Below are 72,089 nucleotides of genomic sequence, written 5' to 3'. Positions count from 1 at the left end.
AAGATAAATCCCAATGTGACCCCACACATAGAACTATAGTTGGGATCCTTTTCCCATTGTTCCCCTTTGTGTGGCCCATCTGAGATTTGGATCTAGGTGATTTTAATCATCAGAAATTATATTTCGAGGATGGAACCTGATGGACGGAGTGGATATGTAGAACTGGTGGTCCCTGGTGCTTTACGCGCTGCAAAAAGCAGGTTGCAGTGGATTCCGGTCACGGGGGTTAGTGGATTGGGAGATCGTTTCGCCTTTGTCGCGATTCTGGTTCCGTCGTGTGTCGCAGCCGAGTAGGGTTCACATGCTAAGTGGATCAATGATCATATCCGTCCATATTGTTGAATCTATTATTTATAAACCACTATAAAACTGAGATGGAAATATGATTTCTAAAATTACGATCCTAGGAGGAAGTATATGAAATGAGAAGTTTCAACGGCTTGCGTTCAAATCTGAAATTCAAAGGTTAAAATCGCGATCGAAGTTTGATTAAGATAAAATATAGAATGTAGACGGTTGAAAGAATCCTAGCATCTAATCATGTGAACCTTCTTGGATGGCGACACACAACGGATCGTAAATCGCGGCAGAGGCAAAACGAACTCGGCTAATTAGATAAGTATGGAAGAAGAGGCAGATCCCCATGTTAGTTACCCCATGTTAGTTATGCACCACTTAAAAACGTACAGATTGCATAGCACTACGACAATCCAGACCGTCCAAATCACTAATACCAACTTTCAACGAAGCACGGGGGGTGTTTGGCGTATGGTTCAAAAAACGTAATTATCATATATGACAGGATTGTCCCTGTTACGATGGGATAAGCCTATTTCATGCTATCTTTGTAATAAGGTGGGATTCACTATTTGGTTTACTGTACATTTAATAGATATACCATCATCATTTAAAACTATGTAAATAACATATATATGTTATATCCAAACCGTTCATCTGTTTTATAACCTCATTTTATAGCAAGAGCCTAAAAATGAGGTAGATCCAAAACTTATGTGGCCCTAGAGAAGTTTTTAACGTTAGGTGTTCAATTCCCTCTGCTTTCTGTGGTGGGGTCCACTTGAGCTTTAGATCTACCTGATTTCTTAGCCATGCTCTAAAATGATCTCGAAAAATGGATGGACGGTGTGGATATAGTCCACACATCATGATGAGACCTACACAATTTGCTAACATTGAGTAGAATTGACACGCGACCAAATGCAATTCCATCTTATCTAATTCCAAGAGTGAAATTGGCACGGAGCAAATGCAATTTCATCCCACTTAATTTCATCTAACCATGCGCCAAACGCCCTTACAAGAAAAATTGAAATGGAAATATATATTAACCATTTTTCCTCCGAAATTTGGACCACACCGACCATTTTACTTTTAAGCATTTATTTTATAGCCATTAATTGGATGCCTAGGTTTCCAAGATCAGTTTGATTTTAGAGATAATTCTCCATCACAATGAAAACTGTAATTTGGATGATCTGGATCTTTGTACGTGGGGCCACATGTGCGGGGAATGAATCACCACGCAGTACGTTGATATTTTCTGAAGAAATGTCGATCCTTGCCTCGAGAAATGGTCACATCCAGTGACTGCATCAGAAGTTTTGATACAGCCATTTTTTTCCTGCCAACGTATCACATGCGTAGAATATCCAATCCCTGCAAAAGTTGGGATCCACCATTTTAATTAAATAAAATGAAAATCAGGCCGATCCACTTATTGGGTGGCCCAATCTGTACGCCAAAAAGTACCAATGGCTGTCCGTTGATTTAGATGTTGTGTCCAGAATTCAGATCGATAAGTAGATCGTCCCGATTTTCATATCAGATGATCATCATAATGTGGCCCACATATTGGATATTCAACACCTATCATACTCTTCCTGAAAAAGGAGGATGTATCAGAACTTCTGAAACAACCATGATGCCCTTTCCTTTCGAGAGATGACACGATGGAGAACCTGAATACAGTGGAGCCATTTTGTAAATGGTTCAATACAGACGTCCATCAGATGATCTGACCATCTTGTCAGTTGCCTCTAGGTTGACGGTAGTAAACAAGGATTTTTTTTAACGGTTAAACATTTATTTTGAACGCGGGATTAAATGATATGAAATTGCATTAGATTGAATTAACACCGTTGCTGCACGGTGATTGCATGTTGGAAATACCAAGGTATCTTGACCGTCCAATCTCACGTTTGGACTCAAATTCTTCTTTTGAAGGGATAAATAAAAAAAACCCTTATTAAGTGAATCCTGTTTTTGGCGGGCTGTTGGATTGTACTCAATGGATCAGATTCCACGACGGGTTAAAGCTGTACACGAGTGAAGAGTCGAGCTTGGCACAGCTTGTCTTGGCTCGGCAGCAGCTAACCCCGACTGAAATTCGACTTAGCCCAATCCTCGAGCCTGACTAACCAGCTCAGCTCAGTTAGCAGCTTCGGCCGGTTCCAGCCAAGTTCAGGCCTGTATAAAATTTTCTCTAAAATATGAAGTATATCTTTAATTTCTCACATAATGCAAAATAGTATCGGCAGTTTACATGTATTTCATCAAATACTAGGTGCACAGCATCAAAATCAACATATAGGGTAGTTTTATAATATAAAGCCTTTTTTTGGTAGTGATTTATTTCATATCCATTCCTTTCTCACCACCAGCTAATCCGGTCGAGAATGTATACATCCGAAACAACACTTCGTTGAGTCATTTCATCAAACACTCGGCGAGTTGCATCAATATCGAAATACCATGGTCACCAAGCTCATTCAATCTTAGTTGATTCGAATTGATGTTCGATTTGAGTTGAGGTTTGATCCTAGCTGAGTCGAGTCGAGCCGAGCTCAATCAAGCTAGAACTAGGCTAGAAATTTTTCCTAACTCTAAAATCTAGTTCGACTCGGTCTAAATCCAATTTCGAGCCGAGGCGAGTCAAGCGAGCTGACTGAGTTAACTCAACTCTTGTACAGCTCTACAACTAGTAAACCCCTGTCCACATATGCAACTTGAATACCACGTGTAAAGATCACATATGGATGAACAGCCAAGGATAAAATACATGCATCACCACATAGCTATCTGGTGCTGTGCACTGTGGGGCCACCTATGTGTTTTATCCATGCAGTCCATCCGTTTTGCCATCTCATTACAGGGCATGAGCCCAGGAACGAAGTAGATGAACAGGTCAAGTGGGCTTTTGGAAAAAAAAAAAAAAAAACAGCTTCAAAGTGTTCCCCCCATGATCAACTCCGAAGGTGTTTCTGGGAGCAGATTGAAGCATTGAGACAGAAGTAAACAGCTTAAGTCACAAATTATCATAACCAAACAAACTGCCCTGACATGACTTGTGTAGGTACGTATATGGCGGGCCCACTCCTCACCGAGTACTTCACGGGAGAGGAACAAGCATGAGATTCACCCGTGCATCAGGTTGGCCACATCATATTTCACAATGGAACCCAAAAATTAGACTGATCCAAAACTCAAGTAGGTCGCGCCATAGGGTACAATTTGCAAGGGAACAACCACCATGGGGCACTGGTGTGGCCTGCCTGAATTTTGGATCTTCCAGATCTTTTAGGATAAATGCCAAAAACGGAATTGCCCACCTGATGGACGGGATGGATCACATTTACATAAAAGAGTCATTCCCCGTATGTTAGGGGTAGGCCCACCCTCAAGGTGCCCAGGCAGGATACGCTTGCATTTCCATAAACAAAAGCAGATCAGGTACTAAAACATTGACACTTAACAGTCACAGCCTTGATTAACTGTAGAATCCACACACATTACGCACAAAATGGAATTTTACAGGTACGCATGTGAGCAAGGTATGAAGTGTTGTGCCACGGTGAATTTATCAAAATACAATCCAAATATATGTTGGCCTGGGTACGACATTGAATCCCATTAAAATTCTGGGGAGGAATAAAGAGATGATACATTATGATCTAACTGTATCAACCAATAAAGGCATGCATTGCAGTTTGACTGTGTATCAAGGTATGCAAAAACAATCACATAATGGCCATGCGGTTGTTACGTAATTGTAACAGTGGTCACCGTTATGGTGTCACGCATTAGGGAAAAAATGGCCTGTAACGGGCCAATACAGGGTTTTTTTTTTTGTTCTTAAACAAATAATAATAATAATAATAAATGTAACGGCTGGTAATGGTAATGGCCATTACACCCACCATTACTGTTACGGAATACCATGTCTGTATCATATGCCAACCCTACCGTTACGAAATACCATGGTTTTTATCATATGCCTAGATGAATTCATTACGGTATGTGCCCAATAGGTTACAATGAACCTTGATACATACACACATTGCAACAATGAGGAGATAGGTAACATTTTTTTTGTTCTCATCTGGAAGAAAAAAAGTTCTGTAGAACTTCATGAACATGCATGATTATACATATTAGCACACATCAGTAAACAATAATTGCCCTTAGAAAGGAGATTCGGGAATGCACAAGTATCAATTCTCGTTTCAAACAAACATTCCATCTTGAACACAACTCCTTGTTGACAAGCCAGGACCCGATATACTGTTACGTAAGGGCCCAAAGATCGATCATCTAATGCATTATAGGTACAGGTAAATCAGCACATAATCAATTTTTAAGAACTCAGCTGTTTCACTTATTATGTTATCTGAACTGAGAGATTCTCAGATACCAACCTCATCAAGCATAGGTTGGAGCAAGACACTCATCGACCATCTCCAAGAGGTTGGGATTTTCCAATGCCGCTGCTACCCGTTCTTTATCATTCAACTGTTTATTGACTGCATGTTTTAAAAAAAACGGCAACAGCAGTATTACAAACTGCCCTGTACTTCAGAACAAGAGGACAAAGCTAGAAAAAGATTGAGAAAAATGAATACCTGCAGCTTCAGTGGCATGAGTTCCAGGTGCCACCCTAATATCCACCTGCAAGCAAACATGGTATGAGGTTCAAATCCAGGGCATTTTGCTGAAATTTTCAATTAAAAAAGGACAACAAAAAACACATGAAGTCATGAAAGTTATTATTATTATTATTATTATTTTGAGAGAGAGTTATGAAGTCATGAAAGTTGTAAGAGAATGACACTAATCATGCAATGAGAAAGGACATGAGCATACTTGCAGGACCATCCGATCAACAAAAGGCTCCAAGATTGGCCCAGATTGCTGGCCCATCGAAGATCAGGACCATCAGATTAAAAGAACAAGCTGTCCAAGGGCTCCTACTTCAAATGTGGGCCACATTAAGGTTCCAGATTGAATTGATTGAAAATCTGTACCACATGCATGGTCCAACAGAATATTTGATCTGAACCAAACTGAGGGTATTGGCAGCCCACAGATACAGTCGGATTACCCCGATTATCGGCTGTGGGTCCAAAAGGTCCAACAACAATTCATTTGGAAAAAAAAAAAAAGGTCCAACAATGCAGTCCTTTTAGTGTTTTTTTTTAAATAAATAAATAATCCACAGACATAATATTGGTTAAGGGCCGCACAGCCTATAAAGACCATGCGGTTGGATGCATATTCATAGCAATTTTTAAGACTAATTACACCCTTAGATTCCACAATCTTGACAGGAAAGCCCAAAAGTGGACTCTGGATAAAAATCCAAAGTCTTCTAGTTTATTAGACTATAAAAATAATGAAGAAACCATCCAATTGGAATGAAGGGGGGCGTAGGAGAACCTAACGGCCTTTTAGGAGTTAAAATTCACTAGACCAAATAAAAGCGCTCCAATAAAGGAAATAAGGAAAAACAAAACAAAACAATTTCATTCACTCAAAATATCATCATTATAGCATGTCTATTAAGTCTCAAGAGTCCATATGTACAGCTATATATATATATATATAGCATACAAATTCCGAACTAATGCAACAACAAAAAAGGAAAACTTAATTCCCAGCGGACCTAGGCTCCTAGCTTTTTTTCTCTGTGTCGACTCTCACTTGCATGGCATTTTTAAAAAAATCTTACAACCAAACGGCCCAAAAGGGAAAAAATAATTACAACCCACAATAATCATGCTTAAATGACTATGTGATCTTGCTCAAGTTGGCTTTGGAGGGGGGTAAATTTTATTAACAAGGGAAAGAAGCCAAGAGGCTCAACAAAGCCAGCCAAAAGCAGGATGATGAGGAATCATACAGCAAAGATAACAGAATCTCACCCCCAATGCACCAGCTCAGATTTGATAGAACTACATACCCTATTTCTGAAAGTGACTACCTACAAGTTATATGTTCAAAAGGATCTAGATTTTATAAAGTGTCAAAAATTACAAACAGGAGGAAATTCACCAATAAAATGAATAGAAGCAAATTAACAAACAAAAACTTTAGAGGAAGCTCATTGAGGTTTATGATAATTCAAATGATCATGGAATCAATACAAGTGGAGGTGAAGTTTTGGACTGGGAGAAACATCTTGGATTGGTTTTCTAGCTAGAAAAGTCAGAACTCAGAAGATACAACGCATCCTGCTCAAAGTATATTGAGAGGAGCATAAGAACATGCTCCTTGATACATATTCAACATCGTCCCTGATTTAGCAATCACATGACCAAAATACACCGACATACAATTTGATGTCCCCATCCATACACCAAATATCGTGGAGGTTTTTTTTTTTTTCCATACAAGAATGTGACAGATGGTTAGGTGTGAAATAATCAAATGATGAAATTGCCATTAATTAAATGTTTAAGAATGCTCCAATTGTCATTAGGGAAAACAGAAGCAAGAAACCAAAACAAAGCTGGAAGATTTTATACTGACAGGTAGTTAGGTGTGAAATAATCAAATGATGAAATTGCCATTAGTTAAATGTTTAAGAATGCTCCAATTGTCATTAGGGAAAAAAGAAGCATGAAACCAAAACAAAGTTGGAAGATTTTATAAGTTCTGTTGTCTGCATTGGTAGCTGGAAAGAGGCATGGCATTACAACATATTGGCTGCACGTGTTACATGCCCCATGTCCCACCATGTGTCTTATACACATATGATAGAAAGAATAACCGATAGCCAGCAGTGTCATCTTGACGCAATTAGTTTCTCAATAGAACTACAAAAAACTTCAACATATCCAGTTCCTTCTCCAACCTTAGCTTACCAAAAGTGAGCAATAAGCAACATACCTTGTAACGAGAAGGCAGACTACGCAATAGTTTGACACGTATGCAAAGACCAATCACCGTAGCCATACTGCAATGTTCAACCGTAGGAGTGAATGTGACCCTGTTTCAGAAACCAGGCTGTCATTCTTTTAGCACACCAACAATGAAAGACATGGCAACAAACATGATTGAAAATGCAGTGTAACTACAGGACAAGTTAAAAGCAGCATAAGCCATGGACTTGCCTAACATGACTTTGCTCATCATTCACCTCAACTGCATCTTCTGTAATCACTTTCAATTCCTCAAGAGAATAAGGATGTTCTGGATCTTTGATATCTCTAACATGATTTAAGATTGTTATGGAAAAACATTCTCATCCCACAAATATTACATACATACATAGTCAGGCATATCGACATAGACAGGGCTCTATAACTCAACCAATAACTGCAACCTAAATGATGGAAAGTTATTGCATTTAGATGACTAAAGCATAACATCCAGATAAACATTATGACCAAGGAATACAATGAAAGGAGAAAGGATAATTTTGTGGAGAGAATAACCAATATAAAGACCAGGGGACATATTACAAATAATCACCAACAAAATAAACAGTCCAAAGGATGGTGCAAATATGACTTATCCAACCAGATATAAGAATTAATGGTTTCACTTGTTGCGTAGTACATTCACAAGAGCACATGCATCTATGGGGTTCCTATATCCAGTGATGCATATTTAAATACAGGCAAGACATCAAATGAAGATGCTGAGTGAATGAATGTGCATATCGAGGTTGAAAAATCTTGAGACTCAAGCTCAACTCAGCCTCCCAAAAATTTGAAAGGTGACTCAGGCAGGTCAGAAGTTTTCATATACTTGATAAACAAGAATATATGGATGTATGTAATGTGTATTAGGTATATATACTTGTGTGTGTGTGTGTGTGTGTGTGTGTGTTTGTTTGAAAGGTATATATACTTATGTGTGTGTGTGTGGGTACACATGCTCACACAAACATATGAACATACCACATACATACATGGGAGGAGTAAATGTTCATCCTCCCAGGTTACTACCATACAAGTGGCACATGTGTATGATAATCTGAACCTTTTTTATGAATATATCTGAACCATTCACTTATTGTTGGCTTCATAATGGACCGTAGACTTGGGTTCGAGCACGTAGCTCTAGCTCAATGTAGCATGTGTTTCAAAATTGAGTTCTTGGGTTCGAGCCCATAGCTCAATGCAGCATGTGTTTCAACAATGAGGTCTCAGGTTACAGCGCACCTTACCTTAAAATAAAAATAAAAATAAAAGAATGAAACACAGACCATAAATACACTGATCAGACAATCCTAACCATGTAAAAGATTTTGTACAAAAATCACCAACTGCTTTTAGTGATTTTGTATGACATTACTTGAATGTTTAGCACTATCCAATAGATGTAATTTGTCTGTGACACATTCAAGGTTTTTCTTGATAAATGAACTGTTCGGATCATCATACACATGCCTTGTGTATGATAAAGCAGGTTAACTAGGTGTAGTCTTTGCATCATATTGACTTTCCCAACAAACATACCAGAACGATGTGATCCCTAGTTTTCTATTGACATCCAAATCAATATGGAAGGACAATAAGACAGTCATTCACAAAACCATGCTAAGATCAAAGGATATCAAAAACTTCCAGCGAATCAATAGGTTCCACGGCATACTCATCTGCATCACTCGGGGAACTCCGGACCCGACGCTCTTTCCTTTCGTAGACGACCGGATTGGCATTGATCAACCCAGAAACCATTTCGAAAACTTGAAACACATAGAATGCAAAAACACCCTTTTTCTACCTATTACTGCAGAAAGCAGAACCAACCATTTTATAAATTAAAAAGGGAAAAAAATCAAAATTAATATATTTTTCATGAACAAACTAAAACATCTGCCATTTCCTTATTTCACAAAACAAGATTTATCAATCAGTGACCTATTCTTTGATTAAAAACAAGAGGAACTTTAAACCCATGGCCCAGAGATATGTGTAGTATCCAACGGTCCTGGAGTTCCGACAAGTAGGGCCCATGGATTGATGGGCCTGCTTTGGATAGCTCATGCTGCAAAGAAATCTACAAAGGGGCAACCGTAACCCATCGAGGTTGGCATTCAACAGAGAGAAAAGGCAAACTGGAAGACCAAGATCCTTCAATCAGGGAAGAAACAGTGGACCACCTGTTGATCCACTGCGCGTTTGCCTGCTCCATTTGGACAGATATCCTCTCCTGTTTCAAGGTCAGCTGGTGTTTCCCTAGAGATGTGGACCTGCTTCTCAAGGCTTGGCACGGTGTAAGAATAGGCAAATCGAAATCTCGGCTATGGCGGATGGTGATTCTGGCTATATGGTGCGCTGTGTGGACAGAAAGAAACAATCGTTGTATCTGAAACGAATCGAAGCCATCCTTCTTAGTGGCTTCCTTCATAAAATGTCTGATCATTGAATGGGCTTCCCATATGGATGGGATCAATGTAGATTTAGCCTTCCTTGAGGCTTAGTTAGTTTCTGCTCCCTCAGCAGATTCTTCCTTTTTGTTCTTTCTATTCCTTTAATTTAGGTTATCTTTCAAAAAAAAAAAAAAGATCCTTCAATCAGGGAGATTTTGGGGCAGGGTTCATCATGGTATGGCCCATCAGACCAATGGTCAGAATTACAGAACTCTGAGGCACATTTGTAAGAACTCGGGACCCAAGGATTCTATACATTCCTCTCAATTAAAATAAAAATAAAAATGAGAGAGAGAAGAAAACTTTGATACTTTGCTGGAGTGTAATGGATAATATGCATGCATTGAGAAATTGTAAACCTGGCATCAATGTTTTAAATATCGTTATCGTGTAATGTATCACACCCTTGGGATAGGGATAAATATCGGTTATCACATGGGAATTGGGATATATTGGTTGTATCGCGTAATGTATCGTTGTTGTCTGGAAACATGGGAACATTGAAAAATTGGTCGAATGTTTCAATGAAACTTCAGGGTTTGTTAAAAAGACATCAATACACACTTAGAAATCAAAACATTACCAAAAAAAAAAAAGTGCATATAATAGGGGTTTACTTTGTATGGGGTCCTAATATATGTGATTTCCCACTGAACTGATGCAAGTATATTTAAAGTCTATTCATATAATTTATAAACGTAAGAAGACATGTATGGAAACACAAGCAATACATTCAAAAGCAAAAGAAGAATCACTAGATCAGGTTACATACATGTTTAATTTTGTGTTTGGATAGAAAGAAAGCAACTGATTTGTGAGAAATTGAGAAATTTTATTTTTTCTTACATTTTTGCAATTTGACCCATCTCTCCCATATCTCGAAATCAAAGTTCAAAATCCATAATTTTTCATGGAAACCATGAAGAATCATATATTTGTAACCATTTGACACTGGTTTAACGTGATTTAGAACAAAAATATGGATCAAAAATTGAAAATGCTCACTAGATTGATTAGGTGGGATATATCGGCACTACCTGTGTGTTTTGTATCGCGCAGGTAGGATACAAGACCTGTGTGTTTTGTATCGCACAGGTGGGATACAAGATATATCATGGGATATACCGACTGATATCGTCAATATTTAAAACACTACTTGGCATACAAGTAATTCAACTTGAACCTCCCAGTTTAGATGTATCATAAACCAAAAATTACATTTATTTTATGATATAACAGATTGATGGCATGGTGCGCCAACCCGGCATGTCAACCTGGGACTCAGGTGAGTCTACTCACCCTGCTGCCAAGTGGTGACTAGGCTGAGATGCACTCCAATTGCACATGATTCAGGGCTGACTCACCCAAATCAACCAATTCTAAGTGCGAGTCTGTTGATTCACTGGAGTAGAGACTTGGACGAGTCAAGCTTTAAAGCAAACCAATCAAGGCCAGCTCCCAATTCTATTTTACTTCGCCAATAAAATTGATCTTATTCTTTTAGTAATAGTAGTAGTAGTAACAATAACAACAACGACAACAATAATAATCTAAACCTTAACCCCACTAATTTGGTTTGACAACATAATCCGTTTCCAAGCCTTATCCCAAAAATAAAGAAACACGGTGGATAGTGGAAATCATGCATAACCCCAAAAATCAGAGTTGAAAAAAAATCAGAGAAAAAAGAAAATACATAAACCCAAAAAATAGAGAGAGTGAGAGAAAGAGGGAGAAGAAGAAGAAGAAGAGAATAAGTTTTTAAAAATAAATAAATAAATAAATAAGAAGAGAAAATGCTACAAATAAAATTGATAAAATTACATTACCTTCTTCTTCTTCTTCCTCCTCCTCCTTAGGGTTTCGATAGAGATGCGGGTGCGGGCAGAGAGATGGAGAAAGCTTGTGAAAATGTTAAGAAATCGCGAAACTGCCTTTCAGACGGTATTGCGAACGGTTTCAAAACCTATTAATCTCCTTGTAAAACCAAATCTTAAAACTAAGAGCTAGGGTAAAAATGTCCAGGGCTGAGGCTTCTTCCTCTTCCCAAACGACGGGTGAGAGATCGGGGTCAGGATTTCGACGGAGAAACGGGTTACGTAGACGGCAGCGGACTCGGTCAAGTCCCGCTTACACCGACTTCGTTAGATCGTGACCGTCTGCCCACCTGATGTATTTGTGGTATATCCGCGCCGTCCATCCATTTTTCCACCTCATTTGGGACGCGGATTGCTTTCGCACGAACTTCCTTGGAGGGGAAGGTAGGTGGAGCCCACCGTAATGTTTGAGAAATCCACCCCGTCCATCGGTTTTTCCAGATCTTGTTTGGACATGGGCCCAAAAATGAGGCAGATCCAACACTCAAGCTGGCCACATAATAGGAAATAGTGAGGATTGAATGTGAACGGTTGAAATATTCGTGGGGCCATAAAGATTTTGGACCAGGTTAAAATTTTGTGTTTTGAGTGACCTTATGAGCCGTATGGATGACATATAAACATCACGGTGGACACAGGAAGGCTTCAACAGTAGGCAGTTCGCTGCCTGCTTTTTATGTCATGAGGCCCACTTGAATCTTGGATATACTTTATTTTTGGGTTCATGTCCTAAAATGATACGACAAAACAGATAGACCGGGTGGATGTCTCACAAACATCACGGTGGGCCCCACTTGATATCTATGTTATTCCTTTATCAAGGCTGTATGTAGAGGTGTCAATGGGCCAAGCTTGGGCCTGAAAAATCAAAACTTTAAATAAGCCAGCCCAATGGGCTGAGACTACCCCAGGCCCGGCCCATTGACAACTCTAAGCTGTATGACACAATCATCATAAACATTACGGTTGACCCAAGGAAGCTTTTAAGGGTGCGCTCAATCACCACCGTTTCCTGTAGCATGGTCCACCCCGTGTTTTTTTCGCTTCTCTCTGGATTATCGGTGATATCGTGGATTATTTTGTATTCTTTGCGAGAAAAAATTTGAAAAAAAAAAAAAACTTTGATTTTGGTTATACCTGGTCAATGGTTGATTGGAACTCGGAAGAAAAGAATCTCGTGGATATCAATCGACAGCTCTCGTCTTCGATAGAGGTAAAGAAATCAGAAATTTTTACTTTTTATTCGTTCAATTGGAAGATTGATGTCATGAATACATGATTTTGAGGAAAAATCGAAGATTTTGTAAGATTAATTTCTTATTTTTGTTGGATATAAGATTTTGAAACCCTCGATTGAAAATCTCCCTTTCTTAACCGAAAACCCGTCTTCGCATACGAAATCCCTCTTTCTTTCTTTTTTGCTTTTATGCTTCGGAATTATGAAAGCAAACTGCATGGTGCGCTTTAGCATACTGAGTAAATTATCTGGGCCAACCATGAATGCATATGATTTATCCACGCCCTCCATTCATTTTTCCAGCTCATTTTAGTGGTAAATCCCAAAATTAAAGCATATCCAGAGCTCCAGTGGACCACACCACAAGAAACAATGAGAATAATGATTTTCACCGTTGAAACCTTCTTGGGGTCCACAGTGATGTTTGTTTGCCATCTGAAGGGTTAAAAAAAATATCAGCTTGATTCAAAATTTCTGTGGCCCTGAGAAGTTTTTAATGATATGCGTTGAATTCACACAGTTTCCTGTAGTGTGGTCCATGAAGATTTGAATCTTGTTCATTTTTCGGATCACGCACTAAAATGAGCCTTCATATATGATGGACAGTACAGATTTAAGGCACATACTTCACAGTGGGTCCCACAGTCAGGGATCCACCGACCTCAGTAGATTTTGGGATCCACCCAAACCGCGCCAAAACGGAAGCCGATTGCGTGCTGAGTACTCTGTGGGGCCCACCTTAATTTATGTATTTGATCCACTCTATCCATCCATTTTTATTAGATAATTTTAAGGCACAAAACAAAAAATGAAGCATATCCAAAACTTAGGTGGACCACACCACAGGAAACTGTGTGAATTGAATGTTTACCATTGAAATTTTCTTGGGGTCACAAAAGTTTTGTATCAACCTGATATTTCTGTTTTTTATTCATCCATGTCCATGTGATTTTATGAACAGTTTTGATGACAAATAAACATCACTGTGGGCCCTAAGAAGATTTCAACGGTGGAAATCATTATTCCCACTCTTTCATAAGGTATGGTAAACTTGAGACTTAGATATGCTTTAATTTTGGGGTCAAGTCATAAAATAAGATGGAAAAATAGATGGACAACATGGATAAATTAATTACATTCGCAATGGGCCTAACAGAGTTTACTCCGAATGATAAACTGCTAACGTTCGCATAGACATGAATGGGAGCGGATCAGTTGTTCCCGGTAACAGCTCACTAGGTGTTACGCTAACTGTGTGGGGCCCGCCTTTATGTATTTTCTGTGTAACCATGTCTTCCATCTATTTTTACATCTCATTTTAGGAGGCCATCCCAAATCATAAGAAGATCCAAATCTCACGTGGACCATACCAATGGAAAAGGTAATGAATAATTATTAAAACCTATCCTTAGTCCACAATATTTTTGGATCAATATAATCTTTCTACTTTCTCATCATCCGGATCTTCTTTACTTTATCAAGAAGTTGGATTGCAAATAAATATTGTGAAAATTTTATGATGGGCCCTTTCTAATTTTTTATGGCGAGGCACCTAATCACCACTATTTCCTATGGTGTGGTCTAGTTGAGATTTAGATATGCATAGTTTTTTGGCACCCGGTCCTAAAATGGACGGCAGAAACTGTTAAACGGCATGGATATTCAGCAAATTATCAAGGTGGGCCCCACGGTAGGGGTAACACCCACTAAGTTGTTAACTGCATAACACCTAATCCATTCCCAACATAGATGACTACCAACAGTGTGTAGCCAATGGCTATTGGACGGTGCTCTTTGAGCCCCACTATCATTTTTGTATTTTATTTACGCCGTTCATTCATTTTTCCATGTCGTTTTAGGATAATTTAAAGTGGGCTACAAGCCTACGACACTCAATACTCATGTGGGTTACAACACTTGAATTTCGAGTTTTAAGATAATTTTACACCTTTATTTGGCCTAATTAAGTGTTTTATTTGATATAATTCAATGATATATGGTGAAAATGTGATGGCCCACTTAATGGATGGGGTGGATCTAATGTTTGTCCCAACTCTCAAATAGGATCAACATTCTACATTACCCCGAAGAAAAATACATTTAATTTTTTAATTCATTTACTTTTACATATATTACTTATTATATGCTAGCTACATTATATAAACTCATTTTAGTTATTATTGGAGTAATTTCTTACGGGAACGTCCGCATTTTTAGGCCCCATTAAATGAAAACTTATTATTTAATGTATTTTTTTACAAATTTTTAATTCCTAAATATGAAAATATGTGTATTTACGCATGTCCGTAAGTTTCACTGAAAAATTCTATTGTTATTTTTATGTTTTCACATTTTTCTCCGCATTTCTGATTATCGACGTTAACGATATTATATCTTTATTTCCGGCCAGTGAAACTTGTAGCGATACCGACAACTCAAACACCAAATATTTGGATTAACTTCATATCTTGTGCCAATGCCTAAAATGATCTAGAAAAATAAATGGACGACATGTATATACAAACCAGACATCAAGGTGCACCCCACAGTTAAGGCCTACTTGAATTGGCTCCATTAGGAGAGAGAGTTGGGATTATGGGAAGGAAATGACCAAAATGTCCTCTTGCGTTTAAAATCCATATCATTGAGAGGCATTATAGGTGTATAATCACAACCATTGGTTGCCAAGCAGCCACATTTTTCATTGACCAAAATACTTTCATTTTCTTCTGAATATTCATTTAAAGTCCTTGTAAAACCAAACATTTTAATCCCTTGCAAATTGATAGCATGGGTAATTTGTACACAGTTATTTCTTCTTCTTCACTAGACAAATCTATTGAGTTAGATGAGAAAAACAGGCATTCACACATTCAAAGAGAGAAATGGTTGAGCTTCAGAGATTCAAAGAGAAAAATGGGAGGAGAGATGGGCAGAGAGCTTGAGAGAGAGATCGGCTAGGTCTTGTTTCTAAAGGGTGCTGGTTAAATCCCGACTGGCCACTGAAAGAGTGCAGGTAAAATCCTTCTTTTTTTTTTTACACGCACCCACTCAAACCACATGAGCAAAATCCTATCCATGAATTGTTAAGCACACACAATTATCCATTTTGAAAATGACCTTGCTTAGATTTTTAAATTACATTTGTCTCTGTTAATTATAATGTCAGTAGCAAATGTCACATCCAAGTAATTTTAGGAGACGGTTAGCCTTTGAAATTTAAAATAATAGTATTTAAAAACTTTTGAAAATATGAACACTCGTAAACCAAGATTTTCCAAGTAAACATGCAACTTGGATTTTACCCACTTTTCTTCTTTCCTTTCATTTTTCTCTTCCCTTCAAATATTTCTCTAGATCTTTCTCTTCCTTCCTTTCTCCATATATGGTTGCATGTACTACTTCCTTTAATCTAAATAAATTTCATGGGATGAACCCTTCTCTAAAACTAATTGTGGAAGTAAAAATGTGCAATGGTATCCGTGTTACATATGATAGAGAGTAGGTGTATTAGCACGTTGCATGAAGAGAGAAAGGAAGAGGGAGGTACCCACGTAGTTTCTTTCACTATTATAAGTTAGATGACTTATGTGCATGAAATCTATGCTGTCCATCAGGTGATCACACATTGTCTGGCTTGATGATTCAACTCTCAGGTGGGCTACCCTATAAAATTATACCAAAAACCTCTAAATTTATATAGTATGGCCCACTTTAAGTCCTAGAATATTGTGATTTTTGGATTATTTGTTCATCATGACAAGGCATGTCAAATGAATGGATTAGACGGTCCTTGCTCTTGCTCTGGTGGTAGACTCTTAGGAGTTTCAACACCTGGTCAAGGGTTCGAGTACCCATAGGTGGTGAAATCCCACTACAGCGCATGAGTGTGCAGTGGTGTGTGTGTGTGTGTGAAAAATAAGAATAAAAATAAAATGAGTGGATTAGACAGCGCACAAACACCACACGAGGCCCTACATAAAACTAATGGTGGCATTCTTTTTTAATTGTTTCCTATAATGGCCTACATTAGTTTTGGATGGATTATCATCCAGGGTCCAGGCGGGGGCAGTATGCAATCTGCTTCTAAGGCTTATTGACCATGTCGGTCCCAAGGCTATTCATGTCTTGATCAGGGTTGAATCTTTCCATCGTCACTTCTACTTAAACTCGTGGAAAATTTTGACGATATTCTTGTGATTAAACACTTCAATGTTATTGTGAAATTATTCGGCGCATAGATGTGCAGGGAAATTTCTCTTTGAAATCTACCATCTCTGCAATTTTGTCTAGATTAAGGGGAAATCCCTAAGCACTCGTTTAATGCACGGTTTTCTTTTTAAGCACACTCAACATGAAAAAAAGAAGAAGAAGAAGAAGAAGAAGAAGGTTAATGGGTAAAAATATGACCTTCCAAACTCATGCTAGGGCATAGAAGAGTCTTGTCCTTGATAGAGTGGGATGGTGGAACAGGATTCATTTAGCCAACCCCAATTAATTGGGATAAGGTTCAGATGGTGATGATAATATCGTCTTGCAGTGCTCCCAGCTTATGGATGGCCCAGATCTCACATGTGCCAAAAATAGTGCCTTCAATTTCTTCTTGGATCATCGCCTTACACTTCTCCCTCTACTTTCTTCCCCAACCAGTCAAGGCAGTAAAACAGGCCTGCAAATGATCTCCTCCACGCATACCAGCTTTCTAACAGAAATCCATGTCAAAGCAAACCATATGCTCCCTTTCCTTCTCTACACTTTAAACCAGGAAGTTTTGGTAAGCTTGTTCCTGGAGCCTTCTCTCAAACCAAGTGATGATCCAAACTATTCATCTAAAAAGTTCCCACTGTACATGGTCCATTTTCTCTCTTTTTTTAACTGGCAACAACAAACAAAAAATTATATTAAAAAGCCCCAAGGGGGGGAAAAGAAACAAGCTCTATCAAAGTAATCAAAGCAATGGAAACGAGTATGACATACACAAAGAAGCTCTCTGAACACCTTAGCCAAAGAATCAGCCATACAAATTGATTTTCAATTAATATGAATATATACAACCTCCATCAGGTGAGAGATAATTCTCAGTCCATTAAGAATAAAAGGCCGACTTCCCGGGAAGGACAGAAGATCTGGAGGGCAATGCTATTGCATTGAGTCTTCCTTTCACCACGAGCAGACTGCTAGTCCTGTTTTTAAGTAACACAATTCCAACTTTGTTTCTACACTATTCAAAGATCCTTCCCAACTGGACCTGACCCAATAATGTAAAAATGACAGAACCAAAACGTCCTACCTAGATGGGCCAGGATTACCGACTGAACTATCATCCATATTCAACTTCCATGATCCTCGAGGGGATGGGCTCAGCAATCGATTTCAGTGGATGGGCCTAGAGACACTACCTCAATTTGCCGAGTCACATTTGATTTCCCAAAAATGTTTGTGGCTAGAGAATCAATCTTTGTAGATTCTTCTATTCTTTACATTGTTACATTGAGTAAAAAGTCTCACTCATCATTGGCCATGGAGGGTTAATCAAAAACAATTGTCAAGAAAAAGAGTTGCAACTTACCTTTGTATCAACAGCGGGGATTTCCAATCTGTGTGACTGTTACCATGCCATCCAGTATGGGAGTTGGGACCTTCCACGTTGAACAATCTGGATCATCAAATGGTGGGGCATCATAAGCAAGCACCTCAGTCCTATGGCAAAAGGAACAAGCCCTGGTAGAAAACACCTTGAGCAATGCCTATGAAGATGGAGAATGCAATGGTGGACGCACCTGAAGTTCCACAAAGGATAGAGGACGAGAGTCCTGATAGCGGACGGGCAACCAGAATAAAAACAAAAAATAAAGAGAAAGGAACAGAGATTCCAGAGTTTTAAGAGACGGTGTGAAGATTAGAGGAGGAGAAGAAGAGTGTGGGAGAATAGAATAAGAGATTAGGCAACCGGCCTGTGGAGCTTGGAGAAGACTCGTAGGTCCCACCCCAACCTTGGTTCTCCGTTTGTAGACTTTGAGGCCCCCATCACCTTCCATGACTGCGATGGTATTGGTGACCACATCCTTTCTGGACTTCAATGAATGGGCCCAAGATCAAGGGTATATGATCATCAAAACATTCCCTGTGAATAAAGATTGGCGGCAAACTAGGCATGTAGCTTCTAATACCCAGTTCATCCAGTGACATTCTTTCCAATGTGTTAACCAGAAATATATGAAACTTGGAGGTGCAAATCTCCATGTCCCATTGTCCCGTCAACATTCCCAATGATGTTTTAGAAGAAGTTAGATTCAGATGCATTGCTGAATTGAATTGCACTTATCAATCTAGACTGGTGGGAAAAAAAAAATGTGTGGAAAATAAAACACTTTATTGAGATGTGACATTTTCTGCCCATTGTGACAGTGAAGTTACGTATGGAAGACTGTTTTCCTTTCTATGGTTTTCCTTTAAAAAAAGGATGTTTTCAAAAATCCTCGTAATCCTTATTTCCATTATTTCCATACTTTTTGAGAGAGATTTTACTTTTTGACCATCAACAATTCCACATTTCCCTAGAAATCATGAAAACTAAACCTTTTTAGGGTTCTTTCTCACAGTTTTTTTAGTATGTGATTTTTTCCTTTCTAAATCTACTTTTTAGATTCCACCAATCCAAATAAGTCGAGGAGGAAATAACCAAATTCTAATTGTTCACCTTCAAGTGGAGACTTGAAAGAAACATAATCCGAATTTCAAGAATACTCCCTTGTTACAAATAGTAGGAACATGTTAGCTTTTGCCATTTCCTCTTGATTAATAAACTGAATGATGACAACTCACTTTGCTTTTGGATCAAAATGCAATCTTTACAAAAACAAAAAAAAACAAAAAAACAAAAAAACAAAAAAAGTGCTCTAGAGGTTTGCCAATCCTGTATGAGTGCATGAGCATCCCTTTGACAAGCCAGCCCATATGCAGATGCGGTAAGGGTGCAGGATCCAACCTGTCCCTCAGGTGCGCATGACCACCTAGATGCTACACAACAAAAGGATGGATAAATAAGACTTGAACAAGTTTCTATAAGCCGTCCAATTGTTGTCAACATCATGGCCCACCTGATGATTGGAGCGTCCTGATTTTTAGGGCATCCACATGGTGGCACCCACCCATCCAGTGGACGACCTGGATCCTGCATAATGGGCCGCATGTAGAAGGACTAACTTACACACACTTTAGGATTAGCAAACCACGAAAATACTAAAACAGTTCTTTGTGAACATTAAATCCAGGCCCAAAGGTCACCTTAATAAAGTCTTCCATGATCAACTAAGAGATTCCTTTCTCTTCTATACTGTCTGCTAAATGTGGTTGAATTTCTGACCTGTAAATTTTAGTTCGAAGACTTACAAGAGTTTGATTCTCCCAACGCCAATGTAAGGTACCAAGCCAAAAACTATATCCAATATGGTATAAATAAACCCTGAGTGAAGTCACAGACAAGCGCAAAGAGGCTTCAACAGCAGCACTAATTAGTAAAGTGCAAATTCCATCAGATTAGTAGTTAGTAAAGAATTTATTTTCAAGAAACAAATTCTCTGAGAAATTGATTCTGTTGGTCAGGGCTTGGCAATTGGTAATGAAATTCTGTGGAATCCACAAACTGTGTTTGGGCAATTGGAATTCATTCCCTTGGAAGGTCTATTTATAAAACAAATTCAAAAGTATGACCACTATGAGTGTATTCATTCCTCTGGAATTTGCAAGCTACTCTTAAGCCAGGAATTAGAAGACTGACCTTTTTCTGGGATTGAATTCAAACCGATCTTTCTCAGGTTACCAAACACTAGAATTTGCCCTACTTAAGGATTCCATCTTGAGTTTCGTAGTTTTCTGGGTTGCCAAAAGCAAGAATTTACCCTAGTTCAGGATTCCATTTCTGCAGTGTACTATTTCCAGGTTGCCAAATGACCCCTAAAAATAAAGGCTTAAAAAGGCCGTCTAAAGTTTCCTCTAAATTTACATCTTGCATCTCTAAAATGTCTGTTTTGCTGATGAACCAGATCTCAAGATATAAACCATGGCTAGGAACCAAGGAAGAAAGAAACGTAGGAAAACTAAAATCTCTTTCAGGAAATCTTACAACGGAGAAAATGGCGCTTTGTTTATCTCGAAAAAAGGTTGTTCTTCAACTCTTTGAAATGCTAGGCTCAACTTATCATCAAACTTATCAAATTGATCTCAAGATGGTTAAAAAAAAATATTGACCCTTGAACCATTTCGAACACCAAGTATTGTGGTACATATATCAAGAAAAACCAGATGGACAGACACTTGATATGGCAGGTTTAGCAGAGGCAGTTTGGAAATTCTGGGGAGAATATACTGTGATGTAAAACAGTCACTGAATCGGCAATCATTACAAGCACTCAACAACTTGGGTTGTCGTTCAGCAAGATAAAACGGACATATCGTAGCAGAAAAATATATAGCTTTCCACTTATGATCGATCCCAAAAGGTCAGCCACTTCCTTGATGTACTTGTAAAATCATAACTGATGTTATAGCACAGCATTTTCTCTGTTAATTTCAAACTGACCCTTAACCTAGTTGTACACCACACACATATAGTTGTAGTCATATGCAAAGCATCTGCCAGAACTTAATCTGCCCTTATATTTCCACTGTATCATAAGCAAGCCACTAAAAATACAATGCTACAACTTACAATAAGTAACCCCTGCTAAGATAATAGGTAGACCCCACAGACAGGTAAGAGCCTAAAAATCACATGGATTGACAATCCTAAACATTCATTTGGATGATTTTTTTTTTAAAAAGAAGGTAAATGGATAATGAAGAAAAAAAAGAGTCAAACCTGAGTTCGGTTGAGCGTCTGTTTTTTCACCACAAATCCTTGTGGAAGGGTTAGGATTGTCCAATCGGATTGCATTCTGGCCTCACAGAATCAATGATTTGGACCATCATATATATGTGCAGCTTGAACTTGGATAAATTCACTGATAAATTAGCAAACAAAGTGTAAGAGCTGGATAAAATGGAGCAAACAGAACAACAAATAGAGAATGTCTATGAGTGTAGTAATAATATACACAAACAAAATGACCCATGTATAAAAAAACAAAGATGAAATTGCTAGAATGGACAACTAAATTCATAGAAAGCCTACATTGGACTTGGTGATCCAGGAGACTCAGTACCCATCTCCTTTCATATCCAAAAAACAGGAAGGTGAACCATATAAAAAAACAACCTGCTCGATTTCAACTGTTATTTTCCCCAACCAATTCTAAGCATATCCAAAGGGAGAGAGGCAGGATCAAGTTCCCAACAATCTTTCGGGAGTTCCGGTGCCTCCTCACCTAAAAGCTTCCTCGCAGGAATCTGATGTGAAAACAAACGGACGTCATCTTTCTCCAGCCATTTGATGGCATGGCAACCAATCTCTCGCCTCTTAAAGATTGTCTTGAACCCTTCAACCTTTTCGAGGTATGCCATGCTCAATCCATGCGTCTCACTGTAACTCGTGAGAAATACAACCACATCGTAGCACCGTCTCTCCCTAAGCTTCGAAGTCCCCTCCACTCCATCCAAAGCCCCTTCACTGTAAAGAGCCCAAACCGAACCCTTCTTTGGGTAAATCCTATAAATGTACCTCGCAGCTCTCTCGCACTCCACCAAATGTGAAAATAAGTTCACAGAATCAATATCAATCTTCCTCCCAACCTTAAACCGTCCACACGAGATATGGAACCCCATTTTCTCCCAACAAATCAACGCTTCCTCCCCATTACTCTGCAAATCCAACCAGTTCATGTTCACTACAAATGGATTCACCGAAACAACCTCATCAATCAATCCGTAGTGCCGGGGCATTCCATCATCATCATCATAAACAGCCCATACCTGCCCTTTCTTAAAACTGCGCTCGATCCTGTCCTTATCAAAATCATAGAAATCAGGATCCTCCACCGACATCAAATCCCTGCTCTCGTTCCCCACAACAATCTCCTTCGCCTTCCCCTCCACCTTCTCGTCCTTCTTGTTCTTCTTCTTCTTCTTCAAGTCCAATTTCTGAATTACTTCCAGCTGCATTTCCGCCAATGTCATCTCACGCCGCTGTATGACTTTCTCAGAACCAGATTTCTCCAAATCTGTGACCTTTCTCTTCCTATCGACAGATTCCTCCACCACAAAATCCCCAACATCAACATCATCATCGTGGTCATCACTTCCAGCAAGCCACTCATCATCATCATCATCGGCCAGATCACCGCCCTTGATTTTCCCCTTCCGATTTTCCACCAACGACTTCACTCCAGAAGATCTCTTCTTCTCCGAAGAAAGCCTAGCCCCACCCCTGACATCATCATCCTGATCCCGATCATCATCCGAACAAGTAACCCTATCCCCGACATCGACGGCAACGAATGGCTTCTTGCAGCTGGGGCACACAAGCCGCTTCCCGACATGCTTCCGATCGAACTCGTGAAACAGACGGCAGGCCGAGCAGGCAGTCCAGAACGTCTCAATACCGGCCTCCTTGGCACGGGACCGCAGCGTGGCCCGGAGATCAGCATCGAAGCGCCTGCGGAGGGCCTTGTCGGAGAGGACACGGAGAGCGAGGCCGATGGCCTTGAAGGCATCATCGGAGCCGACGGAGATATTCTTGTCGGGGTGGAGGATGAGGGCGAGGTTCTTGTATTGCCTGCGGACGGTTGAGATTGGAGAGAAGGGCTCGAGCTGGAGGATCTTGTACCAGTTGGGGGAGGAGGAGTATTTATAGGTGCGGAGGACCTTGAAGGTCGTGACCATCTGGGAGATGCCGTCGAGGTTGGGGCAGAGGCGCTGCGCCCTCCTGGCGTATTTTAGCGCTGACCGGCAGGAGGTGCGATACTTTACCTCGGCTTGGGATTTCAGGCGGAGGGCTTTCTCTTCTTTTGCCTTCTCTGCCATTGCGAGACCTTTCTCTACTTTTGCCTTCTCTGCCGTTGCGAGACCTTTCTCTTCTTTTGCCTTCTCTGCCATTGCGAGAGAGAGAGACAGAGAGAGAGAGAGAGAGAGAGAGTGTGTGTGTGTGTGTGTGTGTGAGGGCGGGGAAGTGGAGTGGAATCCTCTATAACACGTTTTATCAGTTCTGTGGGGCCCACCATGTTGAATGTGTAAAATCCTCTCCGTTTTATCAGGTTCTATCCTCAAATTTAGTCCCTCAATCAAAAATCAGCTAGACCACGACGCAGACAGGCCACACCACACAGAACAATGGGGATGAGATGAACCATGGGGATGTGTGGGGCCACAATGGTGTATATATTTCATCAAAACCGCTAATCGGTGAGACTGACAAGGATGAAGAGAATGTACAAAAAATAAGCCTGAAAACAAATCTCAGGCAAGCCACATCATCTGAAGTTAGCGGTTTGGGAGCAATTTTACATTGTTCCCATCTGTGTGGCCCGAATGAGTTTTTAATTGGGCTTATCTTCTGTATTTGCCGTCCAAATAATCTTTATCACCTGATGGACGGAGTGGATTTCACATATAGTGTTCTCTCGGGGGCAGGACGCAATCCGCGTTCGTCTGGTTGAGGCCGGCTCCTATACAATCGTGATCCAGCCCGTATGAATGAGAACAGAGTGTATGCTGAAGATCCGAGATTATGTTCTCGTGCAGATCCAGCCATCCAAAGTAGCGAGGGAACATTGTACTCGTGCCAAAGAAGGGCAGTAAGGTTCATATGGACATCGACTTCTGCGGGTATGTAGATCCTCATCCATCCAGATGTGAGAATGACATCCACTTCGTTGATCATGTGTGCCTCCTGATTTTCTCTGTATCAAAAAATCAAGTTGATCCAAGACTCAGGTGGGCCAAACTATCAAAAAATCATGCCCAAGACCTCCGAGTCTGGCCGTGTCCAATGATCCTGATGGGTCATTTTATGAATGGATTGGATTGAGTATTAAAAAACAACATACCCACACAGAGTCTGGAAGGTTTTAACAGTGAGTGTCCCTATCCAAATTTGTGCCTTTGGTGTGACCTAGGCTTTGGACTGGCCTTATTTTTGGGAGACACCGACGATTTGGAGTGGCACACCTATGGAGAGACTGGATGTGGTCCCAACATCATGGTGGGCCTTACGCTCAACATTGTAGCATTAGCTTATTATCAATAGTTTCATTTTTGTGGCTGTAAATGGGCTGGGTTGGGCTGGGCTGGGCTGTTGGGCTTTCTAAACTAGCCTAGGGATGACAATGTGGTCCCAACCCAAGGCCCGAGCACCACTTCCCAAATGCACTCGAGGCAATCTGATAAGTGCCCAAGAGCAGCCTACCATTTAACTGATATATTGAAGACAGCCCAAGATGATACTGATTGGAGAAACCCAACCGTGTGATGAAATGTCAGACAGAAAATGGCGCCAATGGTCCAGGATTAAATGCCAAGGGCAGATGGCTACGATTGTTCAATCGGTGTGACTTTCAGACCATAGTCCGCCCACAATTTGAAGTCTCGGGGTTCCATCTGATACCACAGGACCCATGACAAAACTGAGACTTGCATGGCTAAGCAACTCCCACTTTGAAGACACTCAGGGCCTGTTTGGCCGGGTGGATTGGAAGGGATTGAATGGTATTAGGGTGGATGGCATGGATTTCTAAGTAATGATGGTGTTGTCAGTGGATAGTCTTGAGATCCATGGGATTGCTATATCCCTGAATTGCTATATCCAGTCTGTTTGGCACGCCGGGCCAATCCCAAGATTAAACCTTCCCATCCCTTCCAATCCCTCAAACAAGACACGTCCCAGGCAAATTTGAACGGATTAGGGTGGATTGGATGGGATTTAAAGGTAATGATGGTGTTGTCAGTTGATTGTCTTAACATCCATGGGAGTGGGATCAGATCACCGAATCTGTTTGGCACGCCCAGCCAATCCCAGGATTTAACTTCCAATCCCTTCCAATAGCATCCAATCCCTTCCAATCCGACCGGCCAAACGGGCCCTCAGCGATGGAGCGGAAGCGAGGCTTTTCAAGCCCTGCATAGGCCGTATTGGATATGCATACCAAAAGGAAAAAAACAAAGCTGAAGACTCTACAAACCCACACTTACAACAAAACCATGGCCCATGCATGCAACATCCAGGTTGTCCATTAGTTAGGCCCCACCTCCTACATATCCTGGCCCAACATCAGGGCTGTCCACTCGCGTGTGAAAAATGAATGGTTAAAATAATTGGTCAACAGTCTACATCCAACAAGTTGTGAACCGATAAGCTGCCATATACTTGGCAGGGCCTCCCTGATGAATGGCTTAGCTCTTGCAGATTTCAAGCCCCCAACATTTCCCAAGTTTCTTTTACAGAACACAACAAAAAAAAAAGAATAAGAACAAGGGAGAAAAAAAGGAAGGGATACGACTACAAATGAATATATTTCCTCAGGGAAATCTAGCCTTGATGTGGCTGACAAACAACATCGATACAGTACACATGGTCATCTCTGCAACCCACAAATATTCGACTGCCAATCATCACAGGTGAAGAGAAAATATCTCCCGGAAGGTCCATATTCGTAAATTTCTGTACGATTGGACCTGCTGCAGCTTCTACCTGTTGATCTCTCTTTTTTACAGCATTTGGGTCTATTCTAAGAACATGTATGCTTCCTGAAGAGCTGCAAATGCAGGCCAACCTGGAATGGAACTGAAGGCCTAAGAACACATCATTCCAAGAAAAAAATTGACCTACCATGCAAGCCAATTCTGGAATCATTTACCTGTCTGATGGATGGGAGGGATCGGATATCAATTGAGTGTTTTCATCGATATAAGCAGATGAAGTAATTGGGTCTCCAACTTCATATTCCCACAGTAAGCCTCCTCCCTCCTGAAATAAAAGATTATCAGTTTTCTTTTATTGATTTTTTAATACAAAGGACATGATGCTGCACATAAATTTATTGCAGAGACAGGAGATAAAGATGATCAAATTGCCAAATTAGGCACTGATTCAATCCATGCCAGGTTGGTTGGGTTGGTTTGTGATGAACAGTCATGGTTTGATCAACCAAACCTCCCAAAATGTATTAAAAAAAGGTGACATATATACAAGACCTTGAGTCCTCGAGCTTACCAATTCAAATGAGTAAACAGTGCCATTTCTGGAACACACCAACACCTGCGTGGGAATCAAAACAACACAACCGCAATGTATGTTTTCGTGAGATATTAGAAGCACTTGATGTTGAGTGCTTTGATTTGTTTACAAACAATATGCATTTCTTCTGTCCATGTGTTGAATCTGTAATCAAGAATGTGATTGGAATGAAAAGTGTATGCATTTTTTTTTCCCTTCGAAGAGGACAGTCATTGCTCGAAGACTTTTAACTGTTTGGGTGTATGCCAGACTGCTGACTGGGGCATTTGCACATCTGTGCATCCACATTTTGAGGAACTAGGGCTGTTTGGCATATCCTTGAGATGAGGACGGAGAGATGCTACAGACCAAGGTATTCAATAACAGTAAAGGTATCCATAACGTCCAGCCTTATGGTCATTATGATAGAGGCTGTAATGACCATTGCAGTCCTGTAAAAGTCAAAAAGAAAAAATTTAACAAAGAAAATTAATCAGGCTCATATTAGCCTGTCACGGACAATTTTTTTTTTCTTTTTTTCTTTTCTTTTTTTTAGAATGGGCATTACAGGCCGGTATTGCACTGTTACCATTACGTAATGGCCGTAACGTAACCATTTTTTGATATCATGCTACAGACACTCCCATCTGCAAAAAGCACCCCAAACTGAGATTGAAATTGACGTCCTGGAGTTTCTTCTTTTTCATTGCATTCCCATTCTCTGTGGTGGGGGGGCTTTCCCATCTGCATTTTGTTAACCCAAACTGTCCCTAAGATAAGCCAAAATGCAAGCCCTTATTTGCATTGACTATAGCCTATTGAAAGTTTAGCTGGTTGTGAGTTACAATAAAACATACAGCAGTGATGCGGTGACTACACAATATAAATGATAGAACTGTAAGCGAAGATATCTACAAATATCATATAAACAAAGAAAACAAAGGAGTGGAAAGGTGTGTAGGAGTATAGGCAACCACTAAGGGAATTGGAATGGGAAAGCTAAGGGATGCTAACCCAGCTTACCTATGCGCGCGGACACACACACACACACACACACACACAAAAGCAGAAGAAGAAGAAGAAGAAGAAAAGCAGGAGGGATGCCCAGAAGATGCGCATAAACAGAATGATGTTGTCAAGTTAACATTCATAACAAAGAGGACGTGTTGTGGGAAATATGAAGAAGAACAAGAAAAAGAAGTCATGGCAACATGGCTTTAGCAACTAACAAGTCTGTTTGCTAAGCTTGGCCTCAAAAGAAGGATGTTCTCAGATCATGTGGCCCTTTATTTGAAGAAACATACCTGCCTTCAGGTGATCTCATATGAGTCAAACTTCCTAGTACAAAGGCTAAGATGTCGGCAAACAGTTCCCGGCTTAGATCTCTTTGTATTTGTACAAACCAACCACAGACTTTCTTATGCAAGTGCAGTTGAGAGTTTTGGAACTTAGAACAAATGATGCCTAGTCACCTACTCAAATAAAAAAAGCATACCTGGGAAGGAAGTACAGACGAAATGCAAGCTCCAGCAAATATCGGACCCCCTGTAATTGCCTGAAATGAAGTTGAAATCAAACCATCAAATAATGGATGAGGGACTGGAAGAGTAAATTGCATACGATCGCATGATTGGTGGTGCAACACATCCAGAAATGTGTGTGGACAGGGAATGTGTGTGGACAGGGATCACCAAACATGGTGCATATGACCAAATTCTCAAATCGATAAAACAAGACTCTGGGAGAGCACTAGGAGCATGAAAATTAGACCACTTATGAAATACAGATTTTCCATGTTTCCCTTCTTCTTTTTTTTCTTTGAAAGGCGGTGATTTTATTATATGAGGCCAAAGCCTGAAAGAATACAAAAGATCAAAACATAAAAAAGGAAAAAGAGAAAAATACAACCCTACAGCTTTAAAAAGCCTTCGCCCATTCCTTTACATGCATTTTAGCCCCCTTAAAAACATCCACTGCCCAACTACTTTGATTTCAAAAACACCTACTGTTCCTTTCTTCCCATAAAAACCAAATGCCAGCCATTAAAGATATCTGCCAGTTTGCCTTGTCTTCTTTACCAAACCTGCCCCCATGCCAAGCCCGAAAAAATTATACAACAGAACCTGGAAAGACCCAATAAACACTGAAGTCCCGAAGAAACTATTCCACACTTGATTAGCAAACGAACAGTGGATGAACAGATGATCAACCGACTCTTTATTTTGCTTATGCAACAAACATACATTTGTCAACACCATCCCTCTCCTCCGAAGATTATCGACAGTTAATACTTTTTTCCTTCCTACTAACCAAGCCAAAACGACCACCTTCGGGGGAGTCTTGTAGTGCCACACACGCTGTATGACTATTTTGACTAGTTGGGCCACTCATTTTGCTTATGCATCAAACATACATTTGTCAACACCACCTGTCTCCTCCGAAGATTGTCGACAGTTAATACCTTTTTCTTTCCTACCAACCAAGCCAAAAAACGAGCACCTTCGGGGGAGCCTTGTAGTGCCACACATTTCACACACATGCATGCACACGCACAAGCACACACAAGGTAAAATAGCAAATATGACCAGAAGTCTCCATGACATCCAAACAGTAAAAAAAAAAAAAATTATACCTTCCAGATGATGGAGCCACTTGAGTTCAATGCCATGACATGTCCATCCACCAAGCAACAAATAACTGCATAATCAGCAAAAATCAGTATGCCAATAGCTTATTCAACATCCCATTTATAGAATAGTTGTGGGAAATTTTCTTATTCAGACAAAATAAATTACAAAGAAGCATCCTAATGTGTCTTGAGTGATATGCTTGTTAAAAAAGAATCCTGCTGATTTAAGAGAGTGACTTTAGAATTTCTTTTCAGAGGAACTCTCCGAGTGGCTTGATACAGCCAGTCAGTCTCACTGAGAATGACCATAGATTTATACAAGGAAACAAATGTGCACAAACTGAAAATTTTAATATAGTAAACAAATGAAATATATGAGTACCATCTCCATTCTGAGGATTGATAGAAAGAGATCCAAAAATGGGTGCTCCCGACTCATACAGCCATAGAGTGCCGAATGGACATGCCTGCTTTATTTGAAACATTTAGGGAAGTGATTATTACATCAATACATCTTTCCCTTGAAAAAGGAAACAAACGAAAAAAATCAATATAGACACTTTTGATATTTTTTACACTACAACACATATAAGTGATGCCGGAAGGGTAATCAAAAATAAAATTCCAATTTTGGGTCTCAAACTTCTAAGTCTAAAGGAGGAGTTTCAAATTTCTGTGTAGAAACTGGTTTAAAGGTTATAAGGGAATTGGGAATAAGAATAACTAGAAGCAAAGGTTAGGGTTGTAGACTGTAGATGTCAGTTTAAAGGATTGAATGGGTTTTGGCTAAGAACTAAAAATGAGGATTTATAAAATTAAGGGAATCGGAACAATGGTTGGATGAGGATGTATGCATGTAAATCAGAAGGAAAATAAAGATAGAGAAAGAAATAAGGCAAGGGGATAATTACAGGTTGATACATGGAACCTGTGAAAAGGGTAAGGAGACACACCTTACCTAGACTTGACAGACATTTGCTTTATTAAAAATTATTACTAAAACTGAAATGACATGGCTGGTATTTAAAGACATGAATAGCTTCCAATGCAAGTTGTAGAAAACTTAACTTCTAAGAAAAGTCTATGGCAACTGTCTAATGGAAACTAACTTTCTTTTTTGTAAACTATTGAGTAATTAACAGCTTTAACCAGTCAAACACAACATTGACTAGAATGTTTGACTAGACTTGACAGGACCTTGACTGTACTCTTTGGCTGGTCAACAGTGTCAAATAGTAAAACTGAAATTGAAAACTGTAACTGGATCAACAGTCAGTCTTTTGAATATAGGTTCTTCAGGATCTTCTTTTTAAGTGTATACTTTCCCTGAAGTGTTTAGATTTGCATCAATAAGACTACCAAACCAAAGATTTATTTAGAGAGAGAGAGAGAGAGAGAGAAACTCAGCTTGAGTCACCACTAATCACAACCATTGCTGATTTGGGACTGAGTTACATAAGCAAGTGACTCACCAAGTTTTTAAGAATTATGGTTTGAGACCCCACTAGCTCAAGCAAGCTCATTGGAGACATGGCAAAACACTCCAAAAGTTAAAAGCCAGCAATACACTACCGCATTTTTTGTAGTCATAGAGAACAAATTCACAAAATTATTGATACTACAGAAGTGATGCCAATAAAACCCCCCCTTTACCCGAGATCTGACTCCATATATTACTAAGCTTATTTCCTAGCCATTGGTCCACCCTTGATGAAACTGGGTTAAAAATACGCAACCTTTGAAATGAAGAGGATTATATAATCTCAGGCTCTGTTAGAAGAAAACAGTAATAAAAGAGAAATAAAGATGACAGTGGGACTGTCCATCAAACAACATTTATATAATAAGATTTCCAGACAAGACTCTATGAAGAAGCTTGTATATTGAAGAGGCTAAAGACGAGAGAAAATTATTCGTGACTAAGTTCGATTGATTTTGTGCACATTGCACCTGTTTAGATGGTGCAAAACATCCCTCTTCATTTGCATTATTCGTGACTAAGTTCACTATGTTAGAAAATTAACAAATCTTGCGAAAACTACCCTATTGCTTAGTACAGCTAAATTAAAGAAGAATACAGGCCTATAAAGTAGCTTCAGAATATGCATGATTTTGAACCATAAACATGGACAGAAAATGAACCTAAAATATGCCTCAATGGATTCACTGGTTATCTCGATAAAAGAAAGCGAACCAAACACTGACAACCCATCATATGGTACAACCCATTTTATGCCTTCTGAACTATTGTTTCCGCTTTGCCCCTCAAAACTGAAAATTTTTCAAGGGAAAAATGCTGGTAAAAATGGGTAATGAGTTAGGCAATCAGTTATCTAGAAGAAATTAAAATACATCTATCTGGTGCTAGAAACACTTTAATTCTATGGTGTTAATTAAAATCGCATTCAAGCTCAGGAAAAAGAGAAGAAATAATTTATGAAATTAATTAAAATCGCATTCAAGCTCAGGAAAAAGAGAAGAAAAACAACCAACCTTACCAAGATTTAGACTTCAAACTTACTAGTGTTATCTTTAAGATATTGTCATACCTCTATTGATATAGCCGTCACACGCCCACTGGTAGATGCCACATAAAGCACGTTATGTACCTAGAGAAACAAATAACTGTTGTTATTTCTAAGTTCAGCAATGTAAAACAGAACTGATCCTTCTCCATAACCAGGAGAGCTGTAGTAATTTCACAACCAGAAAATGACCATTCACATACACTGATACACGTTAAATAAAGATGCAGTGTCCTGGTAAGGATGCTGATGGCTAAATTCAATCCTAATTGTTGAATTCCAGCAGAAACGAGCCTACTTTCAACACTATCATCCTAGCTTAAGATTTACCACTATGATCTCCAAAACTCCCTCAGATCGGAGTGAGGTGCATAATCCCATTCCCATCTATCCACATGAATGAGGTGCATAACCCAGTCCTCTTCTAGTCATCTCATTACCATCTATCCACATGAATGAGGTGCATAACCCATTCATGTCATTACCATCTATCCACATGAACGACGTGCATCTTCTTCTTCTTCTTCTTTGGAAGCCCCCGGGACTTGAAGTAAATGTGGAGCTCTAAGGTCACACCTCATCAGAAACCCCCTGAAACTGGAGATCATAACCTCCTAGCTGGGATAATATGAAAACTACCTCATCTCCCATTAAATGCAAGATCCTCCATGCTATCAGATGAATAGTAGATCACATGATGACATTTTAAAATCACCTTCCACCTCCAGGCTTTGTTGAAAAAAAAAACATTCCTACCACCTCCCTGGAAATTGTCATTTTGATGTCACCTTTAATGTCTATAAGAGCCCCCCCCCCCTCCAAAGGAAGCTCCTAGGTTCCTCAAGAAAGAACCCTCAAAGTTTAATTCCAAAAGCCATAAAATGGCCTCTCCACTTCTCTTTTTATTAAAAATACAATTGTTGTTTTCTTCTTCCATACAGTGTTTTGACATCTACACCAGACCAGCCCATTGGACTGGTTTGGACTAGGATTTTGTCAGTTCTCCATGTACTTGGAACTGACTACAACCCACCCTGGTCGGATGGGTTTTTCCGGTCCAAATGCTGAACTGTCCAACCCAAACGATAGACCTAATCATTTTTTAATATTTTAAAATATTAAAATCTTATTTTTTTTAACATTTGACCGAGCTTTGCAGGGCCTACCTTGATGTTTGAGTTCCATCCAAACTGGCGTCCATCATATGCGCCCCCACATTTTACACCTTGATTCCAAAATTCAGCCTGATCCATAACTTAGGTGGACCACACCAAAGGAAAAAATAAGGGACTATGAAGAGTGGATGCCCGCCATAGAAACGTCCAAATGGAACGTAGGGTTCACATTTGCCATCCAACCCATTAATCAGGTGAGACCAACAAGATGAAGGGACACCAAAACTCAGGTGGGCCACACCACATGAATAAATAGGTTTTAGAAGTGATTGTACACTACACCCTGCGGTGTCCCACCTGACCCTTTTTATAGGGACATGAGAATGAGAACCAGATTCACGGTTTGGAATTCCCATACGCATCACGGATGGGCTTCTCACAGCTTGAATGTGTGGTAATTAACATACATTTGAATGTATATCATCATTCCCCTTACTTTTTTGGGAATCAGAGTCATAACAACTCTAACAGGCCTTTAATAAAGTTTTCCATTAACCTTCAAAACAAAAACAAGAAAAAAAAAAAAAAAAACAACTCTTAAACTCTAGGAGTTTGCATTACATAAAATACGTAGGGTGTGATGGATATTCACAGGCACTTAGAAATTGCATTCGCTGAATACAAGTAATTCAAACTAAATACCATCCAGATTATGATCTCCAGTTTAGATGTATCATATGCCAAATTACACTTATTTGGTCATCTAACTATCAGATTGCCAGACATTTATTGGATGGTTGAAAATGAAGTATTATTCAGTGGTCCTATTTCAACAAACAAGTGCCCATAAATCAAAGGTTAGTATTTTTTAACCAATCCGAATTTGCGACTGGGGCTTAATGACAGTGGGGTCCATAGTTTAGTCAGGTTAATTTGAGTTAATAAATTCCACGTGTGCAATTTCTGAGGCCTGAGTATCAAACATCATACATTGCCAAGGTATCAAATGATTCCCCTCGGATTAGCAAACCTCAATAGGTTTTTGAAGGTTTGATACTTTAGGAGAGTGTGATGGATAATACACAAACACTGAGGCATACAAGTAATTCAGACTAAACAGTCCAAACAATGGTCTCCAGTTTAGATGTATCATGAACAAAAAAATTACACTTATTTGGTCATCTGACTATCAGATTGGTGGACTTCTATTGGAAGGCTGAAAATAAACTATATTCAATGGTCCTATTTCAACAAACAAGTGTCCATAAATCAGAGGTTAGAATTGTTCAACCAATCTAATTTTGGGACTGTGAATAAGAGAGAGTGAGATCCACAATTTAGTCTGTTTAATTTGAGTTAATATGTGGAGTGTACAATTTCCGAGTGCCTGTGTATCCAGCATTATACATTGCCAGACTCCCCTTGAATTAGTAACCTTGATGTCACTGGCTGACCCTGGCTGACCCAGCTACATGGATAGTTGGACCGGTTTGGACCAGATCACCCAAAAAACGAGTTGACCTCCAGTTCGGTTTTTAAAATGATGCTTCCAAATTGACATAAAATTGCGAAAGGTAACATCAGCAAAAGAATCACCCTCCGACTTTCCAAAACCTCAGTTAAGTTACCTTGAAACACCTAGGAAATCCCAAAGAACCTTAAGAAGTAGCCCTAAATCATGCTTGCTATCAGAAAATGTCTATGTGCCCCATTAGCAAGATAGTACTTAGAGATTAGCCACTTCCCTTGCAATGCACATCCAATGACAATTATACCCACTTCCACCACAAGAATTCCCAACAAGTATCTAGAAAGAGCAGAGCCCTAGCCTTTGGTATCATGGAGACTTTTATTCCAAGGGCTAATGTATTACATTCATCTTTATCGTTTCCAAAAACTCGCCTCTTGAGCACCTGACAAGCTGTCAGGATAACAAACGAAGATTTGCAAAGTGTTCGACTAATAGATGTTATCAGCCAATACTATCCATATTGCAGGTCATCGATACAAAATAGGGATAGTATCATAAAAATTACCATATAAACAATATTATTGCCAATACATGCAGATGTACAGATATATTGTGATATTCATCACGATATTCTGGTGAGGTCACATTACAAGAAAACTTGATATCGCAAATCGTGATCAATATCAGTGATACACTATTTGGCGGAAACTTAAAAATCCAAAAAAGAAAAAGAAATAAATAAATTTAAAAAAGAAAACCACTTTTTCCTAAAATTTTAGGAGGGATTCTATTTCCTGTGTGTTTTAGCAACTCCACTCAAGTTATTTCACAACGAAACACGAATTTTCTTGTATTGGATGACATTTCGATGATATTATCCCACTCAAGTTATTTCACAACGAAACACAAATTTTCTTGTATTGGATGACATTTCGATGATATTGATATCGCAAATCGTGATCAATATCAGTGATACACTATTTAGCGGAAACTTAAAAATCCAAAAAAGAAAAAGAAATAAACAAATTTAAAAAAGAAAATCACTTTTTCCTAAAATTTTAGGAGGGATTCTATTTCCTGTGTGTTTTAGCAACTCCACTCATCACAACGAAACACAAATTTTCTTGTATTGGATGAGATTTCGATGATATTTTACAACCCACCCCCCCCCCCCCAAAAAGTAATTTCTGCTTCCCAAAGTTTCCCCAATATTTACCTCAAATTGTGATACATTGATGCAACATAGTGATATTTGCAGATGTTTCCATGATATTTTTGTATACGAGAGTGCAGTACGTAGTGTGAAACTGATACTTTGAACATTGGATTTGCAATGTCTCTGAAAGAACTGCAATAAATAACTAAATGAACTTGTAAAATATGAAACCAATGAATAACAGGAAACAAATCCAAGGACTTCTAGTGGGAGGGATATCTCCAACAGCCTATCTATGGTGCTACAGTGCTCCTTTGAAAGTGGCAGGTTTTGGATGGCTAGTGGGGAGGAATAAAGTGCTAATGATCAACAATCTTTGCAAGAGGAAGATGGTTCTTCCAAACGTATGCCTGATGTGTTTCAGAGATGCAGAATCTGTGGATCACCCGTTTATTCATTGCTCTTTTGCAAGGGAAGTGTGGGATCATTTTCTTTAGTCTTTCAGGGTCCTATGGGTGTTTCCAAGGTCAATAGAGGAATTTCTCATCTCTTGGCATGGCAGGGGGATGGGAAAATCCAGGGAAAAGAGGTGGAGATTAAGCCTGTTAGCGATTCTATGGGCCATATGGTGGGAAAGAAATGAGCGTTGTTTCAGTAACAAAAAGAGAGGAGCATCAGAAGTTATCAAAAGGGCATTTCTTAATGTAGAAGAATGGGTATAAGGGTAGATTCAAGCTTTCTTTTCAGTTTGGTTCAGAGTGTTTGTTCATAGTTTCAGCTGTTTTTGGTACATATGTATTCTTTGGCTGCAGCCTTTTTTTATATATAAATGAAGTATCATCATGTTTCAAAAAAAATCCAAGAGCTTCTATATCAATGAAACCTGCAACAAGAGTGATCAATTCCCAATGAGAGAATGCTAAGCCCGCAGGATATTATTCAAGTGCTTGGTGATTTAGAAAATTCTATTCCAAGGTTTGTGAATCACTAAAGACTCGTGAAGCAACAAATTGAAAAGATGGAGAAGATTAAATGCAAGGATCCACCAAAATAATGCTAGATGGTTAAACTGAAACGCCGGAGATGGCAAGAGGAAAGCGAGTTAAAGTAGGAGCAAGAGAAAAATTATTAGTTTTGGTACGATTAGTATACACAGTAAGAATTTGACAGGCAGAATGCACATAAGCAGAGTAATCAACAATTAAAGACTTTCCCCATTCTTTCACGAATATCTAACAATAGAACAACTCGAGCAAAACTTTCAAAAAGTATTTACAGAACACACCTTATCAATTATAGGTGATCCATAAATGCTCCCGCCACATGAGACCTTGTAAACACAGCAATGTTTTCTGTAGTCCAAAGCATACAGATTGTGATCATGTGACCCACACCTGTAGATTTTTGGAAAGATGGAATAAATTTAGGCCATATGGTTATCAAAGTATAAGTACCATGAATTAAACAGTCACAGAATATGGTATCTTGTCACGAATGAAGTAGAAAACAGAGGCCAAATCAACAAATTACCAATTCCTAGAAGCAGATTACTTGTTGGATCAATTTTCTATTCAAGAAATTACACCACACCAAGAATGTTACTTGAACAGGGATCAAAAGTTGGTTTCTATAAGCTCCAGCAGTGTATTTCCTTGAAATGACCAATTATACATCTAGATGATTGAAATTCTTTTACAGTTAGTGCAGAAATCAATTTCAAGTTCTCAGGATTTTGAAAATAACTAAAAGGAATCTATAGTTCTGCACTAGTGTAAAACTAAAAAAAATTTACAGATTCTTGATTCAACTGATCTGAACCGTTCAAAATGAACTACCCGTAAGGTGGGTGTTTGGCAACAGATTTGAACGATGTTGAGTTGAGTAACAAACTTCCCAGAATATTACAAAAACAAAAACAAAGCTCCTTATCTTCTCCAAAACTAAGTTTTGAAGAATAGAGAGCACATTAAAGTTTAATTATTTCCAACTAGGGTGGCTGTATTTTGAGTTTGGTTGGCAGGCACTGGGAATTACATAAAAGAATGATAGTATTTAAAAATTCATCAGCTACTCTAACATTACCAAGAAATTTCCTAAAATTGACCAATTCCAAGGTGCTGGCAACATGATTCTATAACAGGTGAAGCATATTTCCCAAGCTTGGTTTGCAAAGTCAGAACCCAAGACAAGTCTCAGACAAGAGTGGGCATCGCCCCATAAGTAACTGGCATGTCAAATCTATACTATTTGAAAACTCAATGGGATGACTAAGAACTCACCTGAGTGAAGTCAAATGAGATCCAAACCTAGTCATTTTACTCAGTACCAGTAGTAGTATTACCTGCTGGTCTTGAATATAATGCAACAAGGAGAGATTTGGTAACCTATCTTTGTAGGGACAGCTAAAAGGAAGAAAATAAACAGCTTCTTCTTGAGTACGACTGTACAAATTTCTACAAAAATGTGCTTTCCTGTTCCAAGGAACAAGCTAAAAGAATATCCCAATATGCCATCTTCATTAATGCGCATGCAAAATAAGTTCAAAGAATTCCTAGAATATTACCAGATCATATGTCTGTATTTGTCCACAACTGGCTGTGATTTAACCTTCAAAGGAAGAACAGCAAGATAAAGTAAATGTACAGTGGCATATAGGATGAAGAATGGGAAAAAAATATATATGGTGGAATGGATAGTGATTAAGAGGAGATGTGGTATAATGACCAAAACCACCAACTCATGAGCTGAAAAAGAGGGCGACATATGAGGAAAAAATGGAAACTTAACATGTCATTAATGTCTTGCCAGATGCTGACAGCCTATCAACAATATTTATCATATTGGATCCCCAAAGATTTTCTAACCTTATTATAGCTACAAAGAGTACCCAAAATTCTATTCAACTCCAAGGAAGCAGCTCCAGGAAAATAACAAATAAAAAATAGCTGCCGCTGCAGTTTATTGACTTGCAAAGATGGGAACGAGACCTCCTAACAGTTCAACTAAACTTTTTTTAGGGAATTTTACAAAACAAAACTGCCTACTTCATATACCTTTTTCAATAAGCTCCCTAATTAATTTAAGTAACTATCATTGTAGCACCTTTAAGGTATTCCGTAACGATAACGGTGGCTGTAACAGCCACCACCATTACCTTTACGATAGAAGTGTAACGGCTATTAGTCTCTTTTTTCTTTTTCTTTTTTTGCAGACGTAGGGTGTCCCTGCCCCTATTCAGAGGAGACTATTCCCTGCGGATACACGCAATCACCCACAACCACATACATTGGGTAATGCCGAGGAGTCTCTTTTTTATTTTATTTTAAAAAAAAAAAAACCAAAAAACTTATATCGACCTTGTAATGGACCGTTACAGGGCCGTTACAACCTTTACAGGGGTCGTAACGGGCCGATATGGGGGTTGTAACAGCTTTTACGGGCCATTTTTTCCATAACGGTCGTTATAGCCTTTACAACCCCATAATGTGTAACGGTTGCCACCATTATGTAATGGCCTTTACGACACACCATGAGCGCCTTCCATTAATGGAAGTTGGGGTCGGTCGTGCGAGCAAAGGGATTCGGAGACTAGGGCAGGCCCCATCGTGATGTTTATGTGAAATCCACCCCAATCACTAGGTGTGTCACCTGATGTTAGGCCCAGGGATTAAAAATCAGCCCCGTCCACGATCTATGTGGACATGATTAGAAATAGCGTACAGGGCCACACTCACCCTCCAAACTATTTCCCTTGGTGTGGCCAACCTGAATCATGGCTGGGCTTGTTTTATGGAACCCAGACCTAAAGTTTGGTGTTACATCTAATGGTTGGAGTGGATTTCATATAATCATCACAGTGGGCCCAGTAAAAATCAAGGGTGGTTGTCTCTCTCCCAACCTTTTCCTTTTGGTGTGGCCCACATGAATTACATAGCAGCATGATTTTTTAGCCCTGGGTGTAACATGGGATTACTTATCTAATGGTTGAGTGGGTCTCACATACATTACAGTGGGCCCCGCCAAAAATCAAGGGTGGGAATCCCATAAAATTCCCTTAATATATCAGCGGAAATCTGGGAACAATTGGGAGAGAGACGGCCAACCTTTATTTTTTAAGGGGCCCACAGTTTTGTGTATATTAAATCCACTCCCATCATTCGATGGGTAATCCCATGTTATGCCCAGGACCAAAAAATCAGGCTGACTTGTGATTTAGGTGGTCCACACCAAAGGAAACAGTTGGGAGAGAGACATCCACTGTTGATTTTTACAAGGTCGCCATGATGATCATATGAAATCCACTCCAACCATTAAATACTACACCAAAATTTAGGCTTGGGACCCAAAAATCAGACCTGTCCTTGATTCAGGTGGGCCACACCAAGGGAAACAATTTGGAGGGTGAGTGTTACCCTATACACTATTTCCAATCATGTGGACCACCTAAATCACAGATGGGGCTGATTTTTTTTGGCCCTAGGCCTAACATGGGATGAAACACCTAGTGGTCAAAGTGGATTTTACATCAACATCATGGCGGGGCTCACCCAAGCCGCCAGCCCCTTAGCTTGCACAACGAACCCTAACCTTCGTTAAGAAATCTAACAGAAGGTACTCCAATGATAATTACTTAAATTAATGGGGTAGTTTATTGAAAACCATTTTGTAAAAGGTACCGGAATGTAAATTCTATATTAAATAGCTATCACTTTTTTTTATCAACATGAATGGAACCTCGGTCAACACAATTCATTTCAATATTGACTGAAAGTTCAGTGCTCTTCACACTCTCATATCATGCGTAACATTCAACCTATGAAATGGACAGAAGATCATCCAAACAAATTTTATACATTAGTTTCTTGGGAAGAGATTCAAGGGTATTCTAATCATCCAAAAGGACATTTTTTCTAATTTCATTTAGGGTCATTTTATAGATTGGTATTTTGGAGGTTCAGACAGCATAGTCTAGCGATGGTTGTAGGTTCTGCTTCTTTAATTTTAGTGATAGCTAGACAAATCAACAGGAGAAATTATATATATGATACTCACTCCTCACAAATTATAAGCTACACCTCCAGTGAGCCATGGCCCAAAAAAAAAAAAAAAAAAAAACAACAATCAGTTTGGATGATCTTAGAAGTTAAATAACTACTTGATATGGCACGTGCAATGCACATGAAGAGAGATGAATTCGTTTGCAAGACGTAGGATGGGGGAGGGGAAGCGGTTGTAAAAAAGACAAGCTGGTTTGCAAGACATGGAATGAGGAAGGAGGATCAGTTGTAGAAAGGTCTCTTTGATGGGTTTGCGACAATATACCACAACATATTGCTATTTTTATGCCAGAATTGAAGCTGCCCTTTATATGATGAGTATCATGGAGGATGGAGGATAAAGTTTTCAACTATTTCCATATAAAGATAACGGGACTGCAGATGCCAAAGAATTTGATTTCAAACTGGTGTATATTAAATAAGAAACAGTCCAACAAAAATGCAACAAATTAACAAACATCAACCGTAAAGCTTTCAATTTGAAAGATGTGTTTTAGTTGTGATCTGCATGCACTTGAGAGAAACCCAGAGAAGAACTCTAGCCCATAAAGGTTGATAAGTCCATGGAAATACATATTACCAAGTTAGCTAGAATAAGAACTTAATCTAACCAAAGCACAGATGAAAAGTGCAAGGCATGTGCCAGGATAATCATACCTCACCCCCTGTCTGGAAAGACCAAGAGACTTCACCAGTCTTAAAATCAAGAAAATAGATATTTCCCTGGTAACATCCAACTACAACCTACAGAGAGAAAAATTTTAATTACCCTAAGAACATCCTCCCAGAGCTAAGAAAACATGGTATACAATATATGGCTCTCATTTGAACATGATTCTTGGTATAGCATCATCCATAAAATAATAATCAGACCTGAGAAAAATCACCAGTAATAGCTGCTGAACATTCAATACGACCTTCCAACTTGACCTTCCATCGAACCAAACCACTTAATCAACCAAATGAAAATCAATAAAAACCCAGTTAGCAAAAGCTCAGATATATGTTCACAATGGTTCAATTCTAATAATCTTTCAAATGAAAAAAAAAAAAAAAAAACGGTTTCACTTTACTGGAAGAAGATGGTGGTTGTTCTCCCCTATTCCTAACACATTATTACATGAATAACAGGATTGGCTATTCAAACATCACAAAATGCCTCATACCTTAGAGCATTGACGCAGAGAAACATGTGTGAATGAGATCCAATCAATAAACAGACTTCACCATCCTTCAAAACCACCAATGGCGACGCATCAACGCATGAATTCAGAGGAACTTTCCATAACTCTTGCATAAAACCCTTTCCATTTCTTGAAATTTCAACTGATAGGCATGATTGATGTACATTATTCCTCTCCAGCTCCAATTCATGCATAACCTTGTTACAGCGGCTGAATGAAACCGCCATAGGTAAACAAAAACTTGCAATCCAACCTTTACTGTTTGAAGTTTTACATACTTTTGAATTTGTCTCTGAAGATTTAAAACTAATAGGAGAATAATTTTTCCCCGTAGAAAGCTTTATCAGTTGATCTTTATCAAGTTGTTTTGCAAAATTAAGCACCTGTTCTCCAACAGCTGCTTCTGTTGGCCTTCCAAGCAACTGGTTGCTGTATACATCATTGTTCATCGCGTCAAAAGAATGCAACATACCCTTGTGCGCTTTCAACCGTATTCCCAGATCAGAACCGATGTCAGACATATTCTTATATGAGCTTTCACTATCCAGTAGAAATTTTAAAAGCAGAGATGGGGTGGGATGGATATAAAGTGATCTCATATCAATCCCTAACTTATGGGCAACTTGTGCAGCCACAACTGAATTGCCACCCATCGCAAAGAAATCATCATGATCTGTGACTTCTTCAACCATCAACATATCACAAAAAACCTGTCAAAGAAAAACAATATACAATGACATATCATGTAAAAGAAGAAAAGAGTTGAGAGGGATGCCCACCCTTGATTCTTGTAGAGGACCACTGTGTTGTGTCCATGTCATCCAATCCATGGAAATCAAACATCTGCCCTGGATAATGGCACACACGCACATGCGCGCGCACATGCACACACGCGTGAGCACACACACGCACATATGTAAAATATATTTAAAAAAAATACGCCATTCTGAAACTTGCATGGGCCCAGCACACATCAATGGTGGGTGTTCCCCTCCAAACTGTTCCTGTTCATGCGCCCCACCAGAGTCATGGATTGGCATGATTTTTGGGCCCAGGGCCAAACAAGGGATGATGGTCGGTGTGGATGTCATGAACACATCACAGTGGGGCCCACACAACTCATTTGCACTATTATTATAGGGAAAACATGTGCACTAGCTCATGACCCTTGATAAAATTTAAGCTATTTTGGACAAAAAAAAAAATAGAGAATGATGTTCAAATAAGTATCTTCTCTACTTCATTACTCAAACATGATATCATTGTAAGTGCCATGGTAAACGAACATTAAGATCTTAAATTGCAGTAAATATTAACAGACCACAACCAGTGAGCTTCGGTTACAACTTAGCTAGTAAAGCAATAGCAACAAGTGAACAGTAAGTTTAAAGTGTTAACCTCTTTAATAACTTGCAGAGTGTCATCGTCACATTGGTTGCTATCAGTTTCGTCTCTGATCCGCTTTGAGGCAAATGTTGTCCTTGTCAGTGATGAATAATCAATTTTCCCAGAGGAAGACATCGGCAATGATTCCACACAGAAATAATGGCTGGGAATCATCGTTGGCGGTAGCTTTCTGACCAACCAACTTTTAATGGACAAGCTAAATTCTTTACTTGCATGCTTTACATCAACATGGTGAAATTGTTCATCCTTTCTTTTCAATACAAGGTAAACTCCAAAATAAGCAAAGTCCCCTTGACCTTTATGGAATGTTACAGCAGCAGCATCCACATCAGGATGTTCCCTCAGCACATCCTCAATCTCCTCCAAAGCAATACGCTGCCCATTTACTTTTACCATCCGGTCTTTTCTGCCCAAGAAAACAAAATCGCCACTTTGTAGCTGTCTAGCAAAATCGCCAGTCCTAAAATATAGTTGAGATTCATTGCTCATGATAAGATCATGAGAATGTTCACTGTCTTGGAACAACCTTACATAATCCATAGACATATTGGTAGGATCAGATAAGTAACCTATAGACAAACAGGACCCTCCAACATATATTTCACCTTCATCAGGAGTGTCCGATTCTCCAACAAGCACTATGTCACAGTTAGAAATAGGGACCCCAATTGGCACGCTGGTGAGTACCTCTGTCTCTAAAATCATTGGCAGATTTTTACAATCAAAATATGTACAGTCACCAGATACCTGAAATTACAAAGACCGGATTAAGGTCATGTTATAAAATCCATTAACATCGCAAAATACTTGAATCTGCCAAAATGTAGAAAATGCATTGCTGCATCAGGAGGTCATTAACACTATTTTAAAAAATGAAAATAAATAAATAAATAAGAGAGTGGATCCTTGGAGGAGGTGGGGAGAAAATTAAGGTGGAGGCAATGGGATGGGCATCTCAATGGGAAGCAGTGGATATTTGTAACCTTTTATCTTTTTTTGAAATGCAATTCACTTGGGGTTGTATTCTTTCCCACTTAGCTTATGCTTTGGTGGGCTTTCCTTATGAATTTTCATAACTCTTCAAAAAAAAAAAAAAAAAAAATCAGGGTAACGAAACCTAAATTACTATCCTTGAGGCATTTGCCCAACCTCCAAATTAAAAATCTAGGCAATGGGACCAAAATTCCAATCATGCGCCTAAATGCCTATGCCTGATGTCTCAACTCTCAAGTGCTTACCCAGATGGTGCATCTGTTTTGAAACAATCAAATGTTAAACCAGAAGAAAGTCCTATGTGCTGTTATATTACTACAAACAAAAAATGGGAAACAAACCTGAAAAGGAATGTTTGCTGACCTCTGTACTTCCATACAAATTTAAGATAGCAGCTTTTGGCAATAGCTTGTGAAGAACATTCCACAAAGATATAGTTAGAACCTCTCCACTGAAAACTAAGACTTGCAAGGTCTCCTGAATCTTCCTTCCATTTGGGCTTTGCATAGCAGGAAGAATTGCCCTCATAAGTGACGGAACAACAGTCACCCTTGAAACATAATAAGCCTGGAAAACCACAAGAACAATTTCATCATTTGGCAACACAGATGAGAAATTCCCTTGTTCAATATATGTGCAAGGGAAAGGGTGAAAAAAAGTGGCAACAAATAACACAATGTGTAGTTAATGGGAGTCTTTGTCACAGTCGCTTCTCTGAGTTTAATTTCGTAACCAAAGCAAACTAGGATACTTCCGTGAGCAAAAGATTTGTGGGCCTAATAAGGAAAGTAATATTACTCATCCATGAACCATGTTTCAATTTCTCTACTGCTAAGTCATATTGAGGTACAAATACTCTAGATTTTATGATCAGCTTGCTTGAGCTTTCCACGGGTCATGAAGAACACTAATACCCATCTTCAGTTTCCGATGGATGTGAATTGCTTGTAACCATGGGTTGCATGGGATAAGGGGATTCCAGTAACCCTTGACATGGCCCAACAAAAAAGCGCCGCGTGTGGCTGTCAGATGTAGGGCCAACAGTGAAAAGGGCAAAATCATCATTCCACACTAAAGAATCTTTGCTTTTCACCACAAGGTCGCATTTGACAAGCATACCCGACGCTTTTTCATTGGACCACCTCAGGGGTTATAGGAATCCCTTGTAACCCCCGGTTACAACAAATTCAGTCTGTTTTGGACAAGGGCATGTTAGTAATTGTTTTCTTAATCAATTTTTGGAAATTGCATATATCATTGAAGTTAACTGTGGAATATTAAATCATCACAAATGGAATAAAGCATGATAAAGTAGCATTGTGGAACAAGATTCATGTAGCCAACACCAATTAATTGGGATAAGGCTTAGATGTTGATGATGATGAAATGAAGTATTAAAACAACCAAACTGATCAAATGACAACATAATGGCTATGTTTTATAACGTATTCTATCCATGCTCTACAATGTGGTTGTTCTGAATAATTCATGATAGTGCACACTCATGACTTTCATCTAAAGAAAATGATATACGTTTTTAAACTGTCTAGTTTAAACTTAGGTGAGGAAGTATCAAGTAGACGGATAATATGATAAATCTTCCTGTGCGCAGATTGGAACCCACATCTAGGTCACAAGAAGAGCCATATGTAGAAAAGTCTGGAAATATACAATCACAATGGGAGAACAACATTAATCCGAAAACAATATAGCAAATGTACCTTAAGGAAATCCAACAAGCAAAATGGATTTTCCTTCAACTCATGGAAAGGAGGTATTATAAGCGGAGTACAAGTAAGAATAGCAGTAAGAAACTCCTGTAGATGATCAATAAAGCTGATTGATGTCTTGAACAGTAAAATGTCCACTTCATGTAATGGAAACAAAGCTTGCATCCACAACAAGCGATTCAGAAGACCTAAAAGATACAAGTGAATTAGTTGAGGTAATGTAGTTGATCAGATGAGAATTGGATGTTTCAGAAAAGAAAAGGAAAAGAAACTAGAGAGCAGATATAGCATAACATCAGACCCTAATCTTAAAGTGGAACTTCATTTGTAATGGTGAATCACATGACATGATGTTAATCCAAAAGGATGTTAACAAAGATAAGCATTTGTAGGCATAATAAGAGGCATTCAAGGGAACCTATATGGTGGTTTAAAGACTAGATATTCATAACAAGAATCAGGCCATGAGTTTAAATATTCAAGTGGAAACAAGGGATTAAATTTAATGCAGGACCGATGCATGAACCATCTATCATGTGAGATCAAGTAGCAAAATTAAGATAATTAACAAAAAAAACACAAACCTTAACATAATCATCATAGATATCATGAAAACCAAAAGAACATCATACATAATCCTAGCCTAAGTTACCAACATCGTCATATAAGATCATTAAATAAAAGGAAACTAAGATCTAATGGGTGTAGGGACACCCAATTAGCATAGGGTATAGTCTATCTCAAAGTAGAAGACCTAATATACCCTGTGGTGAAATTAGAGTTAAAAAAGATTGAGAAATATAGGAATAAATTAGGTGAATTGGTTAAGGGAATTTGGGGAAAAGATAAGTGGGTTTTGATTTAAGGGTGATGGAAAACCAAAATGGGCAAGGATTCACACGTGTGGCCGTATGGTCACACGTGTGGCATGGGATGGATAGGTTTCAGGTCGGTTAGGGTTTAGAGGGTAGATAGGTAAGGGAAAGAGAAGTTTAGGAGAAGATAAGGGCTTAAGATGGAAGAGTTTAAGAACTTGAAGAAAATACATTGATGGAGGGAAGAGATATGATGATGAGGGAATAGATGGAGACCTTGCACCTCCGTGTGAACATGGAAGAAGAATAAGAAAAAAGCAAAATCCTGTTTTTTTCTTTTTCACAAAACCTAATAAGCGGAGAGAGTCACACGCCCACCCTCTTTTTATAGCTTCACCAAGTTTCACTAATTACAAAAAACACCTTGTCTTATAAAATTTTAATAAAAATGGCCCTAGTCTAAAGAGAATCAGCTAAATCACTCATAAAGGTGTCCAAACATAAAATAATCAAAACCAAACCCTAAAAGATGATAGAATCTAAAAAATTGATGTGGACGATCCACGATTAATGGCCCAATTATGTGATCCATACGATCCAACGACCCGATCGTCACGTCCCTCCAATCCAACGGTCTAGATTACTCCATATAGCAGCCCATATGCATCTTCCCAGTGTGGGGTCTTTCAGATGCTCGTACATGCACATGGGGTCTTCAGCACGATCACAAGTACTCACCTAGCCACAAGGAAATCGGTGCAGCCCGCCTCCCCCTCTAATACGTGCGCAAAGGTGTATGCGAAGTGATGTCCTCATCATATTTAGAACAAAGGCAGAAGGTTTATCAAAATGGTGAAAATCCAACATAAGCACAAATAAGCGTAAATATTGCCAGTCTTAAACATGGAAAACATATCGCAAGCACATACTGCAGCTAATATTACCACCCAAGACATGGTTGTGTTATCCAAATGATAATTGATGTACCTTTCTCAGTACCGCAGACACCCTTGGGCTTTCCTGTTGATCCAGATGTGTACATCAAATAACAAAACCTTCGTGGATTTCTGCTTTCACAGGGCCAAACTAAATCAGGATGACCAAAACTCCCCTTAAGATTCCCTTTCATAGATACGGATAAAACTGAAGAACGTCCCTGGTTTACCAGCCAATCATCATTTCTAAGCTGGTGACTGTCGCTGAAAGATGTGCATTTGATGATAATATGGATCTTCGAAGACGAAATAATGGATAGTATCCTGTCTTTTGGCCAGAAGGGGTCTAGAGGTAAGAATGCCGCCCCACATCTCAGAACTGAAAGAATGGAAACTATGTATTCTGCAGAAGGGGCAATAAATATTCCCACTATTTGTGGAGTGGCCTTATTGGAAGCAGCCGAATCTGAGTCAACCATTGTGGATGACTCCAAATTTCGATCGCTTGCTGTCTTCTTCCCATGAAACAAACCTGTGATGAAGGTGACATTTACAAAATGAGTTTCTTTTGAGTATGCCCAAACAAAGAAGTACAGAGAAAACATACAGCACTCAGGCAAACAAACTGGCGTGTTGTGTGTGTGTGTGTGTGTGCAGACAGTGACAATACAGGTTTGCCCAAGCCTCCAGTGACCTGGGATGTTCATCTTATCATGATAGGTTCATGCCCCAGCAGTCTCCCACTGAGTTCTTTTTTCTCGACTAACGTGGGATGTTGGATAAACCCATTTCAAGCTAACAGGTCAGACAATTATGATTGACTGATGGAGCTTTTTTGCTTGGCATGCCTATTCATAGTAAAAAGCTCGCCAGATGAACGGTCTAAGATATCAAAAGGTGAGCCCCACCTGTACAGTTCATGTGGCAAGCATAAAACTGCTGTTTTGCTCGGACAGGCACCTGTTCTGTTAAAAATGAAAACACACAAGAACAGTAGACGGAAACCAAAATCTTAACCTTCTGGTCTTATCAAATGAGGATCGTCACCGCCGTCCAGGACACGACTGATTCGGAAGCTCAGAGAATTGACGGCTGACGAGATGTCCGCGTATGTGAAGAATTCGTCCCCGGAATACAGTGGGGGAGAAGAAGATTCCCGGTAGCGATTGAGGAGCTCTTCGGCATCAAAGTCGAGATAGTCGGCCTTGGCGTGCGATTCTCTGAAAACCCGAGCACCACCAGAGGCATGGACGATTGCGATTCTTCTAGGGTTTCTGGAAGCTTCTTTGAAGAAGGCGTGGGAGATGCAGCAGGGAATTTCGCCCCTCTCTCTCTCTCCTTTTCTGTCAGACATCTGCCTGTGCTTGAGAAAGTAGCTCTGGTGGAAACGGAATGTATTCGTTAGAACCGTTATAAACGTTTGGGTGGGGGGAGAGGGTGGGAATTGGAAATGCATCCTTCACGATTTATTTTTAGAGGTTTTGACATACAGAACCTTCCCTTCTCACCCAGTGACAAGTAAAACCCTCTTTTATGGTAATTCGCAAAAAACACCTTCAGTTTTCCAAATGCCGCTGCGTTTTGGAGAGAAACTAACTGAAGTTAGGTCTGCAAAACATTTTTGACAATATTACTTTCCTTTCAAATTTTCAAACATCATGTCTAAACAGTAAGAAACAAAAATACATCAAAGCTGTGATAATTATTTTTTAATATATACACGGGACCCAAATTCCCATAGGTTCCATTTTGACAGCTCCTTTAGATATGAAGTGGATAATGGAAAAACTCTTACATTGATTATCTAGCTTGTACATGAGAATTAAGTATGATTTTAGGCTAGTGATATTTTGGGGGGTGTTCGGATCATAGGTTAATTAATTTAAGTTCCTTGTGCCTAAAGTAGTTTATATTGATTTTTACTTATTGAGTTGAAGTGATTGAGTAATTTTAGAAAGAAAAAAAAAATTTGCTTATAGTTAATCTTAAACCAAACTAACTTATCTCGAATAAGTTACATATCTACTGATGCAAGTATAAAAAGTATTTCATTTGGTGGTATCCAAGCCGGCCCTTTTGAAATTTGATATTTATTTGCCATATCTTTTCATTATGTATGTTCCATCATAGAAAATATGATATTCTTTTATTTTCTTTTCGTACCATTAAAATAGGCCCAAAGAGAAAACTTTAAAACTTTGGCAAGATGTAATGGATAATACACAAGCAATTAGAAACTACTCATAGGTAGCTATGAATAATTCAAAATAAAATATTCAATTTATGAGCACCAATTTAGATGTAACGTAAACTAAAAAACTTTCTTGCTTAGTAATTTGGCTATTGAAATATTTCATCGCCCGACATTCATTAGACGCTAAAAAAATAAAATAAAAAATAAACTGATGGTCTTACTTCAAAGAACAAGTGTGCATGAATCAAAGGTTAAGATTGTCCATCTTCTTCATATTTATGTTGTGACCTGATGACCGTTTATTTTATAATTTGGCGAGTTAGTATAAGCCATGTATACAATTTCTAAGTGCCTATACATATATTAAAGGTTAGAGGTAGCTAGAGCATCAAGGCCTGTGCTTATCACTTGGTAGCAGACACGATGTGTGTCAACACTGAGTTTATAGGTTCAAGTATCCATGTGGTGTGTACAAGTGTGGTTGTGTGTTAAAAATAAATAAATATATAAAAGCAAAAACATGACACAATTCCATTGCAATTAGCTGATAAATGTTGACTACCTGGTATTTTTGTGAATATGAGAATTAAGAGGTTTATTTATGAAACGAGGATAAGGGAGGGTGTCATCTGCCTTTGGCCCATGAGAAAGGGTGTTATATGTCAAAATCCTTTATTTTAAACTATTCATCTTTCAATCGATTACTAGATAACTGAGATAGCTCGGTCAGTGTCATTTAGAGAAAAGTTCCCTCTAACATTGCTCCAAGGTAGTCTTGGTTGGGAAAAAATATGACATGTCCGGAGACTCAAATATGGAATGGATTAACTTTATTGACACTGCCCAGGATTCCGAGGCAATAAGCCCAACCGAGACAAAAAAATCAAATGCCTCAATGAGAGACTTAACTCGAACAGCGATGAATGAACCTCGACCAAGAATTACAGAGTCATGAGCCATAAGCAAAATATATAAGACACATAAAAGTTGACTCGACCAACGAGGTAACAACGTTTAAAGGGACCGATTAAGGCCCAAATGCTAGAAGTCTCCTGACCGATCATAAAACCGCCCCTTATTAGGCCGGTTACAGTGTTGGTTATCAAATTAAGAAAGGATATCGGTTATAGACCAACTCTATTTCATCCGACAGAAGGCAAAAGGCTTCATCCTTGTAGCCAGCCAAGACTCCTTTATTACAAGAGTTGGTCAAGGCCGAGCAAAGCAAAGAAGAGACGGTGTAAACATAAAAACTGTACCGAAAATCTTGTGAGAAGGATTCCCGACCCTGAAGATCTCAGGATCAGACAGAATTGATAAACAAACTGCAACTAAATCAAATATCCGAGATACTCGGAAGATAATCCCTGCACGACGGGACTCTGTCATTTCTATAAAAGCAGGAAATCTCTACAATGAAAAGTACGCAGAAAACTCTTCTAAAAGCCCTCTACACAATCCTATCCCTAACTTTAGCATCGGAAGGTCTCCGCTCTAGTCAGGATCTCATGTGTCTTTTCCTTGTGCAGGTAACGAGTCGGAGGAGGACGCATGAGTTTTTTGCATCAACAGTCTTAACAAAAGGAAATATGAAATTGTATATAAATGGTCGTGTTTAACTCGTCCTCGATCATAAAAATACAATCATAATTTTGGGCAATAAAAGATGTTTGGACTATAAGTTACTTTAAATAAGCTATTTATATTATAAGTAGCTTACATTAACTTATACTTAATCAATAATTAAATATGTTTGGTAAATAACATAAGTATCATCCAAAAAGCAGAAAAGCATGTTTGGTTCCCAACATTATAAGTATGATAGAAGTTTGTTTAGTCCCCATCACATCCACTGCCATCATGTGGGGCCGACCTTTGATGTGAATTGTTCGCTGTGTGGCCCTAACTTTAACATGGGTAGTCCGTCATTCAGGGCCCACCTTACTTGTGGAACATTCTTCATTGGGGGCGGACCTTTGATGTGCATAATTCATTAACACAGGGCCCACCTTTGATGTTAGCCATCCATCATGTGGGGGGCCATCTTTTACATCCACACCCATCATGTGGAGCCCACCTTTGATGTGGATCATTTATCATGTGGGCCCACTTCCGATGTAAGCCATGCATTATGCAGGACCTGCCGTAGATATAAGCCACTCATCATTAAGTCGACACTTGATGTAGACAGTCCATCAACCACATTCATTCAATGTGAATAACGCGATGAAACAAAGATAAAGAAATAAGTGTGACGTAGAATTCAGGTGGACATGCACATTGCATGGTCACTCTCGCACCACGGACTTCCATGGTGGTCTGATTTGGTTGTGTGTGGGCCACATGCTACTGCGAGATATGGGTCCACACAAGTTGAAAGTTAATAAGTCGAAAAACAGGCATCTTTGACCATGTACGTTTACATTCTCCTACTTTCGGTCACCACGGATGTCCACGGCGGCAGGGTTGTAATGAGCATTGCCTGAACATACAGGCTGCCGGTGGTGAAAAATAAATAAATAAATGATCGTTTCTCAGCATGTGGGCCCAAGGTGCTTTGGTGTTTTACACATTGCAGGTGTTGTAGATGATTTTGGGCCATCTCTTTAACCGCCCGCTTCCCGAATATGTGTGCGGCCATCCGAGAGTAATTCTTGCATAAGGACGCATTGGATGAATGGCCCAGATCCCTCACTCGGTTGACTGCCTTGTTGGTCAGGGTGCGGCGAACAACCTCTTAGGTCGCCACGCGCGCGAATCAAGTTATAACTTTCGTGCTTATTCCATAGTAGCAGTCATCACCCACAGCGGCTGCATTGTAAATTAAGATGCTGCCACTTTTCCTGCTAAATAGCACTTTTTCAGAATATCCAATCCATTAAAAATATGGAAAATACCATTTTAATCATCTTATATGAGAATCAGTTGGATCCACTAGTCTATTTAAACACAACATCAAAATGAACGGACAGCCATTTGTACGATTCGGTTTACTGGTGTGGGCCATCTATCCAGTGGACGAACAAGATTTGTATGTATGTTATAATCATGGAATTGGACCACAATTTTTATGGAGTAGGTATTTTACACGTCACAATTAAGCAGAGTAAAAAATATGGCTGTATCTATCATCTCTCATCAAATAAAATCGGGAGGGTAGAGACACCCTGATCCAGTGTGGTGTGTACTACGAATGGGTGTGCGTGAAGCTAACCAGAAAGAGAGAGAGAGAGAGAGAGAGAGAGAGAAATCGGTAGTCTAGTCCAGGGAATTTCAATGGTCCACGGGACTGCTTGAAGTTTGATCTGCTGAACGTCCATCTCAGTTCCGATGACTCCGATCTCACGACGCATCTGATGGTTACGTCAGCGCGTTTTATGATAGAAAGAATCTACAGTTGGGATCGCAGGATGAGCAGTTGCAGTTATTGCACACGTGTTTCATATTGCTATGTACGAGGCGCTGGTGTGGGGAAAAAACTACAGTCGCTCGTATTCCCGTAACAAAGTAATGGCTTAAAACCAAACTCGACCGGGCGAGCAGATGGAATGGGACCGAACCGGGACAAAAATCCCCGGTTCACTTATGTGCCGGTTTACTCAAAAAGCCAGTTCAGTCCGTACCAATTGTCCGGTGAATCACTAAAACCACCCGGGGAAGGTTTCCACGGGGGTGTACATCGAGTCGAACCGAGTCAAGCTAGCCTCGACTCGACTCGACTCGGCCACTAGCGGACCTCAACTCGAACTAGGCTCGGCTCAGTCCTCGAGCTTGACTGGCCAGCTCAGCTCAGTTTGGCAACAACTCGGGCCAAATCGAGCTGAGTTCAAGCTAATATTAAAATTGGGCAGAAACTGAATTGATCTGATGGATCCAAGCTGAAGGCTAAGATTGGGTTAGATTGAGTTAGCCTAGTTAGATTCGATCTTACAACGGATCAAGTTCAGATCAGTGGGCAATTCGGACCGATCCAATTCGGAATCCGATCCAATTGGATCCGATCTGGTCTATATAAGTAGTTTTTTAGATTTATTTTTTTAACTTTTAGTTTTTACATACCCGGCAGCAGCTACCCTTATCTAAACCCTAAATCCCTAAATCCTTTTTCTCTTTCTCTACTTGAACGAGTGGCGCCCGACACCCATCCTCGCCGTTCGTCATCCTTCATTGATCAGGTAGGTTCTAATTTATTTATTTATTTTATGTATTTTCGAGCGGCGGCCTACCTTGGTTTGCTAGTGGACCGCACGAGGTGTTGGCTCAGCTGCACCGTCTCATCATGGCTCTCCTCCTTTCTTTCCCTCTTTCTCTCTCGATTTCCCACCTCTCCTTCTTTCTCTCCCGATTTCCCACCTCTCCTTCTTTCTCTTCCTCTCTCTCCTGATTTCCCTAGTAGCAAGAGTCTCCCGCTCAGCTTGATTCAACCTAGTTCGGATCGACTAGAAAAACTTAGCTCGATCCGACTTGGTTCGGGTCAGTCCAGCAAGGATTCAAATCGGATCAAGTCAACCCTGTTAGGCTCAGTATCGGATTGGATCGAGTTTGGATCGGGTTCTTGGAAAAATCGCATCAAGCTGATTTGGATCCAATTCAGTCCGACTCGACTCGATGCCCACCTGTAGCTAAGTTCACCTGTGTAACATTTTTCACAAACACTTGGACTATAACTTCAAAATCTCATTGTATTTGAGACAACAACAATGGGCTCATATGTATTTTATTAAACACCTTCTAAGCACACATAAAAATCAATTAAAAAAAGAGTATTGGTTTCATATACACACTTTCCTCGTCACCAACCACACTACGCTAAGTCATTTCATCAAACACTTGGTGAGCAACATCAATATCAAAGTAACCGAGTCATCGAATTGGTTCGATTCGAGTTCAAATCGAGCTGGGTTTGATTCGAGTCGAGTCAAGCCAGGGCTCGCTTGAACTCATTTTCAAGCTAAAAAAATCAGCCTAACTTGGCTTGAACTTAGCTTCGAACTGACCCGAATCGAGTTTTTTCGAGTTGAGCCGAGTGAGCTAACCGAGCTAGCTCAGTTCATGTACACCTCTAGGTTTCAATACTAAGTGTCATTGTCCTCACTTTTTTTCCGAAGTGTGGTCCACTTGAGTTTTAATTTGTCTCAATTTTTAGCTCATCTCCTAAAATGATCCAACAAAATGGATGGACGGTGTGGATATAACACAACATGATAGGGGCTACAACACTTTGGAATGTCAACCCAACTGACGTGGGTGCCTTGTTTCATACTACTTCGGCTGTGGTGTGGCCAACCTGAGATCTGATTAGTTTAATTTTTGGGATAATGCTCTAAAACGAGCTGTTAAAACGGAAGGACAGCGTCGATGTAAAGGTAAATCCATCACCGTGGTCCGGTTGGACTGAAGCGTCCACTAAATGCGTCCGGCACTGTAGTTCGCGCGGACTACCGAAATCGCATCTTCTTCCCCAGGGAGCCGCGAAGACAGGCATGCGTATTACGCACTGCCACATTTTAGTATTCCCATCATAGAAGTCCACTATCCTCGGCAGCTGTATAAACACTCTCCGCAGAATCCGCTCATTTCTCTTGGATCTTCGGCGGATCGAAAGAAGCGCGAAAAGAGCTCAGTAAAACCGTACGAGATATTTCTCCTCTTCTCTCTCTTTTTTATTTTCTATGCATTCCGAAAATCGAAATTTCTGCAGATTTCCTTAAAAATCCATGAATTTTAGTTGGGAATCCACACCCTATCTTTTTGATGCATGCACTGTTTTCTTTTACTTCTGGCATGAGAATAGTTATCAAATGTACTGTTCTAGTACTAGTCACAGAAAGAATTACAGGACCTTCGGTATAGCAGATAGAAATGATAGGATTGTCCTTTCGAGGAGATCTTTGGGGCATGGCCCATCCATGATGAGGTAGTGCAGAGCAACGGTCTGGATTACTGAGCCATGGGAACCACTTGGACAAAATGAAAGTAGGAGTATACAGTGCGTAATACGTGGGTCGAGGATCCTATGGTTTCTCTGTATCGATATATTAAAAACACTGTGATGTATCAGTTTCCAGGTACATACAATGGTTGGCCCAATGGGTTTTTACAGTATGCTCAGAGTTTCAGTCTGTGCACTTGGGGGGCATGATTAAGCTACGCAAACCATTGGTATGATGGGCCCCACCATGGTTGGCCATGCACAAAGAGATCCTGGATTAGAAGATCCTAGTCATCGAATAATTGGACTTTTCTTTTTTTGGGTGAATGTGGACTGTTGGATTATTTTTCTTTTGTAACAGTTCATTCGCTGACCACCATTCGAAGGTTTCCCATCCAGAAGGTTTTTGGTGCATGGGCCGTCTGGATTGGGGCCAATCATATCAATGGAGCGGATCAATGTAACATGGATCCTTCAAAAAGAAGTAGCATAGTTGGATACATAGCCCTTCATTGAGACTTGAAATTGAGCTCTACTACGATTGAACTCATAGCTGATAGCAAGTTTTGAAATTGGCGTGCTATGTATCGTATTGTTCACTACTGATGCCGCTGCATATTGCCCTGTTTTGGCCTTTTTCGGGCCGATATGGGGCAAATACACCCATATCATATGGTTTCGAACGACGCTTCAAACGTTGGTTGTTAGGTATCTAAAATTTGTAGTGGATTGTACCAATCTCAACCTGCGATATTGCTTTTGAACTGTTTTAGCATGATTTGCTTATGAATGGCATGCGGCCTTTGTCTTACCAATGTCTTGAGATTTTGAATTTTGAGGATCCGCCAAACCCAATCCTTGATGGTTTTTTTCTTATTGGCAATGCAACCAAATAATTTAGTTAAGACCCCAAAAGGTAAAAAGGATATAGGAGCAACCAAGGTAGTGGACAAGCCTCCACCATACAAACAGAAGATCTATGGCCCCTCCTTGGCCAGGGTTTTATGATACTATATATATATATATGAGAGATAACTGCAGATTCATTAAAGAAAGGAGGAGAATAGTCCGCTGAGATAGCAGGCCAATTACCCTCCAGAAAAAAGCAAATTACAATGGTTAAGATTTATTGCAATGGAAGCCCATTCAATCATATACCCATGAACTCTACTAATAACTGAACCCACTATATGATACTATTAGCCTCTATAGGAACATAATGATAGATAATTGTAGTGGAGCTAGATTGCATTATATGGTTATCTAATATGAAACAATATCCCTAGGAGGAGAGCTAGATTGTTAGTCACCCTCAACCATCAAAGGCCATCCTCCTGACTCACTAAGACCTGCATGCTGGCTTTTATTGTGGAGAGATATATGTATTTCATCTGTAGTCATGTGGAGTGCCATATCTGTCTCATTTTTTTTATCATTACTAATATTAATAGTCATTATTTCTCTAAAAATAATAGTAATAAAACTCATTAGTGGGATTGACTAACAACATATTAAGCCCTAATTCCTTTCTTCTCTCTTCTCCTTTCTTTCTTATTCCTCTTGCTTTTCCCATCTTCTCTCTCTTTCTACTTCATATCAGAGCAAGCTACTGGTTGAAGTAGAAAATTGTGGGGACTTGGTAATTCATGAGGATAGACTCTATGAATAAATAGACCAGAATGGTCATTAGATTCTTGAACCTAGCTGCTGCCAATTGGCAGCCTAGTCAATCTTAGACCCTCTAGGCTGACGATTGGAAACTTATGAATCTTTTGAAAGATGTGCGTGGTTATGTGGGCATTAAGATAGGCATGAGATATTCCTGTCACAAGGGCAGGTCATTCGTTCTAATCTGACTACTACCACTGACTTCACCCTGCCACACGGCTGACATCAGCATCATATGTATGGTGGTCCCTTGATGGGGCAAAAATAGGGCTTTTGAATTTTGATAGATCTTGATTTTAGAAGAGCAATGATGTTTTTTCGAAGCATTTTTGGTAATTTTTGTGTAGTATTTTTTTCTATTACTAGAGAAAAAGTAAAATAGAAAGATCATTTTCGCCTTTTGGTTTGTATGGATGAAAGGAGGATTCTTGGAGGAAGTTGGTTTTGTCCATATGATCATTTCGGACATCGAGAAAGTTGAATCTTGAAGATCCATCAAGTATTGGAGGTTTGGTGAAGGCTTTTGTCATATAGGTTTGCTGCCAAGGCCTTTTTGTAATTTATTTTATTTTTTTCTTTTTAAAAACTTGATTTGTTTTCGGCCTGTAAGGAAAATTTAGTCTTAGTATTATTATTATTTTTTCTTTCTTCTATGGTGTGCTTTACAATCTTGGTAGTGAACAAATTACTCTTGTTGAGTGGACTTATGAATTTTAAGGGTGAAAATTTTAATTCCCAAAATAACTTTATTTATTAAAATGTATCTAAAATGTTTATTTATTTATTTTTTTTCCAGCCATTTATAGCTTATGATATGATACGTTGATGAATATTTGATCATACAGTTGGGACTGATAAACGGAGTCGATGGCAGAAGTGTGAGTTCATCTTCAATATGTGTGGTTGTTTTTTTTTTGGTTGTGTATTGGTTTTTTCGTTTGAACTGGCAAATTTGTATGTTGTTGCAGGGTTGTGTCTGCACCTGGGAAGGTTTTGTTGACTGGTGGGTACTTGATTTTAGAGAGACCAAATGCAGGAATTGTTCTTAGCACGACAGCTCGTTTTTATGCAATCGTGAGGCCATTATATGAAGCTATTGATCCCAATAGCTGGGCATGGGTATGTGCTTTTGTTCACATAGCTTTTCTTTTCTGTTAGTTTGTTTCTCCACCTTATGAATTCAACGGATCATCAGTTTTGGAGCCCATGCAAAATCAAAATTTACATACAATACTGGCAATTACAATGTGTGCAGCATTTCTAGAACTTTCCTCAGGCCAGTTGTGGATGCGCATGCACACATGCACACTGTAGATTGGCATACCAAAAACAAGCTGGTCAACTCATCAGGTGGGACCTATGCATACTAAACTATGGCGGTTCCCCCCCAAAAAAATGAAGGGTCCACATTCAATGTGCATGCGTGGCCCACCTAATGAGTGGACTGGCTGGCCTATTCTTAGCCTAGGTAATCTCTAGCAGGGCCCACCTGATGCACTTCCTGGATGCCTCTCACACATGGCAGGTTGACACATGTCTCCATTTGACCTTAGTAACACCAATCTTTGTTTCATTATTATCTCTTAGTTTGCTTAAAGTGGAATGAATTTATCAAACTACCAAACATCATTATTCCTTTTTCACTTTGGTTTTTGAGGCGGTTTCCCATAAAATTGGTTGCTTTTCGGAAAAAAGAAAGAAAGAAAAGTGGATGAATTTATTTTCAATGAAATTTGAATTATTAGGATATGGACTTTATTGTGGATTTTTGTTGAAGTGTTGGATTCAATGTGTTTTCTTTTTACCGGGTTGCTTCGACATTTCTCAGGCTTGGATAGACGTGAAATTATCGTCTCCTCAGCTTTCTAGGGAGACCACATACAAGTTGTCCCTTAAGAATTCAACGCTCCAATGTATCTCTTCGAGGCAAGTTTTTATTGGGTTGCAATATATGTTGCAATTGAATTCTTCTATTTTCTTAGTTCCGTATGCATACATGTTCATAAGCATCTTTATGTACACACATCCACTGGTGTTTGAAATATCGGTATCGCGTTACACATCGCATCCTTGGGATACAGATATGTATAGGTTATTGCACGGGATATATCGTTTGTATCAGGTAATTTATCGCGCTTTTTGGGAAAAATGGGGAAACATTGGGAAAATGGTTGAATTTTTCAACGAAACTTCAAGAATTGTTAAAAAAGACCTTAATACACACTTTTAAATCATAACATCTCAAAAAAGAAGTGCACACAATAGGTTTCCTTTCTATAGGATCCTAAGCTATGCGCTGCCTGCTTGAACTAATGCAACTATATTCAAATTGAATGCATAACATTTAAAGTGTATGTGATGATCATTTCATCAAACACTCCTAAATACTTCAAAAATAGTCTCAATTGACAGTTGATTGAAAGGAAATTTTGAAAAAAATTACTATTTTAATAATTATTTTACTAATTTTTAAATAAAAAATGATTTTTATTCTTTGGGATAATTTTGGGGTGTGTGGAAGGAGAGAAATAGAAGAATCTTTGAGGATAAAGTGGCACCATAAGAATCCTTAAAGAGAATAATTCTGGTCATGATTTCAAAATGGGTGTTGCTTGGGCCAGAATTTCATGGGTGCTCGATGGCTATCCTTTTGGGAGATTGGGAAAGTTTGTAGCGACTTGTTATTTTGTCCTTGTGGTCCCCTTGCCCCGACTCAGTTCTCAAAGAGAGGGTGTTTCTATAATGACTGTAGTAGCCGTGTTAAAGTGCCAAATTCCCCTCACTCGAAAAAGAGTATATAGAACCCATTACTCTCTCAATGGGGGTTGGGCCGATCGAAGCAACCACGGGGTGGGTATTGATCTTTTGTTTTTCTCTGTTTGCTTGGCTGCAGAGTGACAAGAGGGTCACTTGCAGCTGGCTCTTTCTTTTTGTTCTTCTTTACTATAAAAAAAAAATAAAATCAGCTGCTTTTCAGAAGAATCAAAGATGCATTTGTACTATTTGTTGTTTTATTTTGAAAAGAGAAACATGTTTTGCAATCCTTTATTTTTGAGAGATATTTTTGCAATCCATGTAGTCTTCCTAAAAGTAGAGTGCTGTCATTGTTACACACACATGCCCACATGCACACGCCCACACGCACACGCATGCACGCACTAATAGAAGAATAAGATAATCCTCAATCATCAGCCTGAAGGGAAGGAAATCACCCTCATTCATCAGCCTGAAGGGCTCCATAGCTAAGTGCTCCATGTTGTTTGCATTTGCTGGTAAATACAAGGGTATATGTACTTGGTGGGATGAATATCAAGGTATATACCTCATATGCTTTTTATCTGCATGACCATCGAAATTCAGGACTTCACCACACATCAAAAGAAAGCAATTCATAGCTGTTTCTTTTTTTCGTTTTTTCTTTAACATAGATAAGCAATATAATGTTTGCTCCTCTTAAAAAGTCAAGAGTATTTCTATTGGCTTAAGATTTCAGGGACTCTAGCAACCCTTTCGTGGAACAAGCAGTCCAATATTCTGTAGCAGCTGCACACTCAATATACGGCAAGGGTAAGAAGGATGGGTTACACAAACTACTGTTGCAAGGTAATGTTGCCATAAATATTTTGTTTGTTCCTTTTTTGGTTTGTGGTTATTATCCTTATTATTTATCTTTCAAAAAAGAGAGATGATCCAGTGCTCTCAAGACCAATCCATTGATCTAGACTGTTCATTAGGTTTAACTCACATTTCACAGGCTACCATGCAAACATCACACCGATCTGACAAATATAAACCATTTGATCAATGGTGTTTACTATAGACAAGATAATTTATACAAAAGTAGGTCCAATCAACAATATGATCCATCATTGTTAGGGCATGTAATGGATTGCTTATGATTCTAACAAATAAATTCTGTTAGGCAATTGTAACCATCCCATCCATGGCTTCAACAGTGGATGGATATGAAAAATAAGGCCAAATCAAAGATCATATGATCAGTAAGATTACTTCATGATACCTATGAAATGTGTTCTGGACTCAATGGACAGTTCAGATCGACCGATTGGACTGTCCAAGTGAACTGATGCAACTAGGAGCACTATAAATTACAGTGCTTTGAGTGCAAAGGAGCATTTCTCTTCAAAAAATCTCGTTGCTGTCTTTGTGATTTAAAGGCAAAGCATTTGTTGGATTCAAGAATCTTTAGTTTTACATGTATTAGTCATGCAGGTCTTGATATCACAGTCTTAGGCTGCAACGATTTCTACTCATACCGGAATCAGGTGGGTGCGCCGATTTTTGTTGAATGTGTTAGTTTATCCTCTTGACATTCATTAACTCCCTTTCTTTTCTTTTTTCGTTCTCCATTCCCTTTTGAGTCTGAATACCTTAAAGCATAAAAAACCTGTGAAACATTTCTGAGATAGAGTTGCTTTATCACTATCGTGCAATGACCATAAAAAACTGAAGCCTGTATTGCTTGAAATGAAGTGAAAATACAAAAAGAATATATATATATATATATATATATATATATATATATATATATGGGGGAAATCTGGAAATGGTACTATAAGGTTGACCTCATGGGAACTTCCCATGAGGTTGAGCTGTATGGGCCTCACCGTGATGTGTGTTGAACATCAACACCGTGCATTTGATGGGTCCCCTTTAGGTTATGGGATATCCCACAAACCAGTGGCAAAGGGAACTAAGGTGGGCCATACCATCTAAAAATATGTGAAGATGTGCCTAAAACATATAAAAGTACTTGGTGGGGCCCACCTCAAATTTGGATGGGGCTGAAACTTGGTCTGATGCCTCATCCAAGTGGGACACACACAATGGATGGGCTGGATTCGTGAAACACATCTCAGTGGGTCCAAAAAAATGATTATGAATGTTTTAATGGGAGGGTAACCCCTCTCAACTGTTGTATCTGGTGTGGCCCACCCAAGTCATGGATTGACTTGATTTTTAAGCCAGCGGCACACCATGGAATGGTTCATCTGATTGATGGGGTAGATGTTCAACAAGAATCACGGTGGGGCCCACATAGCTCGGCCTTATGGGAAGTTCCCATGAGGTCGATCTCATAGTACCATTTCTCTCTCTCTCTCTCTCTCCATATATGTGTGTGTGTGTGTGGGGGGGGGGGGGGATGGTACCATGAGGTCGACCTCATGGGAACTTCCCATAAGGTTGAGCTGTGTGGGCCCCACCGTGATGTGTGTTGAACATCAACATTGTGCATTTGATGGGTCCCCTTTAGGTTATGGGATATTCCAAAAATCAGCCATATGTGGAACTCAGGTGGGCCATACCATCTAAAACCATGTGAAGACATTCCTAAAACATATAAAAGCACTTGGTGGGGCCCACCTGAGTTTTGAATGCGGCTGAAACTTGTTCTGACCCCTCATCCAAGTAGGACACACACAATGGATGGGCTAGATTTGTGAACCACATCTTGGTGGGCCCAATAAATGATTATGAATGTTTTAATGGGAGGGTAATCCCTTTCAACTTTTGTATGTGGTGTGGCCCACCCAGTCACAAATTGACTTGATTTTTAAGCCCGTGGCCCACCATGGAATGGTGCATCTGACTGATGGGGTAGATGTTCGACACACATCACAGTGGGGCCCACACAGCTCGACCTCATAGTACCATTTCCCTATATATATATATGTATGTATGTATGTATGTATATATATATGTATGTATGTATGTATGTATGTATATATATATTCATTTGAGATATATATATTCCCATTGTTTGGCTTGTTGAGTGGCACCTTACAAATCGATGACTTAAATATTTGCAACTTCTACTTGTTAGATTGAAGCACGTGGACTTCCTTTGGCACCGGATGTGTTGGCTTTAATTCCACCCTTCTCATCAATTACCTTTAACACAGAGGGGTCCTCTGGAACAATTGCTGGAGAGAAGTGCAAACCAGAGGTTGCAAAAACTGGACTCGGCTCGTCGGCAGCAATGACCACTGCAGTGGTTGCAGCTGTACTTCATTACCTTGGAGCTGTTAATCTCTCATTTACAGCTAAGAATCTGCATGAAACATTGTCCAGTTCAGATCTTGATTTGGTGCATGTTGTAGCTCAAACCGCTCATTGTATAGCACAAGGGAAAGTGGGTAGTGGCTTTGATGTCAGTGCTGCTGTGTATGGAAGTCAACACTATATTCGCTTTTCTCCTGCAGTTCTCTCTTCTGCTCAGGTCTCTCTCTCTCTCTCTCTCTCTACACAAAAACACAGCGCACTCGTTTGGGGTGGGTGGTGTGTGCACATGCACGCACATGTTTGATGTATCTGTGCTATTATAGCTTTGTGAGTCCTTGATTCTCAGCCTACTATGAGATTGCAGAGTAATCAAGTTCCAGTTCTTATCAATTATGTGCTCTGTAGGACATTCTCGACTGATGGTGAAGTCTCTGTATTTTGGTTAACCTTCCCCTATTACATTGTTCAGTGGAAATTTGCTAATCCCACTGTACCTCTACACTCAGTTAAGCATGCCAACCTAGCATGAATTAACATCCAAGCATGTCCCTCTGACCTAATCCAAATATGAAGGCCAGTTCCCTCCTCAGGGGGTCACAAAAGCACATTGAATGTGGAGAGACGGCTTTTTATTTTTCTACTTGATCACGCAACAGTACCATCTTTCCTGCCAACATACTACCTAGGCCCCACCTTGAAGATCACCCTTCTAAACAACCAGGCTGATCCGTTCACAGGGTGGGCACACCTGTATGTTGGGACCTTCGGTTCGGTTGTCCATTGATCCTATTTGTCTGGCCCACCTGATGAATGGAATGGTCTGATTTATTCTCAGGTGATCTTCAGGGTGGGGCCTGCCGCTTTTTCTGGTACTGATGTTCTACGCAAGTGGCATTTTGATGGAAAACTGGTATGGCACCATAAGTTTTGGTACCTTGCCTAAATGTCACTGGCGGTGTTTGGTCTCTCCGCTCACCCTTACTGCCCAACTTTGTGCTGTTGTACTATAAAAAATTGTAAAGAAAGGCTGTATGTTACTCATATCTGTGTTGTAAATTGTGATTTCCTATTAACCATCCATGGCTGCCCAACTAATGAGTTGATTGGCCTCATTTCTTGGGCTAGTACATCTACACAGTGCTTCTCAACTGAGGCATGTGCAAATGGTTCCACATGTCCTAGAAGGGCACGTCACAACATATCAAGTTGTCTGATGATAGGTGCATTTGGGCTTAGCAAAGCTCTTCTTTATAATCTGGTAGGCTTGTTTTTGTAATGGTCATGGGGAAGTTTACAGCACCATGGCTCTTGCCTGAAATGCTACAAAGGGTTTTTCTGCAATTTTGTAGGTTTTTAGATAACTTTTTAAATTATTTTGTTTCGGATACCTTGTCCATCTGCCTGTAGGTTACAAAGGTACATGGTGCTGGCTTTGTTATTGTGGTGACTCATACAGCTATTACTAATAAATTTTGGAGGAATTTTCTGGAATTTTTATAATTCTTTTGCTGCTAAACTACAGGTCGCAGTGAAAGGACAGCCACTAGAAGGGGTCATTACTCGTATCCTGGAAGAGAAGTGGGATCATGAGAAGATTAAGTTTTCATTACCACCGTTAATGACACTGGTGAGTCTCTCAGTTTCTCACATGGCCCATTTGATGACTAAGTTATTGGAATATGTCAAAAGCTTCTCCTATGTTACTATGACTTAAGCACGTGATTTTGAGATTGTAAATGCTGCTTGGAAAGTTATCACTGTTCATGATGGTGAAATTGACCATTTGATGGGACATGGCCATGTATAGGAAATATCATGGCATTCTTGCAATCTTCCTTTGTCAGAATGATAATTTAGGCTGTCAATACATGGCAGTAAAGAATCCTTTACTTATTTTTGATGGATAACAGTGTTATCAAGATGAAAGGTGAAAGAAAATCAAATTAGTAACACTATACTTTCTGTCAGCTATTAGGGGAACCTGGAACTGGAGGATCATCCACACCATCAATGGTAGGTGCTGTGAAGCAATGGCAAACATCCGATCCTCAAAAATCCCTTGAAACATGGAGAAGATTGGCAGAAGCAAATTCATTGCTTGAAATGCAACTGAAAGCCTTGGGTACTTTTGCACATGAGAAGTTGGAGGCATACAAACTTGTCATTGGGAACTGCAGTAGTCACAGATATGAAAAGGTAATCCGCCACCTATCAGCTCTATACCCAATGAAGTAGGAATAGAAGCTGCTACTCTGTATTTCTTTTGGACGATGAGGATGCGGGGCTGTAGAGATCTTGTATGAATATTTTGCCAGCTTGCGAAGTTCCGAGTATCTAATGCAATCAAGTTTTCTAGTTTACATTTTTTTTTTTGTCTGAAAAAAGGAAACAATTATTTCTCTTTAGACCAACTCATCAAGAGTCTTCGGTTCACTCAAAGCTTTTATTAAATGAATCCAATACCATTATTTTCAAAATATAACATCACCACCACCTTCATCTTAGCTTCTCCTAGCAATTTGGAGTTTGTGGTAGATTTGCAAAAGTTTATGACTGGCTGCTTGACCACATCAGCCTTCCACTTTACCCAGGCTCTAGAAGCAGCTGCCATGGCAGAGGCTCACCAATTGTCAGGTTTTAAGTGGTATGAACTTTCCATTCAAGAATATTTTCTGAAAGTTATCCACATGCAGAGCATTTCTTTTGAACGGGGGTCAAAATAAGATACTTATATAAGGACCAAGTGTCTAATGTTTTCACTTTCTTTGGCTTATCAGCTATGCAGCTTATCTACGAGATCTAAGCAGATCACCATGTAGGCCCTGCCTCCAGTGGGCCATATCGCTAATCCACACTGATTGGACAGTGGTAACCCTAAAATTGGATGATATTTTTAGGAAAAAAGTTGACTGTCAAAGAAACTTCTGTTGACTTTATTCTAACCATCTATTTTTGTTCCTGAAGTCCAATGGAATGGTTAGGATTGTCAGATCAGTGAGTTTTTGGGGTACAGCCAATCTAAGGTAGAGCCTATCTTTCGATAGGTTCAGATCTTGTATACATGCACCACGTCCAATGGAATGGTTAGGATTGTCAGATCAGTTTGTTTTTGGGGTACAGCCAATCTAAGGTAGAGCCTATCTTTTGATAGGTTCAGATCTTGTATACATGCACCACGTGTATGACAAGCAAGTCACTGATAATTTAAGTAAAAGAAAGTGACAAATGCAATAGTCTAGTAACACCCAAGATTCCCATAAGCTGCAGCTTTTTCCCATTATGTTAAGTGTTAAGAGACATAACAAACTTTAGATTTGTATGCATTACATTTTGTAGTACATTGATTTTTCACATAGTATTTTTTTTCTGCACACAAAACTCCATTTTTAGTTTAAGAATATAGTTAGTTTGATTAGCTCCATCCAGCCCGTCTACACATGCAATCTTTATTGCAATAGACGGGCTGAGTAGTTTTGCTCTGTTTCAAGATTCCTTGTTTTTTACTTTGCAACTAACTATAATTCTTTCTTAATTTACTTTGATCCTAACTGTAAATCTATTTTCCATATTGTTCTACTTGATGTTTGATCTGTAACATCTGTACAGTGGTTGGAGCAAGCTGTGGACCCATACCAGGAAGCAGTTATAAAATCATTAATCGGTGCAAGAGATGCTATGCTTGAGATCAGATTTCATATGCAACAGATGGGTCAGGCAGCGGGCATTCCGGTATGTGATACTTCCTTTTTTATGATAGGAGCCAGAGAACAGGGATATACCAAACCCGACCCATTTATTAATTGATGCAGGACATGAAATTCAAGTATGATGTGCAAGATGTTCAGGCTTTAGAACACACTAGTTTAGAAACAATTACACAAAATTCCACATCCCACACAAAAAAGTTCAAACACTCGATCAAGGGGAATCTTATGCGGATCCAGGCCTACACATGCTAGGGCCGATCAATCAAAATTATAGATCAAATAAGAATCAAAAGAGGATAAATTCATCCACACATGCACATAAATAATTCCCCAATCCAAGGGGTTCACAAATTTCAATTCGGGGAACCCTTAGGTTGAAGAAAGGGCATGAAATTGAGGATTTGAGTAATTTAGGGTTAGAGTTAGGGATTTGGGGTGAAAGAGGGGTGAAAGAGAGGAGAGACGAACAAGAAAAGAACCGCACGTGTGGACAACAACAATGTCCCATACGCACGTGTGTGTGATCTCGGCCGCACGTGTGTGGGGCCCACAATTTAAAAAAACGCCACCTTAGCCCCGGTCGGCCAGGGATGGACTCCAAAACCCCCAAATCTCAGCTCAATTCGATGCACGGTTTATGCGTGGTGCTCCGCCAAAGTTTCAGCTCTCCTGTAGGGCCAGATTCTGAAAATTTGCTGTAGATGGGGAAACTCCTGCAAATATTGATGGATTTGCAGATGAAATGCTTGTAGGAGAAGAAAAATATGGATGGAAGAAGGTGGAGGCGAATCGGGATAGGTGTGGCTTCGCATTACGGTAGTCAGGTCTTCGAGGAAGGGAGAGTTTCGCACTCAATTGAATCTCCACAACTCAGAAATTTAGAGGAGTAGAAAAACGCAGCAATTTTATTAATCTTCATTGAGAAAAAAGGACTACAAGGGGTGCTTATTTATAATAAAATCCTATACCCCAAAACTCGCGCCATGTGCGCAACCTATTACTTAGAGATGAAGTAATAAAAAATAACAACTAATCAAAGCAATCTAAACCGTTCATGATATTCCTAATAACAATAATAAGCAAAACCCAAAGTACTAGATTATTTAGAATAGTGGGCCACGATCATGAGAACCTGTGGTGGGATTCACATGCCGATCGGGTCCACTCTAAGGAACCAAAATGCAATCCTCTAACTAGGGGGCCTTCCCTGGATGTCGTCATTGATCCAGATCGATGGTGGGGCCCTCCTCCTTATGTACGTGTGTAGGGGGTGTGCGTGTGCGCGTGATGTCCCCATCATTAATCAGGCTAAATAAGATACCCATAGTCACTTCCACACCCATGTAGCCACACCCATACTTGGCCCATGTTGGGCTGGGCTTACGTACCCTTCAGGGCTACCTGGCCCATTGACACCCTATGTAACTTGGAAACAGACATGGGTGTTGAACATGAGGGCTATTCAAAGTCAAATTCACCAACGCATCTATACAAGTATTCAAAATAATAACATAATATTTTTAATAAAAAAGAAGTAAAAGATTTTTAAAAAAAAGAAGAAAAAAAGAAAAAAAAGAAAGACGCAACATAAAAATATAATAAAACTAAAACTGACCATTCATATGTAAAAAAGTTTCCAACAGAAAAAAGATAATGAAGAATTAAACATGAAAAAAAAAAGAAGTTCATGTATAGCCTAAAACTAACCATTTATGCATAAAAAAAAAGTTTCCAAAAAAAGATAATTTAGTTAAACATGGAAAAAAGTTCTATGCATAGCCTAAAGCTAACCATTTATACATTAAAAATGTTTCCAAAAAGAAAGAAAGAAAGATAATTAACCATGAAAAAATCTATGTACAGCCGTGTCCAAGGATGTTACAGACACGGACATGGACATATTTCATCTCGGCACAATTTCAAGTAAGTTCACTCCTTGTCACACAAATGCATGTAGGAATTGATTGGAGTGTCGGTTTTGCCTGATCATGGCTCTTGTGACGTTGTATGCCTCTGTTATGGTTCGTGGCATAGTTGAAAAACCCAAAAACTCAATTCGATCTGCATCTGGGTTGGATCGACTCGACAAGATTTGACTGGATAGCTAATAAATATAAGTTAAGACTTCAAGGAATAGTAAGGAATATTTGGACTACTTAGATATATATATAAAGCATTAGAAAATAAGATATTGAATGGAAAAGTTGTGCTTAGCTTGCTGGTGGAGAGCGTGCATGAGAGGATGAGAGGTCAGGGTTTGGATTCCCCACAGTTTCTTTTTCAATTTTATTACAAACCTCCCTTAGAAGGGGGAATGACTCAGCCCGAGTCACCACAAGTCACATTGAGTTGACTGAGTTATCAACTCAACTCCATGCGTCTTCATGAGCCAAGGCCTAGTCATGGAAAGAACCGAGTTTCCTAAAGACTCGGCTTGAAATCTCGCCAGGTCAAGTTGACTCAGCTGAGGTCTAGTCAGGTCATTGAGTTTCAGAACTATGGTCCATGGATTGTGATGATGACTGCACTCCCAAATTGCACTCTTATATGCAGTCCCAAATTCATACCTCCTCTACTTTGCTTATCTAAATCTCATCATCTTTCTCTTTCACTTTTCAAAACCTTGCAGATAGAGCCTGAATCACAAACTCGGCTTCTGGATGCCACAATGAATATGGAAGGAGTTCTACTGGCTGGAGTTCCTGGAGCTGGTGGCTTTGACGCGATTTTTGCCGTCACCTTGGGAGATTCCAGCAGCAAAGTAATGAAAGCTTGGAGTTCGCTCAGTGTTTTGCCCATGCTGGTTAGAGAAGACCCTCGGGGTGTTTGCTTAGAGAGCAGTGATCCACGGGCCAATGAAATCTCGTCCAGTATTTCTTCAATGCATATTTAGTGGGCCTTTCATTGATAGAATTATCTTCATTGATGGTAGGATTAGCTGAAGAACTCAAGGTGAAAAACCACTAGTAAACATGAATTTTATTTGGAGGGAGCTTGACATTTGAATGCAAGCGATCCTATGGGTGAAGTTAGAAAATCTCACCCATCGATTAGAGAAACAGGTCCTGTGATTGTTGGACTGTTTTACAATTTACAAAATAATTACTGTGGTGCTTCTCATGCGATGGAGGTTTTATACATTCAGTTTTCAGTAGTTGCAGAATCAAATCTCGGTGGTGGCAGCGGCATACCGATGTTTTTGCAGACAGGCAATGGATGAAATGGTTTCGGGTTGCGCTGGCAGCCTGGGCCCAGTTCAGCTCAGCCCAATTGCTACCCTTTTTCTTTTTAATTTTTGGCAGTACCCAAGCCTTAGATTTTAGGCTATTGATAATTCCCTGCAGGACCCTGGGTTGTTCACAGGCAGGCTGAAGTCTATCCACGTTCGTTTCTGAGAGTAAGCTCAAGCTTAGCCCATACAAAGGGTCCAGCAGATTTGTGTATAATGGGGAAGTCTCAGCTACAACTGGCTGCAAGTGCAACAACTTGGGGTGTGCCGCTCACTCCGCCGTGTAGGCTATCCAAGCGGCCTAACAGTGTCATCTCATATTAGAAATGGGCCACCCCAAAAATCATGCAGATCTAACCATCAAATGAGCCACCACGTGAGTTTGGTGATTTCCTATTATTTTCTATCCTGTGCCCCCCACGCGATGATTGGATCAGTGTAATTTTTGCCCATCCCGTTTTCTTGGTAGGCCAACCCTATCGAATGGATTGGATGATTCAGTGGGCCCCACACAGTTGCACATTTTTTTCATCTACAACTATTAGCCTGTGACCCGAATACTCTAATTGATTAGGGGTGGCAATTTGCTTGCTCTGGGCTGGGTCTAGACCAGCACTGTACACCCCTAGACCTGGGCCTTGGTCAGCAGACCCAAGCCTGACTCTAGAAATTTGGTTGGGTTCTGGCCTGACCCAACGGGTCTGTGAATCAGAAGAGGTTAGGATTGCTCAACCAATCTGCTTTCACGACTTAAAGATTGGTTTCCACAATCTAGGCCATTTGAGTTCATGCATGCACCATAAATTTATTAATGCTTGTCTATCAAGTGTCGTACACAGCCAGAGTATCAAATGACTCTTCCATGGAGATTTCTTCTAATCTGACCACTGCAGCCACAGCAGCAGCAGCAGCAGCTTCTTCGGCCCACTTACGGTGCCTGTTGCCTAACTGATTATTGTAATAGCATATATGTATAGAAGACATTTATGCATGAAGCCCGGCGAACTGAGCCGTGTTGTTAAAATGACTTAGGCTAGCTTGACATATTATCAAGCAATGCATGACAAGTTCTGAGGTGGGTTCGGGCTAAGCCAAATGGACAGTGGGTCGGGCTTCGGTTAGAAAATGCAGCCCGATTAAGAAGTGGGTTGGGCTCGGGTTGAACCCTACCCAACCTGACCTATCCATCTATATAGTTTATCAATGGGTTCGGCCAGACAACCCGACCAGGTCAAAACCCAAAATAAAATAATAGACAAGTGAACGAAATGTATGAAATCCGCTCCGCACATCTGTTTTGACAGCTCATTTTAGGATAAAGGCTCAAAAATGAGACAGATCCAAAGATCGAGTGGGCCACACCACAGGAAACAGTTGGG

General features: G+C 39.6%; 4 protein-coding genes across 21 annotated transcripts; 1 reads left to right on the top strand and 3 right to left on the bottom strand.

Annotated features, from left to right (window-relative positions):
- Positions 1–4,414: 4,414 nt before the first annotated feature.
- On the bottom strand, positions 4,415–12,717 carry LOC131247985 (protein AE7). Of its 2 annotated transcripts, none has more exons than XM_058248010.1 (6): positions 12,694–12,717; positions 8,861–9,036; positions 7,410–7,515; positions 7,186–7,285; positions 4,920–4,965; positions 4,415–4,820 (listed from the first exon to the last, which is right to left on the bottom strand). In XM_058248010.1, exons 2-6 carry the CDS (start codon positions 8,982–8,984, stop codon positions 4,720–4,722), a joined length of 477 nt encoding a protein of 158 aa, XP_058103993.1. In that variant the 5' UTR covers positions 8,985–9,036; positions 12,694–12,717; the 3' UTR covers positions 4,415–4,719. The 2 variants fall into 2 exon arrangements, with proteins under 2 accessions (XP_058103993.1, XP_058103992.1); XM_058248009.1 differs by lacking the exon at positions 12,694–12,717 and adding an exon at positions 11,509–12,313.
- A 9,128-nt stretch (positions 12,718–21,845) lies between these two features.
- On the bottom strand, positions 21,846–23,893 carry LOC131247984 (uncharacterized). 2 transcript variants are annotated; one of them, XM_058248007.1, is made up of 2 exons: positions 23,797–23,893; positions 21,846–23,760 (listed from the first exon to the last, which is right to left on the bottom strand). In XM_058248007.1, exons 1-2 carry the CDS (start codon positions 23,822–23,824, stop codon positions 22,067–22,069), a joined length of 1,722 nt encoding a protein of 573 aa, XP_058103990.1. In that variant the 5' UTR covers positions 23,825–23,893; the 3' UTR covers positions 21,846–22,066. The 2 variants fall into 2 exon arrangements, with proteins under 2 accessions (XP_058103990.1, XP_058103989.1); XM_058248006.1 differs by having other exon boundaries at positions 21,846–23,874.
- A 2,120-nt stretch (positions 23,894–26,013) lies between these two features.
- Positions 26,014–49,362, bottom strand: LOC131247982 (putative acyl-activating enzyme 19). 13 transcript variants are annotated; one of them, XM_058248001.1, is made up of 18 exons: positions 48,974–49,362; positions 48,009–48,488; positions 46,198–46,394; positions 44,840–45,043; positions 44,053–44,230; positions 43,475–43,884; positions 42,059–42,786; positions 41,766–41,841; positions 41,550–41,636; positions 38,399–38,442; positions 37,121–37,229; positions 32,118–32,177; positions 29,951–30,038; positions 29,572–29,636; positions 28,435–28,494; positions 26,937–26,981; positions 26,581–26,690; positions 26,014–26,496 (listed from the first exon to the last, which is right to left on the bottom strand). In XM_058248001.1, exons 1-18 carry the CDS (start codon positions 49,308–49,310, stop codon positions 26,253–26,255), a joined length of 3,522 nt encoding a protein of 1,173 aa, XP_058103984.1. In that variant the 5' UTR covers positions 49,311–49,362; the 3' UTR covers positions 26,014–26,252. The 13 variants fall into 13 exon arrangements, 9 of the variants coding, with proteins under 9 accessions (XP_058103984.1, XP_058103980.1, XP_058103981.1 ...); XM_058247997.1 differs by having other exon boundaries at positions 43,475–44,230; XM_058247998.1 differs by having other exon boundaries at positions 29,951–30,035; positions 43,475–44,230.
- A 6,212-nt stretch (positions 49,363–55,574) lies between these two features.
- On the top strand, positions 55,575–70,649 carry LOC131247981 (phosphomevalonate kinase, peroxisomal). Of its 4 annotated transcripts, none has more exons than XM_058247995.1 (11): positions 55,575–55,781; positions 58,547–58,628; positions 58,719–58,869; positions 59,579–59,676; positions 61,244–61,353; positions 61,984–62,036; positions 63,596–63,991; positions 65,297–65,401; positions 65,743–65,970; positions 67,381–67,503; positions 70,111–70,649. In XM_058247995.1, the coding sequence occupies exons 2-11, from the start codon at positions 58,618–58,620 to the stop codon at positions 70,372–70,374; spliced, it is 1,539 nt and encodes a 512-aa protein (XP_058103978.1). In that variant the 5' UTR covers positions 55,575–55,781; positions 58,547–58,617; the 3' UTR covers positions 70,375–70,649. The 4 variants fall into 4 exon arrangements, with proteins under 4 accessions (XP_058103978.1, XP_058103976.1, XP_058103977.1 ...); XM_058247993.1 differs by lacking the exon at positions 59,579–59,676 and adding an exon at positions 58,171–58,284; XM_058247994.1 differs by lacking the exon at positions 59,579–59,676 and having other exon boundaries at positions 58,596–58,628.
- Positions 70,650–72,089: the final 1,440 nt, after the last annotated feature.

This window comes from Magnolia sinica, chromosome 6 (genome assembly GCF_029962835.1).
Source record: "Magnolia sinica isolate HGM2019 chromosome 6, MsV1, whole genome shotgun sequence".
Taxonomy (NCBI): Eukaryota; Viridiplantae; Streptophyta; class Magnoliopsida; order Magnoliales; family Magnoliaceae; genus Magnolia; species Magnolia sinica.
Note: the sequence above shows the minus strand (reverse complement) of the source record. Positions and strands in the feature narration are given on the sequence as shown.

What these genes read in the sequence shown, in the direction of transcription:
- LOC131247982 (XM_058247997.1), bottom strand. Translation starts at nt 49,310, where the DNA reads ATGTCTGACAGAAAAGGAGAGAGAGAGAGGGGCGAAATTCCCTGCTGC. An exon ending in CTCTGCGTCAATGCTCTAAG is followed by an intron (nt 41,842 to 42,058) that starts GTATGAGGCATT and finishes TGGTTGATTAAG; the next exon opens with TGGTTTGGTTCGATGGAAGG. An exon ending in CTTTCCAGACAGGGGGTGAG is followed by an intron (nt 38,443 to 41,549) that starts GTATGATTATCC and finishes CTTCCTTTGAAG; the next exon opens with GTTAAATCACAGCCAGTTGT.
- LOC131247985 (XM_058248010.1), bottom strand. Translation starts at nt 8,984, where the DNA reads ATGGTTTCTGGGTTGATCAATGCCAATCCGGTCGTCTACGAAAGGAAA. An exon ending in GATGAGCAAAGTCATGTTAG is followed by an intron (nt 7,286 to 7,409) that starts GCAAGTCCATGG and finishes TTTCTGAAACAG; the next exon opens with GGTCACATTCACTCCTACGG. An exon ending in GTCTGCCTTCTCGTTACAAG is followed by an intron (nt 4,966 to 7,185) that starts GTATGTTGCTTA and finishes GTTTGCTTGCAG; the next exon opens with GTGGATATTAGGGTGGCACC.
- LOC131247981 (XM_058247995.1), top strand. An exon ending in CTCCAATGTATCTCTTCGAG is followed by an intron (nt 59,677 to 61,243) that starts GCAAGTTTTTAT and finishes TTAAGATTTCAG; the next exon opens with GGACTCTAGCAACCCTTTCG. An exon ending in CAGTTCTCTCTTCTGCTCAG is followed by an intron (nt 63,992 to 65,296) that starts GTCTCTCTCTCT and finishes GCTAAACTACAG; the next exon opens with GTCGCAGTGAAAGGACAGCC.
- LOC131247984 (XM_058248006.1), bottom strand. Translation starts at nt 23,824, where the DNA reads ATGGCAGAGAAGGCAAAAGAAGAGAAAGGTCTCGCAACGGCAGAGAAG.